Below are 55,837 nucleotides of genomic sequence, written 5' to 3' on the forward strand. Positions count from 1 at the left end.
GCAAAATGAGCCCCGACCAAGTATTGAGTGCATCCTACGGACGTACTTTTCAGTAAGCCAACATTTCTGTATTAAAAATCTTCTTTTTTATTGGTCTTATGTAATATTCAAATTTTCCGAGATGCTAAATTTTGGGTTTTCACTCTCTGTAAGCCTTAATCATCAACATTAAAAGAAAGAAATGCCTGAAGTATATCACTCCATGTGTAACATCTCTCTGTAAAGTATATGCGTTTCACTTTTTGAAAAAGTTGCTAAAATAAATGAACTTTTCGACGATATTCAAATTTTTCGAGATACACCTGTATATTCCAAGATAGAAAGAGCGACGCACTCGTTTTTATTTTATTTTTTTCATGTATTGCTTATTGTTAGGCCACACTCAGGTTGTGTGAAAATATGTCAATATATACAGACACGCCTATAGACGTGGAATGTCGGCCCTCGGCTACATAACATATACATCATACTAAACATTTAAGAACTATTCCTGTATCTGGTCAGACCGTATGCAGCCTTTCAAGTGCTCAGACCTGCGTGCCACTCTCAGATGTTCTTCTAGAGACCTTCAGGCTGCTCACACAACACCCCTGATTGGGGAGGGGGGGGGGTACTAAGTAAAAAAAATAATTTCAACAACAAAGACTTTGCTGCGACAGTCACAGAATTTGCACCTTTTTGTCTAGTTGGCTTGTTGCCCACAAGGAGTAGTCCTTCTTAGACACCCCCCCGCCCGCCCTGAAATGGTACAGCCTTCAGATATATAAGACCAGGTACTCTCTAGGATTGTACTCAGCCTGTCAATTGCTGTGCAAAAATGAGTCAGTTATTTGTGAGTGATCAATATTCAGTACCTGGGGGAGTGGGTCGACCCAGGTTAGCTACTAGGGAAGATCAAAGTGTCCTTGACAAGGTAAGCAATTGGGGGAACCAATCCCAAAGGGAACGATCATTTATTTTTTATTGGCTTTGGAATTAGCCCCACGGCTCAAGTTTACAATGGAAGAAGCAATGGGATTACCAATGGCTGCCAACTGGATATGGTCGGCCCCTTAATCAGAAAAGCTTCTTGTGACCCCCTAAAATGGAAACCGCAATGGAGGGAATTTATCAAAACTGGAGCTGCTGAGCATGGCGGCCAATCAGCTTGTTCAGTTAAGGTTTGAAAATGGAAATTAGTTTTGATAAATTCCCCTTTATGTATTTTCTATGTTTTGTTTCTACATCTGTACATCATGTTCCGTGTGTTTGATGCTGTATATATATATAGGTGTTGGTGCTCCCCTCAAGGACTTGATAGACTAGGGATGGGATACCCTACATATCTGTTATAACTATATGAGTCCTATGGCATATCAAAGTTGATACTTTGTTGACAGATTTGTATTTATTTCATATATTTATATAGTTTATTAATTAAGTTTATTTACTTTAATGATTGAGTACATACTGAAAATAGTTAGGTTCTTCTTAAAGAAATGATGGCATGATGCAAGCCGGTCTTGGGTCTTGTCAGGGACTCTATAGCTTTTAGATTGAAACAATAAACAACTGTTTGATCATCTATATGAAGCTGGATACATGTATAACAGTGGACTCCAAACTGTGGCCTGGGGCCCAGATGCAGCCCTTTGCTTGCTTTTATCGGCCCCTTGAGCCATTATTCACCCCACTGTCAGCAACACCAACAATAGGGCACTAGTCCTCTCACTGACACCAATGATGGGGCACTATTCCTATCACTGACACCAACGAGATGTGACACTATTCCTCCCCCAGCCACTAATAATGGGGCACTATTCCTCCCCGAGGTTTACCAATAATGGGGCGCTACTCCCACTGACACCAATAATGAGGCGCCGCTCCTCCCACTGACACCAATGATGAGGCACTATTCTCCCCACTGACACCAATGATGGGGCACTATTCTTCCCACTGACACCAATGATGGGGCCCTATTCCTCCCACTGATATCAATAATGTAGCACTATATCTCCCTGAGGTTTACCAATAATGGGGAGCTACTACTCCCACTGACACCAATAATGGGGCACTATTCCTCCCACTGACACCAATGATGAGGCACTATTCCTCCCACTGACACCAATGATGGGGAACTATTCTTCCCACTGATATCAATAATGTAGCACTATATCTCCCTGAGGTTTACCAATAATGGGGAGCTACTCCTCCTACTGACACCAATAATGGGGCACTATTCCTCCCACTGATAACAATGATGACACACTATTCCTTGCACTGACACCAATGATGGGACACTATTCTTCCCAATGACACCAATTATGAGGCACTATTCCTCCCACTGACACCAATGATGGGGCATTATTCCTCCCACTGACCCCAATGATTGGGCAATATTCCTCCAACAGATACCAATGATGGGACACACTTCCTCCCACTGACATAAATGATGGGGCACTATTCCTCCACCTAATACCAATGATGGGGCATGTTTACTCCCAAAGACACCAGGGCACTGTCTTCATCCACTGGGCACAGTTTGGCCCTCCTCTATTTTGAAGGACAGTAAAGTGGCCCTTTGTTTAGAAAGTTTGGAGACCCCTGATGTATAAACACCTTGAATAGACTATCGCCCCTTTCACACGGGCGATCTGTTTAGGTCTCTCTGTCAGTTTTTCAGGAAGAACCGATGGGACCCTCCAGGCTCTTATATGGAGCGGCGGAACCGCTGAGACCTGCCGCCATCTGATCCTGTCTGCCAGAAACAGACGGATGGGGGACCTATTCCTCCTCCCTCTGGTGGATCAGATCGAGTGGCATCGGATGGAAAACAGGCAGGCGGTTCATTTCCATGTGATTGCCCCATAGACAAGAGCGGACTGTGTCAGTGTCTGCTCTGCATAGTACCTTCCACCCACCTGCTCAGCAGGGATCAGTAGAGAGATCCCCCCACCGCTGAGCAAGAAGATCCCGCTTCAGGGAGGCGCCCGTGTGAAAGGGGCCAAAGCGATGCCTTATGGAATGTTTGTTTTACTTGATGGAAAAACTTGGAAAACTTTAATAAAGTCTTACCCGACTTAAAGCGGGAGTCCGCCGTTTTATTTTTTTTTTAAAAGCCAGCAGCTACAAATACTGCAGCTGCTGACTTTTAAAATAATGACACTTACCCGCCCAGCGCACCCGCGATGTCGGCACCCGAAGCCGATCTCTCGATCGTCTCTCGGGTGCTGCCGCCGCCATCTTGGGTATGGGAATCAGGAAGTGGAGCCTTTCGGCTTCATTTCCCAGTTCCCTACTGCGCATGTGCGAGTCGCGCTGCGCAATAAGGATGGTCCCCGCTGTCTCTGGGATCCGTGTGTTTCCCAGCAGACAGCGGGGGGCCTTCGGAAAGGGGTGTAGATTCTGCGGAAAGGGGCGTAGCTTCTGCAGATATCTATGCCGGAAGTGGGTGCAGATACCTGTACTGTACAGGTACCTGCACCCCCCTCCCCCCTGAAAGGTGCCAATTGTGGCGCCGGAGGGGGGGAGGGTTCCAATGAGCGGAAACTCCACTTTAGGGTGGACCTCCGCTTTAAGAAAAAATATAAAAATGTTCATTATGACAGACCGGCCCCTAAAACTGACCACCCAAGCTTACAATCTCATCGTATATTTTTGAGAGTTACCAGAACTATGTGATGTGAGGGCTCAACTAAGCCCCAATCCATTTAAATTCCACTTAATCTCAATTTTGTATTACAGCTAAAGGAGATTGCACAATCATATTGTCTTATGTATGGTCAGATTCATGGTGGTCCACCAACAGCAATGAGCAGGGGAGATACGTATCTTGCCGCCCTTTGTGCTAAGAACCATCAGGCTGGTGAAAGAGGGACAGATTATTTCAGGTTTTGATCCTTGCAATGTTCGGGCGATTCCCTCTGTGCTAGGTGGAGGTAACGGGTTCTTTTGGCAGTCAGAGATCTCATTAACATATGGGATGGAAAGATTCCCTGACTGCAGGGCCAATCCTTTCCGGAAGGTTTCACACCTGGAACCAGTTGTTACAGTAATTACATACTGCTGATTATGTCATTAAACAAAATTAATAACTAAATACCTTGAAGCACACAACTTAATTACTGTATTATACTGTATTACAGTTGTGCTCATAAGTTTACACACCCTGGCAGAATTTATGATTTCTTGGCCATTTTTCAGAGAATATGAATGATAACACAAAAACTTTTCTTTCACTCATGGTTAGTGTTTGGCTGAAGCCATTTATTATCAATCAACTGTGTTTACTCTTTTTAAATCATAATGGCAACAGAAACTACCCAAATGACCCAGATCAAAAGTTTACATACCCTGGTGATTTTGGCCTGATAAAATGCATACAAGTTGACACAAACTGGTTTGAATGGCTATTAAAGGTAACCATCCTCAACTGTTATGTATTTGCTTGTAATTAGTGTGTGTATATAAAATGTAAAAAAAAAAAAAAGAGTTTCTGGACTCCTGACAGACCCTTGCATCTTTCATCCAGTGCTGCACTGACGTTTCTGGATTCTGAGTCATGGGGAAAGCAAAAGAATTGTCAAAGGATCTGCAGGAAAAGGTAGTTGAACTGTATAAAACAAGAAAGTGATATAAAAAGATATCCAATCAATTGAGAATGGCAATCAGCAATGTTCAAACTCTAATCAAGAAGTGAAAAATGACGGGTTTTGTTCAAACCAAACCACGGTCAGGTAGACCAACTAAAACTTCAGCCACATCTGCCAGGAAAATTGTTGGGGATGTAAAGAAAAACCCACAAATAACTTCAGGTGAAATACAGGACTCTCTGAAAACATGTGGTGTGGCTGTTTCAAGATGCACAATAAAGAGGCACTTGAAGAAAGACGGGCTGCATGGTCGAGTCGCCAGAAGAAAGCCATTACTATGCAAATGCCACAAAGTATCCCACTTACAATACGCCAAACAGCACAGAGACAAGCCTCAAACCTTCTGGCTCAAAGTCATTTGGAGTGATGAGACCAAAATTGAGCTTTTTGGCCACAACCGTAAACATTACATTTGGAGAGTCAACAAGGCCTATGATGAAAGGTCCACCATCCTTACTGTGAAACACGGAGGTGGATCGCTGATGTTTTGGGGATGTGTGAGCTACAAAGGCACAGGAAATGTGGTCAGAATTGATGGCAAGATGAATGCAGTATGTTATCAAAAAATACTGGAGGAACATTTTCATTCATCAGCCAGGAAGCTGTGCATGGGACGTACTATTCACAAGTTCAAGTCCAGGGATCAAGTTGGGTCTGAAGAAGCTCACTGGAGAAAGCCAGGAGGAAGTTGGTGGGAAAGAGTCCAGCTGTCCTTTGGTGGGGTGGATCTCCTTTACTAGGAAGAGCCTGGTGGATATCGGCAGGAGGCAACCGATTGTCCTGTAAATAATAAATCACCCCAATGCTGAAGAGTAGTGACTGTGTGTAACTTTTATCTTTGAAAGGAGTACAGGTCACCATCAGCAGAGAGATCCTGTGGGACATTCCTTGTTTTGTAGAAGTGAGGAGTCCTCAAGTTGTTAAGTTCTACAGGTTATTGGGGGGTATCCCATGCTCCCTATCTCTATCCAAGTACATTGTTCACTAAAAAAACCAAAAAACTTTTCGAGCCAGTGGAAGAGTGTGTGCTCTAAGTGGAAAATAGGACCAAATCACCAGTGACTCTTTAGGGCTTGCCTTACACAACCTATCATATGATGAGCTTTTTGCTGGTGGGTTGGACCTAGCTTTAAAAAAATATCCTGAGCAGGCATCTGGAGGATCCTTTGCCTACAGGTTATTTCCTGGAGAAGATGTGCTGGCCTGGAACCTAGGCCTGAGGTCCTTGTCCATTTTAAACACCATGGATACTTAAAATGAACCTCATTCATGCTGATCTGGCTGCTACCAAGGATTTCACTGGTGACAATAGAGCAATACCTGAGCCTTCACTGGTCTACTGCCTTACCTAAGTACGTCTGATGTTTTGTATTTTGTTCTTTTTTTGGTATTTATTAAACATTTGTTAACTTTTATTATTATCTCTTTCTCTTTATATATAAAGTACCGGTATAGTCCAAACACTATTTATTGGTCTGGGTTGGTTATAGGAAGTTAGCGTGAACGGCTACTCCATTACCCCCACACCAAATCTCTTGATCTCTAAAAACTCCTGGATGATGGTACTTGATATTTTTTATATCTACCAGAGGCGATACTCGTAATTTTTTGAAGCCTTACCTAAGTTGATCCAGTAGCTAAATAGATACCACTGGAGGCAATGGAGTAACACCTAAAACTCCACTGGTCCACTGCCTTACTTGATCCAGCAGTTGTAGATCCCACTGGAAGCAATAGAGAAACACCTGAACACCCGCTGCCTACCCATTTCTATCCCCTTTGTTGTATAATAAACCTTTAAAAAGACATTGAAGAGCTGGACTGCCATTACTTCCCTCTCCAGCTGAACTGCTGCTGCAGACAAGCGCCACCTACAGTGGAGAAACTAGACGGCACCTCAATTGTAATTATTAATTAAAATCTGTGGTTTTATACTTTCAACCGGCTGATCCTTCATGTGACTTTCTTGTGTAACTTATGCCGCGTACACACGAGCGAATTGTCCGGCGTACTTAGTCCGGCAAACAATCCGGCGGATAGTCCGGCCGACTTTCTACCGAATGGACTTGGCCACACACGGACACACAGAAAGTCTGGCGTTTGCTAGCGCAATGACGTACAGCACGTACGACGGGACTAGAAAAAGGAAGTTCAATAGCCAGTAGCCAATAGCTTCCTTTTTCGTACTTGCTTCTGAGCATGCGTCATTCTTAGTCCTCCGTACTAGCATACTGACGAACGTATTGTCCGCTGAAACCCAAGTCCGACGGGAAGATTGGAGTGCAAAAATACTTTCTTAGTCCGCCGGACTTCACGCTGGAAAAGTCCGCTGAAGCCCACACACGATCGAATTGTCCGCTGAAATGCGTTTCGGCGGACAATCTGATCGTGTGTACGCGGCATTAAGGCTACTTTCACACTGGGGCGGTGCGCTTGCAGGACGGGAAAAAAGTCCTGCAAGTAGCATCCTTGAGGCGGTTTAGGAGCGGTGTATACACGCTCCCAAAACGCCCCTGCCCATTGAAATCACTTTACAGGCGCTTTTCGGCAGCACCCCACTAGCGGCCAAAAAAAGCGCAGCAAAAACGTTGGTAAAGCGCCGTTAAAACTAGCAGTGTTTTACCCCCAACGTCCCAGTGTGAAAGTACCCATTTACCCAGTACTCATTTTATTTATTCTTGAGTAGATGTGCAATTCATTTTGAATAATTTTTTTTCGATGAAAAGTCGAGAAATTCAGAAATATTCAAATTAATGAAAACCAGTTCGACCAAGTTTTCTGGACATTCAGACATCCAGAAATTCGGAAATTCTAAAATAAGTTTTGGATTTTCGAATTAAAAACAATCTGTGCTCAATTAGCTTCAATTGAGTACAAGGGAGACATTAGGGGTCTAATAGATTCATGTTTCATCAAATAGAACCTGTTATTTTCATTTTCATATCGTATTAGCTCCCTACGTGATATTAATAAACTACAGTGAGGCTGCAATGGTGGGCACAGTGAGTGAGGCTGCAATGGTGGGCTCAGTGAGGCTTCATTTGATGGGCACAGTGAGGCTGTATTCACAGGCACAGTGAGGCTGCAATGGTGGGCACAGTGAGGCTGCATTCACAGGCACCATGAGGCTGCAATGGTGGGCACAGTGAGGCTGCATTCACGGGCACAGTGAGGCTGCATTCACGGGCACCATTAGGCTGCAATGGTGGGCACAGTGAGGCTGCATTCATGGACACAGTGGGGCTACATTCACGGGCACAGTAAAGCTGCATTTGATGGGCAATCATGCGTGATTGTGTAGACAGGGCCCCAGTACACTGTAATGCCCGGGGACCTATAATGCTCTTAAGATGCCACTGACCATGGACCTCTTGGCTTCTTCTCTGATGAATGCTCTCCTTGCCTGGCCGGTCAGTTTAGGTGGGCGGCCATGTCTTGGTGGGTTTGCAGTTGTGCCATACTCTTTCCATTTTTGGATGATGGATTGAACAGAGCTCCGTGAGATGTTCAAAGCTTGGGATATTTTTTATAGCCTAACCCTGCTTTACACTTCTCCACAACTTTATCCCTGACCTGTCTGGTGTGTTCCTTGACCTTTGTGATGCTGTTTGTTCACAAATGTTCTCTAACAAACCTCTGAGGGCTTCACAGAGCAGCTGCATTTATATGGAGATTAAATTACACACAGGTGGACTCTATTTACTAATTGTGTGACTTCTGAAGGCATTTGGTTCCACTAGATATTAGTTAGGAGTATCAGAGTAAAGGGGGCTGAATACAAATCCCCCTCACACTTTTTTTTTTTGTTTTCAAAAGTATTTATTAGGAAATAACAATCAGAATCGAAAATACGCAGTGGTAGAGCATGTACAAGCATACAAAACAAAAGGCGCAAATTACATAGTGAGCATCGTATATGATCAAAATTGAGTGAACATAGCAACATAAACAAAAAAGGAACCATGAAATCAGTATGAACAACATGAGTATTAACTTATGAGATAAATAATACCACATGGATCAAAAGGAAAATAATATTTCTGAAGAACTAGAAGAGACAAAAAGAGGAAAAATGAAAAAAGAGGGGGGGGCATCCAAGGATAAAGAAAAGGAGAGAAAATAACAGGATATCAAAGCAAAGAGAGAGGAGAGACCAGCACAGTTAATATAAGAGTCTAAAGATAGACCACGGTTTCCATTTTGCATCGTATAATGGGATAGAATCATGCAAAGTGTGGTGAATTTTTTCAACATGCATCATGAGATCTATGCGTGAGAGGATCTGGGTAAATGACAGAGAGGGAGATTTCCAATTAAGTGCTATAGACCATAACATGGCCAGACAAATCGAATGAATCAAACATCTCAAATGTTTAGGAGTATCTGGTGGGGCAACAAATAGTAAGGCATGAGATATGTTAAGGTTTATAGTATAACCAGCTACCTTATTGATCACGTCAAAAAGCAAACCCCAGAACGGCTGAATACGGGCACAGTCCCAAAAAACGTGTTTAAATGAGCCTGGACAGGGGCATCCCCTGAAACAAGTGGGGGAGACCTGGGGAAACATGCGATGTAACCGATGAGGCGTATAATACCATCTGGTAAGTAACTTAATAGCTGTTTCTCTGAGGGAGAGAGATTTAGAGCATTGGCGCATATTCCTCCAGGCCCGGTCCCAATCCAAAGCGTCATGATCCAACCCAAGTTCAGCCTCCCATTTAGTACGGTATGGCAGTTCTACGGTCGCCACCATTGAGGACATGGTCTCGTAGAGGCCGGAAATCAGGCCCCTCTGCCTAGGAGCGGTGAGGCAAATATCCTCAAAAAAAAACCCTGGGGGTCGGGTGTAGGGGCCAGGGTAATGCTGTGAAAAAAAATGGCGAATCTGCAAGTAATGAAAGAATTCTGAATTCGGGATTGGATGATTGGACTGTAGTTCCTGAAATGAGACAAAATGGGAGTTAACCAGGAAATCCTTCAAAGTAACCAGGCCAAGTTCAATCCAAATACGGAACGCGGTTCCAGGATTGTGGGCGGATATAAATCTAGGGTCACCTAAATAAGAGACCCCCACTGGAGTCTGGGGGACTAAGCCGTACTTATTGCCATACATATGCCAGAGACGCAGGGCATCCAAAACACAAAGATTTTCATGGATATGAGGGCAATGCGGTACATACGGGGACCACATAACATTTGATAGGGCCAGAGGACGTATGGATTCCTGCTCAAACTGAGCCCACGGCACCCTAGAGTTCCTAATGGACCATTGGGCTTGCTGAGAGAATCTACTTGCCAGGTAATAAAGCCAAATTTGTGGGACACCCAGACCACCATTTGAGGCAGAACGGTACAGGACATCTCTCGCAAACCTGGGGGGTTTATCCTGCCAAATAAACCTATTGAGATATGATTGAAGTCGATCTATATAAGATTTTGAGACTCTAATTGGGAGGGATCGGAAAGTATATAATAAACGGGGAAGTATTACCATCTTAATAGCCGTTATGCGCCCTAGAAAGGAGATGTGTAAGCTGGACCAAGATTTCAAGGTGGACTTAATTTTAGCAAACAACTGAGGGTAATTGGTGGAGAAGAGGAGTTTATAATCATTAGAGAGGGCTATTCCTAAATAAGAGAGGTGGGAGGAGGGCCAATGAAAGGGAAATGTCTGTTTAAGGTGAGAAAGTTCTTGTGGGGGAATACCTATGGGGAGGGCTTCAGATTTAGATATATTAATGGATAGGCCTGAAATAGTAGCAAATCTCGATAAGACCTCAAACAAATTGGGAAGGGAAACTAATGGGTTGGTCAAAAACATCAGGACATCGTCCGCATACATACAGAATTTACTAGTTAAGGTTCCTTTAGTATATCCTGAGATATCGGGGTTGTTCAAGATAGCTATGGCCAGGGGCTCGAGAGCCAGGGCAAACAGAAGTGGGGATAAAGGGCACCCCTGCCTGGAACCCCTTCCCACACCGAAGAAGGCTGAGCAGCAACCCGGGATCTTTATCCTAGTCTTGGGATCCTTGTATAGGGAGAGGAAAGAATGCAAAAACTCGCCACAAAAGCCCAACCTCTGTAAAACTTTAGTAAGATAGGCCCAAGAGACACTATCGAATGCCTTCTGGATATCCAAACTGAGAAGCAGAAGACTACGAGAGTGTATATTAGCGTCCTGAATTATGTTAGTCGCCAATCGAATGTTATCAGTAATTAATCTGTGGGGAATAAAACCAGATTGGAATGGGGAGATAAGGCGGGGAATCTGAAGGGCCAATCTGTCTGCCAGGATTCTACTAAAAAATTTTAAATCATTATTCATGACTGAAATTGGTCTATAATTTTGGGGGAGTGCGTGATTCTTGTTTGGTTTGGGGATCATGGACATTGTAGCTAGTAACATTTCCTCCGGGAAGCAACCACCCTTCATCACCCAGTTAAAAAAGTAGGCGAGTCTGGGGGCCAAAACCGAAGCAAATTTCTTGTAATAGATAGCCGCAAAGCCATCAGGGCCTGGGGCAGAACCTTTTTTAAGGGATTTAATTACATTTAAAACCTCCGCAGTGGTGATAGCAGAGTTCAAATGCGTTAATTGTGACTCGGACAGGGCCGGCAATGGCACCTCATCCAGCCAAGTGTCAATCTCTGGGGTCATGACATTCGGGTCATGGGCCAACAGGGAGGCGTAGAATTTTTCAAAGATCGCTAAAACTTCCTTGGGATGGGACGTGAGGTGGCCTTCCCTAGATGTCAACTTGTAGACATGCGTAGGTCTTTGGGAATGTTGCAACTTACGCGCAAATCTCGAGGAGGCCGCGCTCTCTGACAGGATATGGTTCGCTTTTCGCAAATCTAAGGGTTTTTTCAGTGTTATTTGTCAAGAGAGAGTCCAATTCCAAGCGTTTACGATCAATCTCCTGTCTAGTAGAATCTAAGTGTAAGATGGTTGTGTTCTTATATAGGTGATCAAGTTCCTTTGTCAATGTTAGTATTCTACCATTTAGTAGTTTATTACGGGCAGCCGAAATCGCTATCAATTTACCTCTCAAAACTGCCTTATGCGCTACCCAAACTGTGGATGGGGACAGTTCTGGTAAGTCATTAATTGAGAAATATTCTTCAATCGCCTCCTCCACTGTTGATATTGTGTCAGCTTCTGTCAAAAGAGACTCATTAAGTCGCCAAGAGTGTGATGTGGGGGACAACCTAATGAAAGTCGTAGTGAAGGCAGTGGCATGGTGGTCCGACCAGACACAAGGGTAGATACAGCTCTGAGTCGAATTGGCTAGGATAATGGGGGAGGCAAAAATATAATCCAGCCTGGCTGAGCTGTTATGGGGGTGGGAGTAGAATGTAAACTCCCGAACCCCCACATTATGTGCACGCCAGGTATATCCCCCTCACACTTTTCACATATTTATTTGTAAAAAAAATGTTGAAAATTCATGTGTAAGAGTGGCTAAGTCACAATCCAGACCTCTGTAAATCCTACAGAGAATCTGTGGCAAGACTTGAGAATTGCTGTTCACAGACGCTCTCCATCCAATCTGACAGAGCTTTAGCTATTCTGCAAAGAAGAATCTGCAAAAATGTCCCACTCTAGATGTGCAAAGCTGGTAGAGACATCCCCAAAAAGACTTGCAGCTGTAATTGCAGAGAAAGGCCGTTCTACAAAGTATTGACTCCGGGGGGCTCTATACAAATGCCTCCCCCCCCCCACTTTTCACATATTTATTTGTAAATCATGTTGAAAACCATTTATCGTTTTCCCTCCACTTCCCAATTATGTTTGTAGCGACGGCTCCTGAAGAGCATGTGCAGTCTGACTGGGCTGTGAGATGTTCAGCCTGGCCACAAGGGGCACTGTCTCTTCTGGCAGGTATGGAACTATGGTCTGGTTAGGTGCTTAAGTTACTCTTTCGGAGTCAGGTCAGTGGGAGTGGTCCTCTTGTTGTGCCCTCTGGGAGAAGGTATTTTAGATGCGGACGTCACGTGGTCCGGGGTTCCGGTCCAGTATGATGTGCTGACTTCATGGTCCTGGTCCTCCTGACCAGCCCCCAGGAAGGCTATGGCCTGGGGTGCAGATCCATCCGACTTTAATGTCTCGGGGCTGGCTAGCCCAAGGCAAGGAAACTAAGGGAGGATTCTGAGGTGGTTGGGTGCCGTCTCTGGTCCGGGAGAGACCCAGAGTACTTCAAGCATTCCAGGGGAGGACTCTTTAGAAGAACACCACGTACAGGTTGGTTTTCTTAATGAGAGCCTGGAAGGGCTGAAGTAACCGAGAGAATCCGGTCCTGTGGATATCGCCAAGCTGGCTGAAAGATCCAGGTATCCTACAAGTGTTTCAAGTTTAGTTTCCCTACATGTTCTGCTACAACGTCTGTGGCAGAGACATTATCTTGTACATTTCTACAACAATGTCTGTGGCAGAGACTTGTTCCTGAGTAAGCACCTTGTTGGCTGCTAGGCCTTGTGAGAGAGGGACTGTCCAACCTGAGTGTTCATCCAGCTGCAAATGGCTATTCTCTGGATGCAGTCAAAGGAAGCAAGTTCTTCAATGTTTTTGACTTTGACACTAAGCCCTTGTACACACGGTCGGAGATTCCGACGGAATGTGTCCGATCGGACCGTTTTGTCGGATATTCCGACTGTGTGTGGTCTGCATCGGACTGTTTCCATCGGAATATCCGTCGGACCAAATTTTCCAACTTGCCGGAAATATTTTCCGACAAAATGCTCCGATCGGACATACTCCGATCATGTGTAGAGAATTTCGATCGGACAAAGTGCCACGCATGCTCAGATCAAATTCCTACATCAAAGCTATTGGCTACTAGCCTGAACGTAGTCCCGTCGTAACGAAATAACGTCATCACGTTCTGAAAGATCGGATTTTCCGACAACTTCGTCCGACCGTGTGTATACAACAGTTTCGGAGAAAATCCGTCGGATTGGTTGTCGGAATCTCCGATTGTGTGTACAAGGGCTTAGAGTACCTGAACTTCCCTTTCCAACCCTCTGATCCCAAGTTAAAAGACTGTTTAATTGTCTGAGTTTTGCAAATAAAATCCATTCAAGTGGATCTGTTGTCAGTCTCGAGTTACTGGGCTAATTACCACGGGACATCCCCTAGACGTGCCGCAAGGAGAACAGAAGGTAACGGTAAGCCCAGAAATAACCAGCAGCTCCTTCGGGGGTTAGTGCTACATGTGCCACTTTGTGTTGGTCTATCACATAAAATCCCAATAAAATACATTTATGCTTTTGGTTTTCAAGGCACTGTAAGTAGAACAAGAAAGCTTAAAAAAAAATTGTTACATGTTTATAGCCCTTCTCCCTCCCTACGTACTTGCAAATATTAACAAAAACACTTGCATTAGGTGTGTCTCTGTATGGAAAACAACAATTGCTTCCGGCGTAGATTCTGCAGAAGCTACGCCCCTTTCCGCAGAATCTACGCCCCTTTCCGAAGGTCCCCCGCTGCCTGCTGGGAAACACACGGATCCCAGAGACAGCGGGGGCCATCCTTATTGCGCAGCGCAACTCGCGCATGCGCAGTAGGGAACCGGGAAATGAAGCCGCAAGGCTCCACTTCCTGATTCCCACACCCAAGATGGCGGCGGCAGCACCCGAGAGACGATCGAGAGATCGGCTTCGGGTGACGACATCGCGGGCGCACTGGGCGGGTAAGTGTCATTATTTTAAAAGTCAGCAGCTGCAGTATTTGTAGTTGCTGGCTTTAAAAAAAAAAAAAAAATGTCGGAATCCCGCTTTTTTAACCCAGAGAGGCCACATACGTACGGCCTTGTCTGTGCTGAGAGCGCGCTTGCAATTGGAAGCTTTGCGATCAAGTGACAGCCAATCACAGCAGTCACATGACTTGAATGCCCGCCCCCTGGCATTTAGAAGCTCTTAGAGGGCTGGATCGTTGGTGGCGGGAAGGGTTTAAGGCTCCATTCACACTAATGCATTTTTTCATGCTTTTTTGCAGAAACGCAGGATATTATTTTTAAACGGGTTCCTATGGAACACGGTCACCCCAGTGCATTTTTGTGCCTCTGCATTTTTGGAAAGGGTCAGGGACTTTCTTAAAGCAAAATGCTGCCTTTTTTTTTATTTTTTTTGCTTTTTTATTTGGGTTCAGTAGACTTCAATGGAGAACCTGCAGAAAAGGATGTTGTGCGTTTTTTTCCTGCAATTTTGCAGCGATTTTGCATTTTTTAGATCTGCCCAACAACAAATTTGCCTAAAAAGACAAAAAAAATAAAAATAATAATAAATATGCAAAATGCAATTCACAGCAAAATCGTGGCAGAAAGACTGTAAAAAACTCAAAGCACAACAAAAAGCACTGCAGAAACACTCAAAAACAACATGCATAGTTACAAATGGAGCCTTAAGCATCGTCTATTGACAGTTTTGGGCAGGGCTGCTGTTAGATACCACAGAGCCCCCATACAGACAACCTAACACGGGGCCCCATACAGACAACCTGACATGGGGCCCCATACAGACAACCTGACATGGGGCCCCATACAGACAACCTGACACAGGGCCCCATACAGACAACCACGGGCCCCATACAGACAACCTGACACAGGGCCCCATACAGACAACCGGACAGGGGGCCCCGTACAGACAACCGGACAGGGGGCCCCGTACAGACAACGGGACAGGGGGCCCCGTACAGACAACGTGACAGGTGGCCCCGTACAGACAACGTGACAGGGGGCCCCATACAGACAACATGACAGGGGGCCCCATACAGACAACCTGACACGGGGCCCCATACAGACAATGCTTCAGTTATGAATGAACTCATTCAGTGATCTGTACTGATCAATTATTGTGTTCATTCAGTAAAAGAAAGGGCTGGTAAATATGACATATATACCAGACCCTTCCCCCACTCTCAATGTTGAAGGATCCTGCTGTGTGCTAGCAGAGACTGGTGTTAAGGAGAGGATGGAAGCCATCAGCACTGCAGGGGTGGGGCATAGAGGAGAGCATGGGCAGCAGAGGGTAACGTATTATGCACAGGGAGTGTGTGGCATGAGGGGGGCAATTAAAAGATCCAATCCCTGGCCTGTATGGTTCTCTCTGCAGCAGCTGAAAGCCAACAGAATGGAGGAGAAGAAGCCAGCTTTCAGCTGCTGCAGAGATCCATACAGGGTATTGATTCCAGTAATTACCTCCCCACCCAACTGATCACCCTCCCTGCCCACATCCGATTCACCCTGCTGCCAGCCCGAGCCCTGTACAAGAGAACTGGTGGTACCCCCTTATCTACAGGCCTGGTTTTGGATACCAAAATCTGTCACCATTTTATGGATGTGAGAAATTTTAGGTTTGAAATGTTGGGTAGCTACAGTATTTCCTTGACTCAACCTAATTTTTTTTTTATATTTTATGAAACTAACCTGTGATATAATGGGGGGGTTGATTTACAAACACCCGAAAGAGCAAAATTTGGGGCAACTTTGCATAGAAACCAATCCGCTCCCAAGCTTTTTTTCTCAAAGCTTAATTGAACAATCTGAAGTTAGAAGCTGATTGGATACCATGCAGAGCTGCACCAGACTTATGCCCTGTACACACGGTCGGAAATTCCGACGGAAAAGGTCCGATCAGATTATACTGTAGGAAAATCCGACGGAAAAAATTTGAGAGCAGGATCTATAATTTTCCGTCAAAAAAAATCCGATCAGACTTTTTCCGATCGTTTGTAGAGAATTTTCGACGGACAAAGTGCCACGCATGCTCGGATCAAATTACGAGACCAAAGCTATTGGCTACTATTAGTCCCGTCGTACGCAACGAACGTCACGATTGTACGACAACTTTGTCCGACCGTGTGTATACAACACAAGTTTCTGACAAAAACCGTCGGAAAAAATTCTGACGGATTTTATGGTCGGAATGTTCGACCGTGTGTACAAGGCATCAAAGAGCTCCAGTTTTAGTAAATCAATCCCATTGTGTACAAAAATTTACTTTAGTGTATTTTTTTTTTAACTGAAAATATGAGTATGGGTGACATAAAAAATGTAACTACTACCATTTTATTCCCCAGGGTCTCTGCTTTCAGGCAATATGTGTTGTTTTTTTTTTTTTCAGCTTTAAGTAAATTTCAGGCCTAAAATGTGCATTATTTGTGTGCAAAAAAAAAAAAAAAAAAAAAACAATAGCGGCTCTGGCAATGGAAGGGTTAAACTTTCAAGAATGAAACCTCTTCGGAGAATTTACCAACAGAGTAGATTATGTACACAGTACAAGTGCATAATGGGATGAGCACTAATCTCCAATTACATTTCACAACAGAACTGAGTCATTGAACATTTTAAAAGTCTTTCATAGTTTTAATTGTTGACAGTTACTGATTTTATTGAGAACATATTTATTCTCAGAAAGTATGCAGGTTAATGCGACAACGCCTTGATATATAATCAGAATGACACATTACGAATATATATGTGTAGCCCGGGGCCGGCTATTGTGCCTGCAATTCAGGGACAGTATGCAGTGTTATTAATGTGGGGCTGTCTCCCTCTAGTGTTGGCTTGGCCTCCATATGTCATTTCCTGAAGACAGAACTTAGAGCGGAGCAAAGCATTGTGGGATGTGTAGTTCAGAATGCTGAGGTTTCAATTTCAGCAGGACTGGCCTGAACTACCACTACCAGATTGCCTAGAAGTGCAGAAACAAAAAACAGGAGGGCGCACCGACCTTGTGCATTACCAAAGATAAAATGTATTCATAAAATATAACAAGAAATATACTCACAAACGAGCTTTAAAACACGGCTTATTAATACTCCGGCAATTGCGAGCATTATCTCTAGACGCCTACAACCCGGACCAGGTATTTGGACGAACCAGATGGCATCGCAAGACCTGCGACATTCCGTTGATTTTGCTAAGGAGGTTGGCTGCGCCACTTACTCAGTTGACGGGGCGCCCGAGCGCAGGAGATTGCTTTGTGTTGCTGAGAAGAGTAGAGCAGACTGCTGGGAGAGGATATAAAAAGGCTGGTTCCGGCCTAGGTCGCTCTCTTGGGATGTCGGCCTGGATCTGCCAGCAGGAGCTTTGTGCCAGTGTGAGCTGCGGCCGAGTCGCGGTTTGCTTAGGAGAGAGCTATCTACAGCGGCATACAGAGGGACATCTACGGACAGCATCACTTCTTATCTACCACATTCCCAAGGCTGTTCCTGATCCTTCAGCATTACCTGCACTTCAGGTCTGGGTAGGCTCCGGCGCGGTGTAATGGAGGTCAGAGGCCATCCCCTGAGCCAGGACCAAGAGGGAGTTCCTGAAAGAGTCTTCAGCATCATCTGCACCGCTACCAGCAACCTCTGTTGTGCTGTGGGTGAGCGGGCACCTGCCCATTTAGTACCATAAGACACTGTATATAGACATCATTGTCTCTGTTTGCATTCCTGATACTTGTAGTGCTACTGAATACAAGTTCAGGTCAATCCCATAGACACTGTATGCAGACGTCTGTGCTTCGCTAACTTCCCTGTCATTATCAGTAGTTCCCCTGGATACAATATTAGTGAAACAGCTTACATGGTGATCACTTGTGTTTAGATCAGGCAGGGAAATTCTGCATTCTTAACCATATGCCAACCAGCGCACGACGATGTACGTCAGCACAACGACACGGCTGGGCAAATGGGCGTACAGGTACGTCCCCTTTAAATCACGGCATTGTGGTCCTGCGGACTCTATGTTTGCCGAGGGCCCGTGTTCGTGTCATGGAGCTGCAGAACAGGGAGATGCCTATGTAAACAAGGCATTTCCCCATTCTGCCTAGTGACATGACAGAGATCTACTGCTCTCTGTCATTGGGAGCAGTGATCACTGTCATGTCAGTGGTAGCCCCCCCCCCAGTTAGAATCACTCCCTAGGACACACCCCTTGATCGCCCCCTAGTTTTTAACCCCTTCCCTGCCAGTGTCATTTACACAGTAATCAGTGCATTTTTATGGCACTGATCGCTGTATAAATGACAATGGTCCCAAAATAGTGTCAAAAGTGTTCGATGTGTCCCCCATAATGTCGCAGTCATGATAAAAATTGCAGATCACCGCCATTACTAATAAAAAAAATAAAAATGCCATAAATCTATCCCCTATTTTGTAGACGCTATAACTTTTGCGCAAACCAATCATTATGCTTATTGCGATTTTTATTTTATTTTTTTACCAAAAATATGTAGAAGAATATAGATCGGCCTAAACTGAGAAAGAATTTTTTTTTTATATATATATATTTTTTGGGGATATTTATTATAGCAAATAGTTAAAAAAATTGAATTTTTTTCAAAATTGTTGCTCTTTTTTTGTTTATAGCGCAAAAAATAAAAACCGCAGAGGTGATCAAATACCACCAAAAGAAAGCTCTATTTGTGGGGAAAAAAAGGACATCAATTTTGTTTGGGTACAAAATCGCACAACTACGCAATTGTCAGTTAAAGTAACGTAGTGCCGTATCACAAAAAAAATGGCCTGGTCATTAAGCAGGAAAATCTTCCGGTCTGTAAGTGGTTAACCACAACAGTTTGCTGATGTCTGGTAATTGTTTGATGTTAAATGCCTGTGGGCTGAGGAGATAGAGAGGAGTGGCTTTACATAGTTCTATTAAATGTCAGTCCCCTGCCCCTTTGCTGCCCGTTCACATTTCACGCAGGTTTCTGTGATTGAACTTAGGCGCAAATTTTTGAGATGGGAATGAGGGACAGCTATCAGCAAAAGTATGCAGGCATAGGACACACCCCCTGCCACGCCCCTTTAAAGGAGAATTGTACAAAAAAAACAAGATTTGTTAAACCCACGATTGCTTTTTTTTTACCACTACTATTCCTTTATATTGGCTTTTGGAATTTACAAATGCAGCAATTTAGAAATCAGATGAGAGGTTTAGCGCTGGGAAACACTTTTTGATAGATAAAAAGTGAATTTTATATACAACTATATAGATCAGACCGAAATGAGGGACAAATGAGGAGGAATGAGGAACAGAGGGACATTGCTCCAAATCAGGGACAGTCCCTCGAAATCAGGGACAGTTGGGAGCTATGTATTGTTTAGATAAAATATCTTCATTACCAATAGTGTCATGTCGTGCACTTTTAACTGCAACCAGTGGGGTACAGATTCTATCAGCGGCCCTCGTGAGGGTAGCGCTACATATAATTATATTAATATATTATAACATATTAATATATAATATATAATATATTATATTATAACATATAATATATACATACATCACATACATAATAATATATGCATAAAACAATTATAGTTATAGTGTTTGTTAACCCCCCCAAAAAATGGATCCTGCTCCTTTAAAGCATGTTATATGACACAGTGATTGTCCTCTGTCATTTGGCCCCCTGTTACACCTAAAAAAACCTGTCTGACCCTGCCTGTTTCTCCCCACCCCTCTGTAAACTGACCACGGTGCATCATGCCTCCTATTGCAGTGTCCCCCTCTGTGTATGATTTATAAATATAAATGCTGTAAAATACCTCATTTAAAAGCCGAGATTGCGATCACATGACCAGCCAGCTTTCTCCTACTGACTGACATCAGCAGAAAAATCTCAGCCCCGCCCACTGCATCTATCAGAGGAGGAAAAGAGAAAGCCGACAGGTCATGTGATCGCAATCTCTGCAGTGAAATTAGGTATTTGCAGCATTTATTTTTATAAATCACACACAGAGGGGGATACTACAATAGGAGGCAGTGCCGATGGTGTATACAGGTTAGAGCGGCTTAACAACCACTTTAGGAATGGCAATTGAACCACTTGACCTCTGGAAGATTTACAACCCCCCCCCCCCCCATGACCTGCCCATTGTTTGCGATATAGCACTACCTTACTTTATCTGACAATTGCGATGCTGTACCCAAATAAAATGTATGTCTTTTTTTTTCACCCCACAAATAGAGGTTTCTTTTGGTGGTATTTGATCACCCCTGCGTTTTTTATTTTTTGCACTATAAACAAAAAAAAAGACCGTCAATTGTAAAAAAAAAAAAAAAATATATATGTTTTACTTTCTGTCATAAAACATATCCAATAAAAAAAATGTCATTGACCCACCTACACTTTACCTACGAACAGACAATGGCACGTTGTCAGGGTACTCGACATTACATCTCCCAGGTATGGCTCCCATGGTCAACATGGGTCAACAATAACAATGTACTTCCCTTACCGTAAGTGCAACTTCATAAATCTGGCCGCAGATATCCGAATAAAGAGTCGTCAGATCTACTATCTTTTGCATTATAGTTATGTTGTCAAGCATACGTATTATGATCTTTCTCCTTTAGTTAACTCTATTGTACTAACCGAATGGTATTCGGCTCACCATTAGAGGGGTGGACTTGCCTCCTGGTCACAGTCTTGATCCCGTGAGGGGTGTCCAGGTGGGAAGCTCCAGTGTCCCTTCAGATAATTTAGCAACAAGATAACATTTCTACTACTGTATATTGCCTGTATTTTGAATATCTGTGTGGTTACCCATGTACTTCGAACTATACTGGACTAAGTCCAACACCGGCAGATCTACGAATGTTTGTATTTTGATACTACTGTACTGCAATGTTATTTGTAACACTTGTTAAACTCTAATAAAAATGATATTGAAAAAAAAAAAATGTCATCAATATAGGCCAATATGTATTCTGCTACAGATTTTTGGTAATATGTACGCATATATTGATTGGTTTGCACAAAAGTTATTGTGTCTACAAACTATGGGAGATTTAAAATTTTTTAAATTTTTTTTACTAGTAATGGCGGCAAACAGCGACTTATAGTGGGACTACGATATTGCGGCGAACATTTTGACACTTTTTTTTTGGGGACCGGTGACACTAACACAGTAATCAGTGCTATGAATATGCGCTGTCACTGTACTAATGATAATGGCTTAGAAGGGGTTAACATCAGGGGCGATCGAAGGGGTTAACTGTGTACCTAGGTAGTGTTTTTATTCAGTGGGGGAAGATATGGGTCCTAGTCCCTGCTTTGCAGAAACACAGGCTCAATGCCTTCCATCCTGTCAGAACGGCGATCTGCCTTGTTTACATAGAAAGACTGCCATTCTGCCTCTCTGTTGGATGATCGTCAGGTGCTGGTGGACATCGAGTCCGCAGTATCCACCTCTTGGCTCCCACTGTGTGTGATCATACACATGATCCGACACACAGCTGCTGCCCTGTAGCAGTAAAACTGCTATGGGGCAGACAGCAAGTGGTTAAATAGTTATGATGTTGTACTGTTGCCACTTATACTGGTATGTACAACCATTTGTACCCCAATGTACCACATTGTACCCCTATTTTTTTTTCAATGTTGGGATGGAATACATTAAGCTTTTTACCTTTTTAGCATCTTCCTATTTTTATATTTTTGGAAAGCATAGTATACAAATAATGTGACTCATTTAATGCAAGGACTTAATGATTGCGGGCTAGACTTTTAATTGAATACATTTTGCCTTCTGTTTCAAACCCCCATTTTATATCCCGTACCTTTTGCTTCCTGTGGTATCTAATTCAGTAAAAAACCTGTTTAAATTTAAATAATTTTGTGAAATTTCATAAATTATTTGTTCAACAGCTTTATAGATACCTGACCATCACACCTATATGAGCTTGTTTTCCATCCCATTCCAAAACCATGGGCATTCGTATTAGACATGTGCAATTCGTTTAGTTCCGAATTCATTTTTTTTAACAAATTTAGACAAATTCTTTCATTCGGAGATATCAGAATTTTCAATTTTTTCCGAAAATTCTAAATTCTAAATTTCAGAAATTTGAAAATTCAGAAATCCAAAAATAAGAATGCAAATCCGATAATTCAAAAGAACGAAAATTCAAAAACCCCAAAATTCGAAAATCTGAAAGAATAACTTAACTATTACTAACTATTAAATTCTAGGTATTGGAATTTCCTTTAAAATTTGGCTGTTAGTGAACGTAACGAATACGAATTTATCCAAAGTTACGAATTATCCATAATAACGAATGGAACATAACAAATTAATATCAATAAATAATAATAATAAAAACGTATTGTTATTTATTATTATTTTCTTCCGCTACATTTGTTTAAGTGCGGAATTCTTAATTACGGATAATTTGGAACTTTAGATAAATTTGTATCCATCACGTTCACTAACAGCCAAATTTGAAAGGAATTTCCAATACCTAGAATTTAATAATTAGTTATTGTTAGTTAGTTATTATTTAGAATTTTCAGTTTTTCACATTTCCCAATTTGCGAATTTTCGATTTTCCACATTTTCACATTTCCAAATTCTGAACTTTCAAATTTATGAATAACGAATTTTTGAATTTGCAAATTTCTAGATGTTCTGAAATTTTGTTTGAATTTTACGAGTTTTCTAATTCTGAATTTTAGAATTTACGAATTTTTTTTAATTTCCGGAAAAGCAAAAAATGATTGAAACGAAAATGAAAACTAATTTTTTTTTTCGGCAGTGCACATGTCTAATTCGTATGGAGTTGGTCCCTTTTTTGTGTTTATAACATCCTCCACTCATCTGGGAAGGTTTTCCAAAAGATATTGCACAGTGTATGTGGGGATTGGTCCCCATTTGTGAGATCAGGAACTGATATTGGGTGAGAAGACCTGGCTTATCATCAGCATTCAAATTCATCCCAACAGTGATCAGTAGGGTTAGGGTCAAGTCAGGGCACTCATGTTCCTCATCAAACCATGTCTTTATGGATGGTGATCAGCAGGGTGGAGGTCAGGGCTCTGTACGGGCTATTCCTCCACACCAAACTGGTCAAACCATTTCTTTATGGCTGGGGATCAGTAGGGCTGAGGTCAAGTCAGGCCACTCAAGTTGCTCCTCAAACCATGTCTTTATGGATGGTGATCAGCAGGGTGGAGGTCAGGGCTCTGTATGGGCTATTCCTCCACACCAAACTGGTCAAACCATTTCTTTATGGTTGGGGATCAGTAGGGCTGAGGTCAAGTCAGGCCACTCAAGTTGCTCCTCAAACCATGTCTTTATGGATGGTGATCAGCAGGGTGGAGATCAGGGCTCTGTATGGGCTATTCCTTCACACCAAACTGGTCAAACCATTTCTTTATGGCTGGGGATCAGTAGGGCTGAGGTCAAGTCAGGCCACTCAAGTTGCTCCTCAAACCATGACTTTATGGATGGTGATCAGCAGGGTGGAGGTCAGGGCTCTGTACGGGCTATTCCTCCACACCAAACTGGTCAAACCGTTTCTTTATGGCTGGGGATCAGTAGGGCTGAGGTCAAGTCAGGCCACTCAAGTTGCTCCTCAAACCATGACTTTATGAATGGTGATCAGCAGGGTGGAGGTCAGGGCTCTGTACGGGCTATTCCTCCACACCAAACTGGTCAAACCATTTCTTTATGGCTGGGGATCAGTAGGGCTGAGGTTCAGTCAGGCCACTCAAGTTGCTCCTCAAACCATGTCTTTATGGATGGTGATCAGCAGGGTGAAGGTCAGGGCTCTGTACGGGCTATTCCTCCACACCAAACTGGTCAAACAATGTCTTTATGGGGCTGGAATTATACATAGGGGCACAGTCATGCTGAAACAGATAAGGGTCGTCACCAAACTGTTACCACATGGTTGGAAGAGCACAATTGTCTATGATGTCTTCATATGATTTAGTAATACCAGTACCTTTTTACTAGAAACACCAAGATTCAATCATAGGAGGAGGGTCTACATACTATTTTGCCATACGAATAGATTTAATGGTCTTGTGGCCACAAACTTTGGCTTTATTGTATGAAGGAATCTCTTGTATGTATTAAATAAGAGATCTCTAAACTTTCTAAACAAGGGGCTAATTTACTGTGCTTCAGACTTTAGGGGGGCTTTGGTCACTGGAATTAGGAAAAGTTCCAAAGTCAGTAGAAAAAAACAATGCCCCATCTTTGGTGTCAGTGAAAGGAATCGTGCCCTATTAGTGTCATTGGGAGGAGTTGTGCCCAATCATTGGGGTCATTTGGAGAAATTGTGTCCCATACTTGGTGTCGTTAGAAGGAATTGTGCCCGATCATAGATGTCATTGTGCCCAATGGAAGTAGGAAAAGCTCCAACGTCAGTAGAAAAAACAATGCCCCATCGTTGGTGTCAGTGGGAGGAATTGTACCCTATTATTGGTGTTATTGGGAGGAATTGTGCCCCATCATTGGTGTCATTTGGAGGAATTGCGCCCCATCCTTTCTGTCATTGGAAGGAATTGTGCCCCATCATTGGTGTCATTACGCTCACTGGGAGTAGAAAAAAATCCAACATTTTATGAATTATGCCCCATTATTGGCATCAGTGGATGAAATAGGGGGTGAATAAAAGCAAGCAAAGTTTCACATCCGGCCTCTGGCAAGCAGTTTGGAAACCACTGTATTAAATTATTATTATATATGCAGGTTCTGGATATATATAATTCTTAGGCAGTCATACTGTGTATTATATTTAGAGATGGATAATTTTTGAATGACTGCAGTCCATATACTGTAGGATTCTGACCCTTCAGATTGTCCTTCATATATGGCTTCTCTCCTGAAGTAGCTGTCAGCTGCACTGTGCAGGACTACCTGGATAGTCTGATGCAATCAACAATGATTATATTTGAGCCTTTCCAAACCTGATGCAGTTTGTATGTTGTTTCTAGGTGAAGAAAGAGTTTGTGAAACTGTCCGGGATAAACCCCAGCAGATTTAAGGCAATCCTCGTCAGCACTCAAGTTGTTGCCGGCAAGAATTATTTTTTCAAGGTAACATTGTTGGCTTTATGTAACATATTGTCATAGTTTTAGGTGTTTCTACAATGAGCAGGAGCATGTTATGTGTGGCAGCTACACAGTGGAGGTACATTAGGCATGATAATCATGGAGCTGATCAGTTGTAGGACAGCACGAAAGCAAGAAAACCATCTCTATAATATACACAGTATCTCACAAAAGTGAGTACACCCCTCACATTTTTGTAAATATTTTATTACATCTTTTCATGTGACAACACTGAAGAAATTACACTTTGCTACAATGTAAAGTAGTGAGCGTACAGGTTGTATAACAGTGTAAATTTGCTGTCCCCTCAAAATAACTCAACACACAGCCATTAATGTCTAATCCGCTGGCAACAAAAGTGAGTAAACCCCTACGGGAAAATGTACAAATTGGGCCCAATTAGCCATTTTCCCAACCCCGGTGTCATGTGACTCATTAGTGTTACAAGGTCTCAGGTGTGAATGGGGAGCAGGTGTGTTAAATTTGGTGTTATCACTCTCACTCTCTCATACTGGTCACTGGAAGTTTAACATGGCACCTCATGGCAAACATTTCTGAGGATATGAAAAAATAATTGTTGCTCTACTTAAAGATGGTGTAGACTATAAGAAGATTGCCAAGACCCTGAAACTGAACTGCAACACGGTGGCCAAGACCATACAGCGGTTTAACAGGACAGTTTCCTCTCAGAACAGTCCTCACCATGGTCAACCAAAGAAGATGAGTGCACATGCTCCTATTTAGAGGTTGTCTTTAGGAAATAGATGTATGAGTGCTGCCAGCATTGCTGCAGAGGTTGAAGGGGTGGGGGGTCAGCCTGTCAGTGTTCAGACCATACGCCGCACACTCCATTAAATTGGTCTGCATGGCTGTCATCCCGGAAGGAAGCCTCTTCTAAAGACGATGCACAAGAAAGCCTGCAAGCAGTTTGCTGAAGACAAGCAGACTAAGGGCATGGATTACTGCAACCATGTCCTGTGGTCTGACGAGACCAAGATAAACTTATTTGGTTCAAATGGTGTCAAGCGTGTGTGGCGATAACCAGGTGAGGAGTACAAAGACAAGTGTGTCTTGTCTACAGTCAAGCATGGTGGTGGGAGTGTCATGGTCTGGGGCTGCATGAGTGCTGCCGACACTGGGGAGCTACAGATCATTGAGGGGACCATGAATGCCAACATGTACTGTGACATACTGAAGCAGAGCATAATCCTCTCCCTTTGGAGACTGAGCCGCAAGGCAGTATTCCAACATGATAATGACCCCAAACACACCTCCAAGACAACCACTTGTTAAAGAAGCTGAGGGTAAATGTGATGGACTGGCCAAGCATGTCTCCAGACCTAAACCCTATTGAGCATTTGTGAGCATCCTCAAACGGAAGGTGGAGGAGCGCAAGGTCTCTAACTTCCACTAGCTCTGTGATGTCATCATGGAGGAGTGGGTGAGGACTCCAGTGGCAACCTGTGAAGCTCTGATGAACTTCATGCCCAAGAAGGTTAAGGCAGTGCGGCAGTGTGGTGAGTTATTTTGAGGGGACAGCAAATTTACACTGTTATACAAGCGATACATTCACTACTTTACATTGTAGCAAAGGGTAATTTCTTCAGTGTTGTCACATGAAAAGATATAATAAAATATTTACAAAAATGTGAGGGGTGTACTCACTTTTGTGAGATACTGTTATTTACAGGAAATAACCAGAGGAGCTCCTCCACCAGGTGGTGCTGTTTTTCAAGGTGCTGTTGGCTCACTCTGCGTTGGTCTCAGCCGAGAGAAGCAGCAAGCCTGGGCCTGTCGTGCAGACTTCTCCCCCAACCACCATGCAGCGGGTGGGGGAAGACGAAGGTGGAGGCTCTCCAGAGCCACTGAGGCCTACACCATGTACTCAAGCTGCAGTGGATCCTGGGCTTGTCCCTATGCAAGGGGAGTCCTTAACATCCTTCCAGGAGAGAGTAGTGAATAGACTTTGCTGTATTACCATGGAGCAGAAAGTTGCTATGCTTGGTTAGTAAAAAGTCTGGGAGCAGTAGGAGGGAAGACTCCAAGCTGAAGTCTCTGGTGGAGGCATTGAAGAAGCAGGAGAAGCTGGTTGCTTCTCTGACGGAAAGCAACGGTGTAAGTATGAGACTGAGGAGAGATTCAACCAGATGAAGGAGAGTGCCTGTGCGAGTACCAGCCAGAGGGTGGATGCCAGAGCAACGGCGACAGTATGGATGGGGGGTAAGAAAGTGGCTTCACATGGTGGCCCCAGTAATACCCCTGACTCAGGATCTGTTGCACCTGAGTCAGTATCTGCCCCCCTCCCTCACCAGCAGCCTGGGTCATCTCAGGAGGAGGTAGAGGAAAAAGGGGGATTGCTGCAGGCCATTACGGAAATGTAATCTCCCTTGAGTGGTACTGACTCATCAGATGAGGAGAAAGATGTTGTCCCTCAGCCTGTAAGGGGGAAAGTTGTGTAAAAATTTTCATTTGTTAAGTCTGATCAAGATGGCGGCAGATCTTGATCAGGAGATCAGGAAAATTCTGGTGAAGGAATGCTTGTTGAGAATATCTCTCCGTGTATGGATGCAATTCCTGTGATTGCTGCTACAGACAAAGAGACTGCATCTGTCAATGGATCCTTGCAATCGGCAAGGAATGCAGGAGGAGATGGTGTCAATCCTGACAAAGATGTTCCTGTTATCTGTGAGAAAAAGGAGCAGGAGTCCCACATGGACACCAAAATCGCAGAGCATGAATGTCGCGTGGACGCTAAAACAGCTGGTGTACCTAATAACTGCTGATAATTGTGGTACTTCTTGGACTATGGTGAGTGTGACTGCTGTGTTGGAAGGGAGGAGGGAGGATCGGATGGTGGGTGAATTGCCAAGCCTGATTTCAGAGGTTCCTCAGAGAAACTATGCTAAGGCTGTGTCAGGACAAAATCATGCTGCTGGTGGAAGGGAGCCAGTTGCAGGACTTTCACCTAAAGGTGCTTCTTCCATTAAACGCAGGACTGTGGTACAACTCAGGGAAGGAGGAGGTATTCCACCAGGGTGGTTGTTGTGGATAAGATCCTAGCCATGGGATTTAGGGCAGAGGATATTTATGCTCTTATCAGTCTGGCTGGTTCCTATGAAATGATTTGTCATTTGTGCGTCCAGAATCATTGGATTTGTTTTGGGAGCGGTTTGAGTATGTATATAGGGGCCAGCCGGACGGGAAGGGGCTTGTCCCTAAGGTAATCTCATGACAGCCCTTGATAAAGAATGTGACTATCCTGACTAGGAATGAGTCTATACCCTCTGAAGATTTATGGATCTGTTTGAGGAGGTTTGGTAAAATATTGTGTCCCCTAAAAAAGATTGTGGATGATAGAGGAATCTGTACTGGTGGGTGGTCAGTGTCAATGAGGTTGAGAGTGTATGGGAATGTGTCCAGCATTTGCCTTTATTGGTAGGGATAAGATTACCGTCTTCTATCCTGGTCAACCTAAGGTGTGCCATAAATGTGGAGTCAAGGGGGGAGGGGGTTCTGCCGTCAGGATTTTCGAATGAGGATATGGAATGGTTGGAGGCTAAAAGGAAAACATTGTAAGAGGCGGAGAAACAGGAAGGATGTCAAAGCTCCTGGACCTAGGAAGGTGGAGGTGGCAAATGTTTTTGAGTTGTTTTCTCAGGTGGAGGGTGGAAGTTCTTCTGGTGATGAGTCAGTGATTTCTATGGAGGAGGAATCACAATGGACATTGAAGTGTGTAGGGTCTCCAGGTAGGGAGGGGGGTAAGCAGGCTAAGAAACGTATACCTCAATCATCGTGATGGCGGTTCCCACTCCACTGAAAGTGGCGACTAGGGATGAGCTTCGAGTTCGAGTCGAACTCATGTTCTACTCGAACATTGCCTGTTCGCCTGTTCAGCGAACAGTGAACAATTTGGGCTGTTCGCAGCAAATTCGAAAAGCCGGAACACCCTATACAAGTCTATGGGAGAAATCTAAAGTGCTAATTTTAAAGGGTAATATGCAAGTTACTGTCCTAAAAAGTGTTTGGGGACCTGGGTCCTGCCCCAGGGGACATGGATCAATGCAAAAAAAAGTTTTAAAATGGCCGTACCAGGCCACATACCCTCAACATTGGGAGGATGTTTTGGGGGTCTGTGACCCCTCAAAGCACCTTGTCCCAATGTTGATGAGGACAAGGGCCTCATCCTCACAACCCTGGCCGGTGGTTGTGAGGGTCTGCGGGTGGGGGACTTATCAGAATCTGGAAGCCCCCTTTAACAAGGGGACCCCCAGATCCCGACCCCCCCCTGTTTGAAATGGTAAGGGGGTACAAAAGTACCCCTACCATTTCACAAAGAAAGTGTAAAAATGGTTAAATAAGACAAACACACTTTTGAAAAATTCCTTTATTAAAAATAAAAAAAAGATTCCAGCGGTGCTAATCCACTCTTGCTATCCAGCGACGAATCTCCGGGGTCCAGCGATGGATGATCATATCCAGCGACGGGGGATCTCTCAGTCCAGCGCTGTCCATACATCCGTCTTCTGTCTCCAGTGCGGAGACACTGCAGAGATCCCAGCGCTGACGTTTCTTATATTAGGAGGGCGGGGCCATCCGTCACATGACCCCGCCCCTCTGACGCTGGTGAAGGGAGCCAGGGGTTCCCCAGTGACGTATGGGTGACCCCGCCCCCTCTGATGTAACAGAAACCTGTGTTACATCAGAGGGGGAGGGGTCACCCACACGTCACTGGGGAACCCCTGGCTTCCTATGGCTGCTTCTTGGCAAGTATGGCCTGGAGGGGGACTTTATCGATTGGCAGAAGACCTTACACAGAGGGGCTGAAAGCTTCATGCTTGTGAATCGTTGGATCGGACGACCCTTTGAAGTTGGCTCGGGTTTGCATCCTTTCGGTCCTGTACTATACGCATTCACAATCAATCCCTTCATCCGGAGGTTAGAGAGCAGACCATTGTGCGGAGTGCCTTTGGGCATTCCTGGTGAGCCTCCTCTGAGGGTCATGGTCTATGCTGATGACATGTCTGTTTTTCATTTCTGTGACAGAGGAGGCAGAGGAGGTGGTCTTGGTGATGGAGTAGTATGCTGAGGCATCTGGCTCAAAGATCAATCAGGATAAAAGTGAAGTTTTTTTGATGGGTGAGGAAGGCGATGGCTTTGAGCTTCCAGACGTCTTCCCAGAGCCCCGACAGAAAATTAAAGTTTAGGCATCAAATTTGGTCCCGATGAGCATGGCCTCGCAAATTGGGAAAGCAGGCTAAAAGATGCTGATGCCAAGGTTGCCACCTGGAAGTATTGGAAACTCTCTTACAGGGAAAGGATTGACCTGTTTAAAACTTACCTGATCCCGGTATTTCTGTATGTCGGCTTTGTCTGTGTTTTGCCAGTGTCTGTAATGCCGTGTACACACGATCGAATTGTCCGGCGTACTTAGTCCAGCAAACAATCCGGCGGATAGTCCGGCGGACTTTCTACCGAACGGACTTGGCCACACACGGACACACAGAAAGTCCGGCATTTGCTAGCGCGATGACGTACAGCACGTACGACGGGACTAGAAAAAGGAAGTTCAATAGCCAGTAGCCAATAGCTTCCTTCTCATACTTGCTTCTGAGCATTCGTCATGCTTAGTCCGCCTAGCATACTGACGAACGTATTGTCCGCTGAAACCCAAGTCCGGCGGAAATATTGGACTGCAAAAATACTGTCTAAGTCTGCCGGACTTTACGCTGACAAAGTCCGCTGAAGCCCACACGCGATCGAATTGTCCGCTGAAATGCGTTTCGGCGGACTAAGTACGCCGGACAATTTGATCGTGTGTACACGGCATTAGGTAAACTGGATCTCCACCACTAGAAGGCCAGTGCAGATACATGCTCATGCACACATGCTAATATTTATAAGTGAAAGACCAATGTAATTTTTGCAGTACCAGTTCATCATGCACAAATGCGTGCACGCCAAGTTCCATTGTAGTTACACTGAAAGCTAAAATTCAGCATCTGGAGATTAATCTGGCAGTTGGCTCAAACCTCAAGTTACATAGTTAGTCAGGTTGAAAAAAGACACTAGTCCTTCCAGTTCAACCACAAAAAAAAAAAAATAATAATATCATACAATCCCATAGACCCAATTCTATACCCACAGTTGATCCAGAGGAAGGCGAAAAACCCCTGCAGAGCATGATCCAATTTGCCACATTTGAGTGCATCATCTGTTTGTTTTACCTGTGAATAAATTGCCTTTTAAAAATTTACACCCAGAGGCGCCCCCCTTCTTCTTCTCTTTTCCTGCAACAGTCTAGGAGCCTGGTTTCAGCTCCCTGTGGTGGCAGCCCTGCATTCCAAAGTCCCACTCAAAGAACGAAAGACACTTTCACGGGACTTGAGAACTAAAAGTTCTCATTCATATTATCGTCCAATATAACTTTATACAGACAGCCCTCTGGAGTATATTATTCTCGGATCTTTTGCGCCTCTACTTGTCGTGTATCCAATTTGCCACAGCAGGGGGAAAAATTCCTTCCTGATCCCCCGAGAGGCAATTGGATTTTCCCCAGATCAACTTTACCTATAAATGTTAGGACCCAGTTATATTATGTACATTTAGAAAATAATCCAGGCCTTTCTTAAAGCAATCTACTGAGCTGGCCAGAACCACCTCTGCAGGGAGTCTATTCCACATTTTCACAACTCTTACTGTGAAGAAACCTTTCCATATTTGGAGATGAAATCTCTTTTCCTCTAGACGTAAAGAGTGCCCCCTTGTCCTCTGTGTTGACTGTAAAGTGAATAACTCAACACCAAGTTCACTATATGGACCCTTTATATATTTGTACATGTTGATCATATCCCCACTTAATCTCCTCTTATCAAGAGTGAATAAATTCAGTTCCTCTAATCTTTCTCATAGCTGAGCTCCTCCATGCCTCTTATCAGTTTGGTTGCTCTTCTCTGCACTTTCTCTAGTTCCTCGATATCCTTTTTGAGAACTGGTGCCTAAAACTTAACTGCATATTCCAGATGAGGTCTTACTAATGATTTGAACAGGGCAAAATTATATCTTTCTCTTTGGAGTCCATACCTCTCTTATTACAAGAAACGACTTTGCTCACTTTGGAAACCGCAACTTGGCATTGCATGCCATTATTGAGCTTATGATCTACCAAAACCCCCAGATCCTTCTCCACTTTGGATCTCTCCCTAGTATGTATGATGCATGCATATTCTTAGGCCCTAAGTGCATAACTTCACATTTATAGACATTAAACCTCATCTGCCACATAGTCACACAATTAGACAGAACATTGAGGTTGGCTTGTAAATTGGAGACATCCTGTAAGGACGTTATTCCACTGCATAGCTTGGTGTCATCTGCAAAGACGGAAATGTTACTTTTGATCCCAGACCCAATATCATTTTTATAAAGATATTAAAAAGTCCCAGCACTGAACCTTGGGGTACACCACTGAAACCTTAGATCACTCAGAGTAAGAATCATTAACCACGACTCTCTGAATTCTGTCTTTTAGCCAGTTTTCTATCCATTTACAAACTGATATTTCCAAACCTGTAGACCTATCAAGTGAGGACCTATCACGAAAGAAACCTGTCCTCTACTGGCAGTAACCTCCTTGTGTCAGTTAGAATACCTAAACCTGGACATTACTCCATCACCCTTATTCCCCATCATTCTGGGCATTCAATGGTACCAGGCACACAATCCCCAAATAAACTGGCAATCTGGAACTGTGTCATTTCCTACCACCTACTGCCAGTAGCACTGTTTTTCCCAAGCAGTGATCACCACGGCTCCCCTAATGGAGCTGCAACCAGAGACTTTAGTTTTCACATGTTCCATCTGTTTATCATGGTTTCATAGCTGTATTTGATAAGAAGGCGGAGACCTTGCCGCCCCATTGGCCATACGATTGCCCAATTGAATTGTTACCCGAGGCCAAGATTCCATTTGGACAGATTTTCCCCTTATTAGAACTTGAGCTGGAGACCTTGCGCCTATACATTGATGAGAACTTGGAAAGGGGATTCATCCATCCATCCACAACCCCCCCCCCCCCGCTGGGGCTGGCATATTTTTTGTTGAAAAAAAAGATTATACTCTGAGACCCTGTGTGGACTATAGAGAACTAAACAAAATAACAATTAAGAACAGATACCCTCTTCCACTTGTTCCAGAACTTTTCCAGCGGTTCAGAGCAGCAAAAGTGTTCACGAAGCTTGATCTACGAGGTGCATATAACCTGGTAAGGATCCGGGAAGGGGATGAATGGAAAACAGCCTTTTGTTTTAGGCACTTTGAATATTTTTGTATAGTTATGCCTTTTCTGGGACTTTTGATCTCAACATCAGGCATTGCAATGAATCCACAAAAAGTTAGTGCCATTCTTAAGTGGCTAGCGCCAACAGATCGAAAAGGAATTCAGAGATTTGTTGGATTTGCTAACTTTTATCGTCAATTTTTCAAAAACTTTTCAGCTATCATCAGCCAAACACTAAACAAAACACCCGATTTTAGTGGACTCCAGCAGCGCAACTTGCATTTGATAAATTAAAAGCTCTCTTTACATCAGCACCAATTCTGCAACATCCTGACCCTGCATTACCCCATGTTCTTGAAGTAGATGCTTCAGAAAATGCAATTGGGGCCATTTTATCTCAGCGACAAGGTGCTAAGTCGCTTCTATAGCCCTTGGCTTTCTTCTCAAGGAAACCCAGTTCTTCAGAGAAAAATTATGAGGTGGGAGACCATGAACTACTTGCCATCAAGTCCGCTCTGGGGGAATGGCATTATCTGCTTGAGGGAGCAAGTCACCCAATCCTTATTTTTAATGACCACAAGACTTTAGAATATCTCCGTACAGGTAGGTTCTAAGAATGGGAAACCCAACGCTTTGTCACGCATGTTTTCAGGAAGAAAAGGAAGTTACTCAACCTGATACCATCCTATCTCCACAAAGTTTTCTGTTACTGCAAGGAGATTTGGTGTCACAGCTTAAACAAGCATCTAGGGAGGAAGGTCCACTGCATGACTCTAAATTGCAAGAAGGGGATGGATTGTTCTTCCATGAGCAAAGAGTTTTTGTACCTTCAAGTTTGCCCCAGTCAATCTTAAATCTGTGCCATAACTATCCCTTGGCAGGGCATTTTGGAATTCGCAAGACTTTGGAGCTTTTACAACGATCAATCATTTTGGTGGCCTAGTCTGAGGCCTGATTGTCAGAACTATGTAAATAGTTGTGAGATTTGTATCCGAAGCAAAGGAGACAAGACCAAAGCTTGGAGCTTGTTAAGAACTATGTAAATAGTTGTGAGATTTGTATCCGAAGCAAAGGAGACAAGACCAAAGCTTGGAGCTTGTTAAGGCACTTGCCCATTCCTAGCAAGCCCTGGGAGATAGGCTATCCAAAATGGCACACTTTTTACCAATGATTGGAACACCATCTGCTTTAGAGTCTGTACAAGCATTTGTCAAGGAGATAGTACATTTGCATGGGGTCCTGTGGAGCAAAACTTCTGACCGAGGGGTTTAGTTTACATCCAAATTCTGGAAAGAACTTTGTAAAGCACTTAAAAATGAGACGTGGTTATCTTCAGCATATCCTCCCCAGATGAATGGTCTGACAGAATGTACAAACCAAACTCTAGAGCAATAACTTTGGTGTTTTTATTCTTTCACGCAGGCTTCGCTTCTTCCTCTAGCAGAGTTTGCCTACAACATCTCTCTCTCACCCCCCCTCTTTCTCACCTCCTCCTATCTCTCTCTCCCCCTCCTCCTTCTCACCCCTCTCTCTCTCTCTCCCCCTCCCTCTTTATCTCACCCTCTTTTCTCTCACCCTTCATCATTCTCTCTCTCACCACTCCTCTCTCTCTCACCTCACGCCTCTCTCTCACCCCCACTCACCCCTTCCCACCGCTCTCTCTCTCTCTATCTCCCTCTCTTTCTCTCTCTTCCCCTCTCTCTATCTCTCACTCTCTCTCCCCTCTTTAAATGAGCTGTGCTGGGATCTCCCGCTCTCCTTCCTCCCAAGGCATGGGAAATTCCAAGAGGGGTGGGTTGCCACCTTGCTGGGTCCCAGATGTTGTATTGGCTGCATATGTTTGATGGGTGAGTAGGGTGCCCTGGAAGTGGTGCTGATAAACTGTGTTCTAGATCTGTGCATCTTTCTGCAGCCATTTTTATTGCTTGTATTTTTTTCCCTATTAGGGGCGTGTGTAAGTTTCGCCTTGAAAATTGGAAAAAAACTCTATTGCTGGGATTTTTAAGGCAACAATTAAAAAAATAAATATATATATATATATATATATATATATATAATATATATATATATATATATATATATATATATATATATATATATATATATATATATATTTAAAAAATCATTTATTTTACAAAATATTTATAAATACTCCTGTATACAATTCATAGAAAAAAAATATGGAAGAAACCAATAAATATATCCAAAATCTTTTTAAAAGAAAAAATATTGTATGATTTCGAGAGAATGATACTATCTGCTTGATGATTCGGAATCCTCCAGGTGACTGGTGGTGACGGAAAAGGTGGATCATCCGTCGCCTTAAAAATCTCATCAATAGAGGTTTTTTCCAATTTTCAGTTATATAAGGGATGATGGCAACTACATGCCCAATGACATGAGTTACAATTTTTTTCAAGTGTAAGTTTCGCCTAAGGCCTCACAAATCCTAGAACCGCTTCTGATTCCTGGTATAAAGCTGACAATATAACTAAAATACCAGTGAAGATATTTTAAGTTAAGTTATTTTCTTATGAACTTTTGATCTTTTCAGGTTGAGACCGGCGATAACTCTTATATCCACATTAAAGCGTTCGTACCGCTGCATCAAAGAAAAGCGGAACCATCTTTACTGGCTTTCCAGCTGAACAGAGAAAGGGAGGAGGACCTGGAATATTTTTAAAATGGAGATGTGACCGACAACCATGAATTATTTACTGGGTGATCCTTTTGTAGCCAACTCTGTCCTGTAATCAGTACAAGAAATATTGATGGGACTTCAGGGAACGTCTGTATAGATTGGTAACACCAACACAATTTTTGATAAAATCTTAATCATTTTTATTTTTACTGTTTTTTTTTTTAAACTTTTTTTTCATTCGTGAAATGCACCATTGAAAAGCCTTCACAAGGCTAAATTATCCGATTATTTAAAATACAAATGTTACCACACATACAAGAACTGTACCGAAAGTAATTTCCCTCCATAGTAACTCTTCTTCTTCTTCCTTTTCATTGCAGGTATAGTGCCTTGAAAAAGTATTCACACCCCTTGAAATTTTCCACATTTTCTCCTGGTACAACCAAAAAATGTAAATGTATTTTATTGGGATTGTATGTGACAGACCAACACAAAGTGGCACATAATTGTGAAGTGGAAGGAAAATGATAAATGTTTTTTAATTTGTTTTACAAATATCTGAAAGGTGTGGCGTGCATTTTTATTCAGTCCCATTTAGTCTGATACCATTTGATAGACATGTGCACTGCTGAAAAATTCATTCATTTTCGCTTCATTCATTTTTCTTTTCATTTTTCGGGGTCATTCATTATGATCGCAATTCGTAAATTCAAAAATCCGTAAAATCGAGAATTTGAAAATCCGTAATTTTCAAAAATCCAAAAATAATAAATAAAATCAGAAAATTCAAAAGAATAACTAACGTTATGAACTAATAATAATTACCTAATAAATTATAGGTATTGGAATTTCCTTTCAAATTTGGCTGTTAGTGAACATAACGAATACGAAATTATCTGAAGTTAAAAATGATCCGAAATAACAAATGCCTCATCTAAACTAATGGAACAGAACAAATTAACAATAATAATAAAACATTTTTATTATTAATTTGTTAGATTCCATTTGTTTAGACACAGATTTTAGAACCTGGGCTTGAAAGTGGTTGTAAACCCTTACAAACCACTTTGACCTACAGGTAAGCCTAGATTAAGGCTTACCTGTAGGTCCAAGAAATATCTCCTAAACCTATACGGTTTAGGAAATATTTACCTGAAGACAGCGACCGTTGTCTGCGGCGCATGCGCCGTAGACAGCGGCGCGCAGGAGCACTGGGCAAGCCGCAGATTGCGGCGATATGCCACGAGTGTCGGCTCCCACGCGCATGCGCGGGAGTGACGTCATCGCTGCTCCGGCGAATCACAGCGCCGGAGCAGCGAGACCCACCAAGAAGATGGACGCTCGGAACTACAGGGGACAGTGGTGACATCGCTGGCTCCTGTGTCAGGTAAGTGACACATAATGGACTACTATGCGATGCATAGTAGTCCATTATGCTTTACCTTTGTAAGGAATCAAAGAGGAAGTAAACCCATCAGGGTTTACTTCCTCTTGAACCTGGGACCTCTGGTGTGTCTGGCAGTGACTCTGCTTGCTGAGCCACCTGGAATGCTGGACAGCTCCTTGGACAGCTCCTTGGACAATTCCTTGAATGATCTTGTCTTGAATCTTGTTTGCCTTGAACCTTGAACCCTTTGCTCCTCCCATGAACTTCCTGATTTAAGCCATGTCTCTGCACTTCCTTTTTTCCAGAATATTGTGCCTTCACCAGCCAATATCTTGCTCCTGTCTCTCCTGCTGCCGACCGTATCTTTGCTACCATTCGTTACAGAGATTTGGCTTGTTCCTCGACTACGCTTCTGCTGAATCCCAACCTGCAACTATTTGTTACCGACTTTTGGCTTGTTTCTCAACTACGCTTCTGCTTGATCCCTACCTGCTATATCTGCTACCAGGACCCACCGGCTTGCTCACCTCCTGGTGGGGCTATCCTGAGGACCGCGACCTGGCACTAACACGCAGCAAAGCCCATCTCCACCATCAGGAGCTCTGGTGAATACCGGTTAGTGCTTAGACCCCGCACCTCAGGTGAACCCGTGTCATCAGCCAGGGTGACCTGTGTGAAAACCTGCTCTGCTGCTATAGCTACTGGCCTCTGAACCTGACTCCAGACCGTGACAACGGAATTCGTTATTTTGCATACATTTTGGATAAATTGGTATTCGTTACATTCACTAACAGCCAAATTTGAAAGGAAATTCCAATACCTGTAATTTAATAGTTAGTAATAGTTAAGTTATTATTTTAGATTTTCAAATTTTCTGGTTTTCAGATTTACGAATTTTCGAATATTCAAATTTACGAATACTTGAAAAAATTAGCTAAATGGGTCTTCGTTAATTTGGATATTTCCGAATTAACAAATTTGTCGTAACTCGTTAAAAAAAACGAATTCGGAACTAAACGAATTGCACATGTCTACCATGTGATACTGATGTGGGGGACAGAGCAAACATGTGGAAGAAGGTGCTCTGATCAGATGAGACCAAAATTAAACGTTTTGACCTGAAAGCAAACTGCTATGTGTGGTGGAAAACTAACACTGCACATCACCCTGAACACACCATCCCCACTGTGAAACATGGTGGTGGCAGCATCATGTGGTGGGGATGCTTTTCTTCAGCAGGGACAGGGAAGCTGGTCAGAGTTGATGGGAAGATGGATGGAGCCAAATACAGGGCAATCTTAGAAGAAAATATGTTAGTGTCTGCAAAAGACTTGAGACTGGGGTAGAGGTTCGCCTTCCAGCAGGACAACAGCGCTAAACATACAGCCAGAGCTACAATGGAATGGTTTAGATCAGAGGTCTCAAACTGGCGGCCCTCCAGCTGTTGTGAAACTACAAGTCCCATGAGGCATTGCAAGGCTGACAGTTACAAGCATGACTCCCACAGACAGAGGCATGATGGGATTTGTAGTTTTGCAACAGCTGGAGGGCCGTCAGTTTGAGACCCCTGGTTTAGATCAAAGCATATTTATGTGTTAGAATGGCCCAGTCACAGTCCAGACCTAAATCCAGTTGAGAATCTGTGGCAAGATTTGAAAATGAATACAAAAAAATCCAATAATCTATCAACGCAACTCACTATCGAATATAATAATAAATACAAGTGATACAACTTTCTAATAATGAATAACAATAAAGTGCAAATCAGAGTACAATAAATTGCCTCCACCTGGTTGTTGCTGACACTGAAAATGTGTTCACTTTATTCCTCCAATAAAATAACATACAGGAAACTCACAAGTGCAGCACTTAAGCAGTGCGGGCTATTCAGACATGTAAAAAAATGAGATGACCAAGGGGTGACGTCACCAACTAAAACTCCTCCCCCTATACACGTTACATCAAGTGGGCGTGACTTCTTCAGTAGGGGCAGGGACTGGACGTCTCGCCGTTAAATTTACACACTCCCATCCCCTGATTGCTAAGCAAACCCTACTCCTCCTCCGTAATGCTAATCAATGCAGAGCTGGCCAAGCTGTGCACGATCGTGCATCCATTCCCAGAATGGGAAATAGTGATTGCCTGCTATTAGCTATGGGCACATCACAACAAGACATTGCATCCTTCCGGATCAACACTTGTTTAAATAATTATATTAATATGTTGGTGACTACATTGCGCGGTTCTATTCTACAACAATCATTTTTTATTGCACTATACACATGGATGAATTAATTTTGCCACTATTTTTTTGATGTATGCACATGTCTTGTATCTGATGATGGCATTTATTTTTTGATTTATACTGGTAGTGCAGCACTGTTTTGGAATTATATAAGACTTTTTAAATTGCTGTTCTCAGATGCTCTCCATCCAATCTGACAGAGCTTGAGATATTTTGCAAAGAAGAATGGGAAGAAATGTCCCTCTCTAGATGTGCAAAGCTGGTAGAGACATCCCCAAAAAGACTTCCATCTGTAATTGCAGAGAAAGGCGGTTCTACAAAATATTGACTCCGGGGTGCGCCATACAAATGCCCCCCCCCCCCCCCCCCACGTTTCACATATATTTTTGTAAAAAAATGTTGAAAACTGTTTATAATTTTCCTTCCACTTTACAATTATGTGCCACTTTGTGTTGGTTGATCACATAAAATCCCAATAAAATACATTTACGTTTTTGATTGTAACATGACAAAATGTGAGAAATTTCAAGGGGTATGAATACTTTTTCAAGACGCTATAAATAATGGATTTCAAGCAGAAGCAACATGGCATCATTGAGTTCTTGAAAGTGTTACCCCCTTCATGACCAGGGCATTTGTTCTGCTATTTAGCACTGCGCTACTTTAACTGGAAATTGCTCAGTCATGCAACGCTATACACAAATGGAATTTAGATATATTTTTTCAAACAAATAGAACTTTCTTTTGGTGGTATTTTATCACCACTGGGTTTTTTTTTTTTTTTTTGATTATATGAATGGAAAAGACCAAAAATGTGGAAAAAAACCCCAATACTTTCTATTTTCTGTCATGCCGCGTACACGCGACAGGTTTTGCCGTCGGAGTTAAGTCCGAAGGTTTTTTCGGTGGAATTCCGACGGAATTCAGCTCAAACTGTCTTGCATACACGGTCACACCAAATTCTGACGGTCAATAATACGGTGACGTACAACACATATGACGGCACTATAAAAAGGAAGTTTAATGCTTCCGAGCATGCGTCGAAATTGTTTCCGAGCATGCGTCGGAATTGCATACGCACGAACGGAATTTCCGATAGAAACTTTTTCCGTCGGAAAGATTGAGAACATGCTCTCAATCTTTTGCTGACCGAAATTCCGCCAGCCAAAGTCCGATGGAGCCTACACACGGTCGCATTTTCCGATGAAAAGCTCTCATCGGTCTTTTGCTGGCCGAAATTCCAATTGTGGGTACGTGGCATTGTAAAACATATTCAATTAAAAAAAAAATATGTCTTCATACATTGAAGCCAAAATGTATTCTGCTATATGTCTTTGGTAAAAAAAAAAAAAAAAAAAGAAATCACAATAAGTGTATATTGATTGGTTTGTGTGAAATTTATAGTGTCTGCAAATTATGGTAAATACTGTATACTGGAATTTACGCAGCTAGGACACTGTACTGTAATGGCAAGGATCAGCGACTTATAGTGGGACTGTGATAGGGTAGTGAGCAATCTGGCACTAACAGACACTATCTGGGAGGGTCGCTAACTGACACTGACAGTGCGAGTGACACTGTACTAATGACAATGGCTGGGAAGGGGTTAACAACTGGGCCAATCAAGGGGTTAAAGCGGTTCTGCACACATTTTGCTATGTTTGGCTCAATGTTTCTACATGCAGTGCAGAGTTCACAATGGACGTTTACATTTTTTTTTATTTTTTTTAATCGTACCTGTTCTGCTTGTAAAAGTTATTTTTCTGTCCCTGCGGCGGTGGGCGGTGTTTGTGCGGGTATCCGCATCATATCCGGTGATACACTGTCTCCTGGGATCTCGTGTAATTAATCCCAGGAGTCAGTGCGGAGGTCCGATGCGAGTATGCCACTGAGCATGTGCGGGAACGAGCAAGGAATGCTGGTTCCTCCAAATTGAGGGAAGGGAAGGAGGAAGTGACTGCTTGTGGGCTTCAAATGCCCACAAGCAAGATGACATCAGCCGAAAATGTTTTTAGAAACAATAGATTCTATCTAAAAACGGACATGGATAACGGGCATCGTCACTACAAGTAAGGATGTTATTAATGAGACATCATTTTTAAACATTCAAAAAAAAAACGTCAGTGCAGAACCGCTTTAACTGTGTGCCTAACAATGTGTAATGTGTGTTGCTTTTTTTTACTTAAAGATCTAGCAGTTCTTTCTAAATGCTTCGCAGGGAGAAGAAACAGCCAGATTGCTGCTCTGTGTACTGAGTCCTGTGTGTTTGTAAACAACTGAGGTACTGAGTCCTGTGTGTTTGTGTGCTGTGATTGGACAAAGCTGAACAGCAAGTCTCAGCCATAAACCATTGGCTGACAAAATCACGCTGTGTGCAACCACAGCGCTGGTCAGCAGGGGACGTGTGCACGCGCGCTCCAAACCCCGAAAGCAAGCTGTCAAAGTTTTATTTTTTGCAGCCACTCGGCCAAAGTAAATCTACTGTGAAAAAGCACCAAGTAGTTAAACTTCTTCATTCATCTGTGCACATTGCTCTTATCAATGGTGTCATCTCTGTTATCCACTGAAGGCTATGGAATGTTATCAGACAGCCTGCACCCCTCCGTCATCAAGAACTCAATGACAACACATGGCTTCTGCTTGGAATCCATTATTTACCTGCAATGACAAAGAAGAGATGCTATAGAGGAAGAGTTACTCATACCAACATGTAAGCAGCGCGTTTCGTAGGCTGATAACCCCACTTCTTCAGGCTTTTTGTCCTTTTTTTGTATTTGTTTTTATTTTGGCTTATTGATTTGCTGTATATTATTTCAACACCTCTAGGATCTCTGCGGATTTAAGTGGGTCTCCCTCTTCTTCTCCTTGGCCAGGGTGGGAACACACAAAGTAGCTAGTTTATCATTTTATACTGGGAGGCTATTTTCCCACAACCTGTGTGTACCATCTATCTACCATTTATGTAAGGGGTATTGTAAATATAACTGCAATGTGATGCCGACACATACAGTTTCTTTTGTTCTGTAAATATTCTTTACCACATTTTTTCATTCTCAATATGAAGGCCCATCGGGTTGGTCCTGAGGAAGAGCAAGTCTTGAAATGGGTAGGGCACTTGGGCAAGATATTTATGAAATGAATATATCGGTATATGTGATGTCACACATAGATTCTGTTGTTGCAAGTAACATACAATCATTGTTAATGTATGGGCTGTGAACGCTTTTTCCACTGTATACAATAATAATAACTGTCAATAATAAAGGTTTGTTAAGTTTATACATTGGCTGTTTGATATGTGATGCCCGGAAAGTCCCCTCAACCTGCTGTTTCAGATGACTGCATTTTTCTTACTATAATTACATCACACATGTGTAGCACAAACCTCAAACCAGTCTCGCTGTTTTGTCCCAGGTTCTATTCCCTTCTTGGTCCCCAGGCAGCCAGGCACACAGCAGCTTCCTAGTCTCTCAACACAATAACCAGGCAGCAAGGGTCTTTTTGAAGTTTAATGCTGGGTAAACTTGGTTGAAGTGTAGGGTGAGCCTTGGGATATCGTCACTTAACTCATCTTTGTTTCATCCCATTGATTTAGATAGAAGTCACATTATGATCCGAATTGTGGCATGTGACTTGTGCTCTGTGGCTCTTGAAGGGGAACCCCACGCCAAAATTTTAGAAAAGAACAATGTGGGGTCCCCCTCAAGACTATAGATTTTGAGGGGAAACCCTATGCTAAAAAAGACCCAAAACAGTGACATCACTATTAGACTTTGCCCCTTGTGATGGAATTTGCCATTTGCCATTACAAGGGGCGTGGTCTCATGTTGACATTACCGGATGGCCAGGTCGGCAGCGAAGAAGGCAGCAGCAGTGGAGAAGACACCAGCTGACCGTAGGAAGACCGGAGGAAGAACACATCACCAGAGGGAGAAGACCAGAGGGAGAAAAATGGAGGAAGAAGACCAGAGGAAGATTTTTAATAAAGGACTTGTTTTTATTTACACGACACTGCCTTTTTTTGGGGGATAAATGGGTAGGGGTACCCCATACTCATTTACATGGGGGGTGGGATATAGCAGTCCCCTTGAATGAATGAATGAAAATATTTGTAAAGCGCACAACGCGAACTGAATCGCCTCAAGGCGCTGTGAAGAGCTTAGTTGTCATCAACTAGAAGAGGAAGGTCTTGAGTTTTTTCCTAAAGGCCTGGTGATTTTCTTCCAGGCGGATGTTGGTTGGTAGAGCGTTCCATAGCCGAGGTCCTTGGACAGCGAATCTCCAATCCTCCTTCGATTTGTACCGTGCTTTGGGAAACGAGGAGGAGATTTTTGTTAGATGATCGTAGACAGCGGTTTGGTGTGTAATTATTTATTTTCTCAATTAGGAATTGAGGAACGTCTTTATGCACGCATTTGTGGTTAAGGCAGAGGGTCTTGTTAAAGGGGGGCCTCCAGATTCTGATAATCCCCCTGCCCACAGACCCCCACAACCACCACCCTGGGTTGTCCGGAAGGGGCCCTTGTCCCCATCCAACATGGGGACAAGGTGCTTTAGGGTGGAGGGATGCAGAACCCCCCCGCCCCAAAGCACCCACTGCCCCATGTTGAGGGCATGTGGCCTGGTATGGTCCAGAAGGGGGGCGCTCGTTCCCCTTTCCTGACATGCCGGGGCTGAATGCCCAGATAAGGGTCTGGTATGGATTTTCGGGGGACTCCACGCTGTTTTTTTGTTTTGTTTTTTTGGCATGGGGATTCCCTTTTAAGAGCTATACCAGACTCAAAGAGGTAGAGGTAAGTGACACATAATGGTCTACTATGCATCATAGTAGTCCATTATGCTTTACCTTTGCAGGGAATAAAAGAGGAAGTAAACCCATCAGGGTTTACTTCCTCTTTAAAGCGGTATTAAACCACAAAAGCAAACATTTATTATATTGCCACTTACCAATTTTTAGATGTGATGGCTGCATTCATTTTCTTTTTTGTCTTTCTTTGTTCTATTTTCATCCAGTGATCCGGCCAGCAAGTCTGTTGATTTTCAAAAGCACACGTTCTCCAGCAGAATGTATTCATTTACATAGATGAGACAAACCACTTAACACTGGCAGGGGTGATTAAACTAATCAGCTTTAATTTATTTATGCAAACCCTTTATCCCAAAAGGGAATAAAAAAAAAAAAAAACTGTTTGCTGTAACTGATATTAAAGTGTGAGCTGGAGTTTGGCTTCAATTTGTTAGCGTATCTACTAATACATTTAACTCTACCTTCTCCCTAGACCGACAATGGTGCTGCTTGCTGTGCCTCCGCTGCTCATTCCTCCAGAGCGGTGCCTGTATAATACAGGAAGTGTGCTACTTGCAAGATCACCAGGTGAAATCAGAGGGGGATAAAAAGCCTAAGAAAAGAAAATAAACGCAGCCACCACATCTAAGAGCTGCAATATATTACATTTTTGGTTTTAGGTTTAACGACTTACCGACCAGCCGCCGTCATTATACGGCGGCAGATCAGCTCATTCCTGCAAATTGCCGTAGGCATCTTTAAGGGCGATAGGCCACCCGCGATCACGGGCACAAGAGACAAAATGAGGATCTGTGTAAACAGACAGATCTGAGTTCTGACAGGGGAGGAGACAGAGATCTGCTGTTCCTAGTGATCAGGAACAGCGATTGGTCTCCTCCTTCAGTCAGTCCCACCCCCCCTCCCCCACAGTTAGAAACACCTCCCTAGGACACTCTTAAGCCCTTGATCGCCCCCTAGTGATAACCCCTTCCCTGCCAGCGTCATTTACACATTAACTGGTGCTGTATACATGTCACTGGTCCCAAAAAAGTGTCAAAAGTGTCCGATCTGTCCACTGCAATGTCGCAGTCCCGCTAAAAATCGCAGATCACCACCATTACTAGTGAAAAAAAATAATAATAATATAAATGTCATAAACCTATTCCCTATTTTGTAGACGCTATAATTTTTGCGCAAACCAATCAATAAACGCTTATTGTGATTTTTTTTAACCAAAAATACGTAGAAGAATACACATCGCCCATATTGTAAAGCGCTGCGCAAACTGTTGGCGCTATATAATAATCACCCTAAAGGGTTGTCACTCTTTTTTTGTTTATAGTGCAAAAAAAAAAAAAAAAACACAGAGGTGATCAAATCCACCAAAAGAAAGCTCTATTTGTGGGAAAAAAAGGACGTCAATTTTGTTTGGGTACAACATTGCATGACTGCATAATTGTCAGTTAAACTGACGCAGTGCCGTATTGCAAAAAATGGCCTGGTCATTAAAGGGGGTAAATCCTTCCTGGTCTTTAAGGCCCCTTTCACACCGAGGTGCTTCTAAATGGCCAGTAAAACACTGAGCGCTTCTGAAGAGCTTTTTATTCATTTCAATGGGGGGGGGGGGGGGGGGGGGGAGTTTTTGCACCGCCCTGCCAGCGCACTGCCCCAGTGTGAAAACATTCAGTGATTTTAATTGAAATCATTTTTCGTGAGCTTTTTAGGTGCTTTTTTTTGTAACGTGAAAGGGGTCTAAGTGTTTAACCACTTGACATATGCGCTATGGCTGAATGACGGCCACAGTGCGGATGTGAATTCCCGGCCTCCCCTGTGCACGCTCCCTGTAGGGCGCACGCGGAGCGCGTTGAGATCACCGAGTCACTGAGACCCGGGTGATCACCGATCTGAGTAAGGGGCCGGTCCCGGCCCCTTACCATGTAATCAACTGTCAGCCAATGACAGCTGATCACATGATCAAAACAAAAGCTCGGTGATCACTTTTTTTTTTCTCCTCACGCTAACAGCGGAGGAGAAAAATAAAGCAGATCACCGGCTCACCTTAAAGGGATATTGGTCCCAAAACGGAAGAGGCAATTATGCCTCATATATGCCATCTGAAAGTGCCCACAAGTGCCACCTATCAATGCCCACCAGTGGTGCCAATCAGTGCCACCTAGAAGTGCTGCCTATTAGAAATCTGCAGAGTGAAATATTTCGTTTCGGAATTTCGTTTTCGTCCGAAAAATACATTTATTTAGTTACTTCCCCGAAAATTCGTTTTTATTTATTTAGTTTTTCGTTCAAAAATTGCATTCGTCCGAAAATCCACATGAATTACGGTCGAATCTGTCTTTGAAGGCTTATGGTGTCTGTCAAATGTATAAAGACGATTCAACGGAGCTGCTAAACTCTATATAGCCTATAGGTGGAGCATTTGACTCCAGAAATGTACGATTGCAGCGTCGTACAGTTTCGATGCTCCGTCGAATATTATTATAAACGTGTGTGTTTTTCGTTGCTTTGTCGAATCTCCGTCGTTCATGTTGAATGAATGGTCTAAGTCTCACAGTGCCAGGTGTCATCTTTTCTCTCTGTCAAATCTTTTTTCTCTGTCAAATCTTTTCTCTATATAATCTTGCACTAATAGAGGTAAGGTTAGGCACATTCGACCACAGGTTCTATAGACACAGATTGTTAGTGTCAGAGTCACGTCGAATCTCCTAGTCTATATCGAACTGTTGTAACAAGGAAAACGAAAATAAAGCATTTATTTATGTCGGATCTTTCGTTTTTCGGATTCTGCGCTTTCGTTATCGTTTGTCAAAACGAAAATGAAAATACCTGAAATTCGGACGAAAATGCATTTGGACGAAAACGAATGCACATGTCTACTGCCTATCAGTGTAACCAATCAGTGCCCATCACTGCCACCCATCAGTGCCTATCACTGCCACCTAATCAGTGTACATCAATGATGGAGAAAATTTACCCATTTTAAAATTTTACAACAAAATTAAAAAAAAAAATGTTTTTTAAAAAAATGTGGTCTTTTTACATTTTTTTTAACAAAAATAAAAATCGCACAGGCAATCAAATACCACCAAAAGAAAGCTCTATTTGGGGTACAGTGTTGTATGACCGCGCAATTGTCATTCAAAGTGCATCAGCGCTGAAAGCTGAAAATTGATCTGGATAGGAGGGAGGGTTTAAGTGCCCGGTAAGCAAGTGGTTAAAGGCTCAGGAAATCTTTACAGATGTTTTCAGTTAATTAGCTCATTAGCGTGACACCATAATGCTCGGTTCACACAAGGGCAACCCGCCTCGCAGTGCAACTTTGCAAGGCAATTTGGAGGCGACCTCAGTGCGACTTTAACCGGTTCCCGACCAGCGCACGCCGATGCACGTCGGCAGAATGGCACGGGCAGGCATATTGGCGTACAGGTGCGTCCAATCTTCAATGCCGCCCTGCCATCGCCATGCGGGTCGGGACCCCCGTGAGTCTGGTCGCAGGTCCCACGGACTCGATCGCCGCGGGCATATCCACGATCACCTCACGGGACGGCTGAATGGAGAAGTGCCGTTGTAAACAGCATTTCTCCATTCTGCCTAGCAACTAGTGACGCTGATCTCTGCTCCATGTGATTGGAGCAGAGATCAGTGTTCACTAAATGAAAGCCCAACCCCCCCACAGTTAGTAACACGCCCCTAGGAACACTTACACTGCCACCCACTGGTTAACCCCTTCACTGCCAGTGTCATTTACACTGCATTTATATAGCAATGATTGCTGTATAACTGACAATGGTCCCAAAAAAATGTCCGATGTGTCCGCCATAATGTCGCAGTCACAATAAAAATCGCTGATTGCCGCCATTACTAGTAAAAAAAAAAAAAAAAAATTATTAATAAAAATGCCATAAAACTATCCCTATTTTGTAAACGCTATAACTTTTGCGCAAACCAATCAATAATCGCTTACTGCGATTTTTTTTTACCAAAAATATGTAGAAGAATACGTATCAGCCTAAACTGAGGGAAAAAAATTTTTTTTTATATATTTTTGGGGGATATTTATTATAACAAAGTAAAAAATAATACGTTTTTTTCAAAATTGTCGCTCTATTTTTGTTTATAGCGCAAAAAATAAAAACCGCAGAGGTGATCAAATACCACCAAAAGAAAGCTCTATTTATGGGGAAAAAGGACGTCAATTTTGTTTGGGAGTCACGTCGCACGACCGCGCAATTGTCAGTTAAAGCGACGCAGTGCCGAATCGCAAAAAGTGGCCTGGTCTTTGACCAGCAAAATGGTCCGGTCTGTAAGTGGTTAAGCAACTTACAACGCAACTTAAAGTTGCCTCCAGGACAGGCGACTTATGCTGTGGCCAATCACAGAATAATCAGCTTTCTGGGAGGGAGGGGTTTGCCTGGGTAAACTAATTTATTTTCCTGTAAAGTTGCTTCAATATAGATGGAAATCCGACTTGGAGGCGACTTCCATTGAATTCTATGGGTACAAGTCACCGAGAAGTCGCCTTGAAGTAGTACAGGAACCTTTTCTGAAGTCGGAGCGACTTCGGTAGTGTACGTTAAGACGCCTCTCATTGACTATAATGTAATTCCCAATGTCAAGCGACTTGAGGGCTGGCAAGTCGGATCCCAAGTCGTTGTAGTGTGAACCGGCACTTAGTCTCTCTACAATATTGAACCTTTTCACAATGTTCTAATTTTCTGAGATACTAGATTTGGGGTTTTCACTCACTGTAAGCTATAATCTATAATGAGAAAAATTGAGGAATGCTTGAGATATATCTAGAGTTGCCACCTCATCCCTTTAAATCCGAACACATATGAATTACACGGGTTCTGAGGCTAATTAAATGCAGATAAGGCACCAAGTGAGTTTAATTACCACCTCAATCAGCCAGAGAACCTGTGCAATTCATATGTGTTCGGGTTTAAAGGGATGAGGTGGCAACTCTAGATATATCACTCATTGTGTAATGAATAAAATATACGAGTTTCTCAGTTTTCTCCTGAGAATGGCCCATCGCCTGCAGGGTGTGGTCATTATTGGGCCCCCTCCCCCCTGCCCTCTCTGTGGAATGGTACGACCCTCAGGTATATAAGCCCAGGTACGCACTGACCTGCATCAGTCTGTTAAGTACCTTAGGAAAAATGAGTGAAGTGGCAACCCAGCGATGTGGAGGAACAAGTAAGCCCAGGGAACCAACTGAAGAAGATCAGGCCATCCTTGACAAGGTAAGTGGTTGGGGATCCAATCCTAAGGGCTTGTTGATGGCAGGTGTGATGATCTGCATTGGGACCCTGAGATAACCATTCATCTGTGTCCTCATACCAGGCATTTACTGACCATCGGGACTACTGGGAGTTTCCTGATGGCCCAGTGGGCCACTCTGATGTAAGGGGGCTGCTGATGGGACACACATGATGTGTGCGGGGGGGCTGCTGATGGGACACACATGATGTGTGCGGGGGGGCTGCTGATGGGACACACATGATGTGTGCGGGGGGGCTGCTGATGGGACACACATGATGTGTGCGGGGGGGGAGAGAGAGAGAGAGAGAGTTAAAAGAAAATGTGGATTTATAATTTTAAAAGGAGCCTGCAAAGTATTACACCTGTAATCAGTAGATATGGGTGTAATCTGTAACAAAAGTAAACTCTGCAATGCATTGTAACACACATTGCATGCACCATAGTGGTGCTCTTGCTGATGTGAATCAGTTCTCCTCTGTGGCCCCCCCCCCCAAAAAAAGAAATTGACTATGGTGCTGTCCAGGGGTAGACTGACAACTCATGGGGCCCCCAGGCAATAGATTATGGGGCCACACAGTATGCACATACACACTGAAAAGGTACTGGAGAGGCAGGGCAGCTATAATCTTTTTTTTTTTTTTTTTAACACAGATTTTGACATACTGTCCCTGGTTTTATTGAGGCTGGCAACCCTGATGGGGCCCTTGGGCAGTGCCCGAATGGTCAGTCCGCCCCTGGTGTTGTCCAAAGGTCTCCGTTGATCCTCCGCATCCAAAAAATACTATTTTTTATGGAAGGATCACCAGGTGGAAGAGAAGGCTGAAAAGCCAATGCAGGCAACATGTATAAGGGCTTGGACATGTTTGGGTTGTAGCATTGCCCTTGTGCTGTTATGAAGTCATTTAATAGGCCATAAACTGCATTCTATAAAGCAGGGAGCTTATCTTCCCAATCCCATCCAGGGAAATGTGTAAGGAGCAACTTGTCTGCAGCCAACCTAATTACTGTAGTTATCGGTGCATAACACGTGCTGGGGTGTAACACGCACACCAAGTTTAAGAAGGAAGCTTAAGGGGGGGGGAATATTACATTTAAATGCCTATCAATGCAGCCTTGCCCAGTGTGATTGCAGGCTGTTTAAATATGGCACTTCCAAGATACACAGGACATCTGGCTCTCTGTATCTTGGCTCCTCTTGCAGTCCTGCCCCTATGGTGGACATGGCACAGGTCCAATGGTAGGACTGGGTGAGGACTGACAGGAGCCTAGCTGAGTACACTCGGCTATGTGTATCGGTCACAATCAGCGGGGATTGGCGTATAACACGCACCCACGATTTTCCCCTGTATTTTAAGGGGGAAAAGGTGCCTGTTATACACCGCTAAATACAGTAACCAAAGCTCCCTTCTATCTGGCCACATGCCATTCCACATGTGTTGCCCATTACTGAATATGGGCCCAAATTCCCATGGATGACTTGGGCTGGCCATACTTTATACAACTTTCTTCTACACTTTTGCTTTAGATTTATACAAACCGCATAATATGGGGTCCAACCTGAACCCTTTCAATTTGTATGCAATCAGGCAGCCCCTTGCACTACCCGGTTGAAAGTAAATAGTAAAGGGAATTGAACAAGACAATTTGTATAATGTGTGACCAGCAAATGTATGTAGGGGCTTGCTTAAATCAGTAGTGTGTTTTTTTTTTTTTTTTTTTTTTTTTTATATATAGGTTTTAGTTGGTTGCCTTTTTGAATTGCTATAGTCAAGAATAGGGATGAGCTTCCAGTCAAACTTGTGTTCGGCTCGAACATTGCCTATTCGGCAAACAGGGAACAATTTGGGGTGTTCGCGGCAAATGCGAAAAGCCACGGAACACCCTGTTCAAGTCTATGGAAGAAATCTAAAGTGCTAATTTTAAAGGCTAATATGCAAGTTACTGTCCTAAAAAGTGTTTGGGGACCCGGGTCCTGCCCCAGGGGACATGGATCAATGCAAAAGTTTTAAAAACTACAGTGATTTTTAATAATTAAAGTGAAACAATAAAAGTATAATCCTTTAAATTTAGTACCCGGGGGGGGTGTCTATAGTATGCCTGTGAAGGGGCGCATGTTTCCCGTGCTTAGAACTTTCTGCAGAAAGTCATTTAAAATCACTCGTGGCTATAATGAATTGTCGGCTCCAGTAATACAGAGAACACTCATTGATAGAAAAAAAAGTGTGGGGTTCCCCCAAATTCAATTACCAGGCCCTTCAGGTCTGGTATGGATATTAAGGGGAACAAAAAAAAATTGATGTGGGGGTCCCCCTAAAAATCTATACCAGACCCTTTATCCGAGCACGCAAACTGGCAGGCTGAAGGAAAAAAAGGGGGGGGGGGGGGGGACGAGAGCGGTGGTAATCCATTCTTGCTATCCAGTGACAGATGATCATCTCTCCGGGGTCCAGCGATGGCTGATCTGATCCAAGCAAAGCGTGATTTCTCAGTCCATCCATGCAGCCATCTTCTGTCTCCACTGTCGGAGACACTGGGACGCCGGCGCCTGACGTTTCGTATGAGGGTGGGGCCACCCGTCACCTGACCCCACCCCCTCTGAAACTGGGGGTCCCCTTGTTAAAGGGGGCTTTCGGATGAGGCCCTTGTCATCAACATGGTGCTTTGGGGGGACCCCAAAGCATCCTCCCAATGTTGAGGGCATGTGGCCTGGTACGGTTCAGGATGGGGGGGTGCTCTCTTGTGCCCCCTCTTTTCCTGCGGCCTGCCAGGTTGAGTGCTCGGATAAAGGGGTCTGGTATGGATTTTTAGGGGGACCCCCATGTCAATTTTTTTTTTTTATTTGACGTGGGGTTCCCCTTAATATCCATAGCAGACCTGAAGGGGCTGGTAATTGAATTTGGGGGGAACCCCACGCTTTATTTTTTTTTTATCAATGAGTGTTCTCTGTATTACGGGGAGCCGACAACTCATTATAGCCGCGAGTGCTTTTAATTTTTTTTTTTTTTTTTTTTTTTTTCCTGCACAAATGACATTTTGTGCAGGGACAGTTCTAAGCACAGGAAACATGCGCCCCTTTACAGGCATACTATAGACACCCCCCAGGTATGAAACTTAAAGGAATATTACACTTTTATTGTTTAACTTTAATCATTTATTAAAATCACTGCTCCCGAAAAAACGGCTGTTTTTCAAACTTTCTTTTTTTTTTGCATTGTGGACCTGGGTCCTGCCCCAGGGGACATGGATCAAACACTTTTTAGGACAGTAACTTGCATATTAACCTTTAAAATTAGCACTTTCGCTTTTCAACGTTGGAGTCCCATAGACTTTAATAGGGTTCTAAAGTTCACACAAAGTTTAGGTCTGTTCGCAGGTTCTGATGCGAACCGAACAGGGGGGTGTTCGGCTCATCCTTAGTCAAGAAGACGACAGATCTAAGTTTGCTATCGTTTATATTAGGATATGACTTTTGGGCCTTGTGTGCCCATCTTTGAAGAGTGTGGTGTGTGTTTTTTTTTTTTTTTTTTTTTTTTTTTGCATGCAACTGCTTCTCTTATGTTTGCATGAGAAATTATTTAAAATCAAATAATCGGGGGCAGGGTGGCATAGGAATCAGAACGGTGTGTTCAGGGGCCATTGGTCTACCATGTGCTATTAAATAAATACAGCAGAAGTTCACCTTTTTAGAACATGTTGCATGTTCAGCTCCTGCCCCTTCTCTTTGTTGTTCCCCCACCCCAACCCGCTTGTAACTGCAGGGGCTCTACTCCCTGCACCCATCTCCTTTTTTAAGAATGGTGAGGCTGTGTGGAGCTCCACCCAACCATGTAATTCATGTTCCTGTAAATGAACAAGTACTATCTTCTGCTACATTGGACTGGCTTGAATTTTTTATGAACTGTGGGTGCTGATCAGCATGCTTGTAGTTCATTCATGCTGCCGACAGCTCTGAAAATGAGAGCACACGTAGTTGTGGACAACAGGGCTGTAGGCAATGTGCAGGAGCCTGACATTGCACCCATGATCCAGCCGTGGGCGCTATACTTTGCGGGCTCCTGGTTTTTAAAGTAATTAAATGCACATTAAAAAAGGTGTTAATTTACAGTACATAAAGGTGGATATGGCCTTTAAGAATGGATCTAGCTAATGTCCTGGTGGCTACCAAGGATATACCTGGGGGGAAATGGAGTAATAACTGAACTGGTGTATTGCCTTGGTCTGTTGCCCCCTATCGGCATTTATTTGGCTACAGGATTACCTGTGTGATGTAGTGGCTGGCAGGAGTCAGGGCCAGCTAGGGACCAGGAGATCTCGCACTCCCAGAAGGGAACCTTGTGGTCTTTCCTCGCGATGGGGAGTAGTATGTATGTGCTCCAGACTCTTCAGATTCCCCTGCATGGCTCCTCTAAAAGATCTGCAGGGACTACAGTATCGGGTTCATCTGATCCTCTGCAGCAATGACTGTATTACAGCTGCTACTGTGTGGCTCTAGAGTTGGGTCATTGCAAATCTGATCGTTTCCTCCTTTCAGGTGAAGGAACAGTATGAGAAGCAGTCTGGGACGAACCCTGGAGAATTTAAGGCAATCCTCGTCAGTACTCAGGTTGTCGCCGGAACAAATTACTTTTTCAAGGTAATGCTTTGGGTTTTATGTAACATTGTCAGTTTAGGGCACAATGGGGGTTTCTACAATAAGTGCACTATGTGCGGCAGCTACATGGTGGAGATGGGGCATTATAACCATGGAGGGCATCAGTTGGCAGCGGGAATTGGGATTATTGTACATATGTATAGCTCTGACATACACTGAGCCAGTAACATGCTTTTAAAGAAAATGTTGCATCTGTTTTATTATTGGGGCAGGGGTGTAACTACAGGGGTCACCACTGTGAACCAGAACCATGCTCCAGGGGGCCCATGCAACTCCCCTCTATCCCTGGACAGGAGGGAGTTGCATATAGAGGAGCTGACACCCTCCATGTTCCTCCTGTGCCTGCTGAATGCTCCATGGGAGGGAAAGAAGCTGCCATTTAGCGGCTGCAGGAGTAACATGGAGTGCATTGGTTCTTCTACATGCTGCCCCTCTCCAGCTTCCTTCTGCTACCCACAGGCCTCTCGCCTGTGTCCTTCCCCCAGCAACTTCTCTGCTATTCTCTGGTCCCCCTGTACTGTCTCCTGAAACCCCCCCGCTCTGCCAGGCAGCTGTGGGGAAGGGGGTTGATGGCTGTAATTTACCAGCCCTTGTTTAAAATGACTGATCAGTACTGATCCTGTTCATAACTGTGGCATAGTAAACTGTTTACTAAGCTTCAGTGTATAAATGGGAAGCTTCTGTGCAGCTGGAAATGAAGTGCTGTCTTCAATCTCTTTTCTGTCTCAAAGATCAAGGGGGAGGGGGTCGTCTGTATAGACCCCTAATATCTCACCAAAGCCCCTCAATGGGGCTTAAAAATTGTATAATGTAAAAATAACCTGACACCTGTGTTGGAACTACCAAGGGTGTAACTGGGCTTGGAGGGAAGGGGCCCCCAGCCAGGGGTCAGGAGGCCCTTCATAGATTCTTACACTAGGGCCCTGGAGCCTCTAGTTATGTCAAAGCATTGGGGAGCATTGGTTCCCTAGTGGGAAAAGTAAGACCCATTCCCCCACCTCTTCCAGTATCTGTAAGTAGCAGACCCAGGATGTTAGATCCTGTGTGCCTCATTGGACACCAGCCAATGTGTCTGCATCCCAAACTAGCAAAGTGGTGCC

The 55,837-nt window shown here is 43.5% G+C and overlaps 1 protein-coding gene across 1 annotated transcript; it reads left to right on the forward strand.

Annotated features, from left to right (window-relative positions):
* The first annotated feature begins 793 nt into the window (after window positions 1-793).
* On the forward strand, window positions 794-37,112 carry LOC143984215 (cystatin-A-like). Its single transcript, XM_077484503.1, has 3 exons — window positions 794-913; window positions 25,356-25,457; window positions 36,302-37,112. Exons 1-3 carry the CDS (start codon window positions 818-820, stop codon window positions 36,428-36,430), a joined length of 327 nt encoding a protein of 108 aa, XP_077340629.1. The 5' UTR covers window positions 794-817; the 3' UTR covers window positions 36,431-37,112.
* Window positions 37,113-55,837: the final 18,725 nt, after the last annotated feature.

The sequence above is a fragment of the Lithobates pipiens genome, unplaced genomic scaffold (genome assembly GCF_037356315.1).
Source record: "Lithobates pipiens isolate NorthernLeopardFrog02 unplaced genomic scaffold, aLitPip1_a1.2 Scaffold_16, whole genome shotgun sequence".
In the NCBI taxonomy this organism is placed as follows: domain Eukaryota; kingdom Metazoa; phylum Chordata; class Amphibia; order Anura; family Ranidae; genus Lithobates; species Lithobates pipiens.

Coding starts and splice junctions, on each gene's coding strand:
- LOC143984215 (XM_077484503.1), top strand. CDS start 818: ATGAGTCAGTTATTTGTGAGTGATCAATATTCAGTACCTGGGGGAGTG. Junction 914..25,355: donor ATCAAAGTGTCCTTGACAAG/GTAAGCAATTGG, acceptor TGTTGTTTCTAG/GTGAAGAAAGAGTTTGTGAA. Junction 25,458..36,301: donor GCAAGAATTATTTTTTCAAG/GTAACATTGTTG, acceptor TGATCTTTTCAG/GTTGAGACCGGCGATAACTC.